At 48.1% G+C, this 70,035-nt stretch overlaps 3 protein-coding genes and 1 long non-coding RNA gene across 8 annotated transcripts in view; 1 reads left to right on the top strand and 3 right to left on the bottom strand.

The window, feature by feature from the left end:
* The window catches only part of TNFSF15 (TNF superfamily member 15), an 18,508-nt gene extending 5,331 nt beyond the window's left edge, over nt 1-13,177 (top strand). The window contains exons 2-4 of the mRNA XM_042830774.1: nt 1,156-1,207; nt 1,569-1,616; nt 6,904-13,177. Coding sequence (XP_042686708.1) covers nt 1,156-1,207; nt 1,569-1,616; nt 6,904-7,331 — 528 coding nt within the window. The 3' untranslated portion in view covers nt 7,332-13,177. The remainder of the gene's footprint in view (nt 1-1,155; nt 1,208-1,568; nt 1,617-6,903) is intronic.
* Nucleotides 12,075-25,191, bottom strand: LOC122166765. Of its 2 annotated transcripts, none has more exons than XR_006170883.1 (3): nt 23,571-25,191; nt 15,601-15,873; nt 12,075-15,521 (listed from the first exon to the last, which is right to left on the bottom strand). It is a non-coding gene; the product is annotated as an uncharacterized LOC122166765 (long non-coding RNA). The 2 variants fall into 2 exon arrangements; XR_006170882.1 differs by having other exon boundaries at nt 12,075-15,873; nt 23,571-24,370; nt 24,461-25,191.
* A 16,204-nt stretch (nt 25,192-41,395) lies between these two features.
* TMEM268 (transmembrane protein 268) lies at nt 41,396-59,221 on the bottom strand. 4 transcript variants are annotated; one of them, XM_042830681.1, is made up of 11 exons: nt 59,136-59,221; nt 58,580-58,730; nt 57,282-57,566; nt 51,067-51,367; nt 49,914-50,023; nt 49,097-49,204; nt 48,469-48,618; nt 47,421-47,531; nt 46,548-46,628; nt 45,849-46,022; nt 41,396-45,113 (listed from the first exon to the last, which is right to left on the bottom strand). In XM_042830681.1, exons 4-11 carry the CDS (start codon nt 51,170-51,172, stop codon nt 44,841-44,843), a joined length of 1,113 nt encoding a protein of 370 aa, XP_042686615.1. In that variant the 5' UTR covers nt 51,173-51,367; nt 57,282-57,566; nt 58,580-58,730; nt 59,136-59,221; the 3' UTR covers nt 41,396-44,840. The 4 variants fall into 4 exon arrangements, with proteins under 4 accessions (XP_042686615.1, XP_042686613.1, XP_042686614.1 ...); XM_042830679.1 differs by having other exon boundaries at nt 57,282-57,980; nt 58,580-59,178; XM_042830680.1 differs by lacking the exon at nt 57,282-57,566 and having other exon boundaries at nt 58,580-59,178.
* A 58-nt stretch (nt 59,222-59,279) lies between these two features.
* Nucleotides 59,280-62,566, bottom strand: ATP6V1G1 (ATPase H+ transporting V1 subunit G1). Its single transcript, XM_042830682.1, has 3 exons — nt 62,450-62,566; nt 61,896-61,996; nt 59,280-59,994 (listed from the first exon to the last, which is right to left on the bottom strand). The coding sequence occupies exons 1-3, from the start codon at nt 62,529-62,531 to the stop codon at nt 59,821-59,823; spliced, it is 357 nt and encodes a 118-aa protein (XP_042686616.1). The 5' UTR covers nt 62,532-62,566; the 3' UTR covers nt 59,280-59,820.
* Nucleotides 62,567-70,035: the final 7,469 nt, after the last annotated feature.

The following is a 70,035-nucleotide window of genomic DNA, read 5'->3' as shown; positions in this document are numbered from 1 at the left end:
GCACAGAAGTGCAGCTGCTGCTTGAGGAGCATCCATCTGGCATTCTTTGGAAACAAGTGAACGGAGGTTGCATAAAAAGCTTCTTTACCACTGGCAGACAAAACCATTTTGATGTCTTTGAGCAGTGGGGTCCTTCCCTCTTCCCTCTCACCTCTGCTTTTATTTCAACACCTGAGTGTACATAAGATACGTGAAGTTAGGCTTTAAGCAAACAGCTCAGCTGAAGTTACATCGTTAAGTGTTGTGATTTGTGATTGATTTGTGGCTCTTTGTGGCACTTAGCATTGTTTGAAAGTACATTATTTGATAAATATGTCACAGGGATGCACAGCCAGCATCTCGCAGCTCCTTCCTTCCCCCTGCAGCCACACTGCTTTCCAAGCTGCTGGAGGAGGGCTGGAGCTACAGCAGCATGGCAGGGTGTGAGCTGGAAGCAGCCTGTCAGCATAGCACGCAGCCAGCAGCCCCTTCTTCTTTTTGCTGCTCAACCCAAAGGCTGGCACTGCTTGGCACAGGCGCTGTCACTGTGGGGATGTGCTCATGCTTAGTGCTGGAGGAAGGTTTAAGGTGCAAACAAATGTGAAATAAGTCTATCTTGCCCACAATTCAAGATATGCCTAAGCAGTAGACTTGCAGCCTGAAATAATGCAGGTGTGGAAAGAGAAGCTGCAGGTATGTAGATGATACACCTCTTTACTGGTGTTTCAAATGCACCATGCAGATGTTTGAAGCAGGGAAGAGCATCTCGTGCTGTGCTGCTTGCTCCATTTCACTGCACAGATGGAGACAGCAGCCACCAGGCAGCAGTGCTCCAGCAGTGCTATGCAGAGGCACTGGCCCAGGAGCGATGGCTCCTTCCCTCAGTTCTCCCCAAGGGAGAGGGGTGCAGGGGTTTGTCCAACCCACGAGCTGAGCACAGCCACTACAACAGCCCAGCTCCTGCCCCAACACCTGCCTGAGATGTGGGTGGCTTCAAACAAGCAGCAAGAAACTTGCACTGAAGCAAAGCTCTGTCAGGGCTTGTCCTTTTACATAAAAGCTTTAACTGAGGAGGAGGAGGAGGGTATCAGAGTACCATCTCCTGTTCTGGGGGATAAGCAAACTGGATGTGGTGCAGGAGCCCTGGAGCTAACTGCTTGCACATCTCTCTTGCAGGTCGTGGATGAGAGGAGCTCTCACTTTCTGAAGCAGCGGGCAGTAGCTGCTGGTAAGTGTGCCAGCCCTTTTCCCATCCCCATCATCTTTGTTTGCCGAGGTTTTGCAATTGCTGACACAGCCCCTGGGCCAGACAGCTCCCTGCCTGCCCTCACCACGAGGATCCAAGCATGTCAGGGCAGGGCAGGGTCGCGGGATGTGGGGAGATGGGTACAGCTGGGGCCATAGCGAGGGGTGAGCATTCCCAACCCCAGACAGGGCCAACTCCATCCCAGGTGGGCTCACACCTCCCAGCATTTCGCTGGGACCAACATATCTCCCTTATGGGCCGAAGTGTGGATTTGGGAGCCTGTAAGTTCATCCCTCACACCTTCCCTCCACACACTTAAACTTTTTTTCTCTTTTTCCCCCAGTTACAGACACACTTCCCAGTGCCGAGAAGCCAAGAGCACACCTGACAGGTAATGCTTGTTCCAAACCAGTGTTTCCTTTGGGTCTCACAGGTGTTGCAGTGCAATAACCAAGGTTTATAGGGTCTGATAGAATCAAGCTGCAAGATGCAGTGGAAGAAGTCACCAGCTTTGTCTCCTTGACCACAGCAGTGATTATAGGAAAGGGCCCACGGAGGAGGCAACTGGCAAACATTGCCACTTCCCTGGGCTGTTGCTGTCATTGTGTGAGCACTTGGGTTCCTGTAACTGAGCTTCAGTGCTGCCTGTCATGTTAGTGATCTGCTGGGTCTGCTGAGAACATTGGTGGGAAGAGCCCAAGTGAGCTGTGAGTTAGAAAGATCTGCCAGTTCTGGAGTAAAATAAGACCAAATAAGGCCGGTTTTGGGGTGCTTATATTTTCTGCAAGTGCAACCTGAAGCCACGCACACCACATTCCCATCAATAGCTTCCTGGTTTTGGTGAGGTCACACGTAACGTGCATTGGAGCAACCAAGGGAAGAGCTGTATGCAGCTGAACCTCTCAGCTTGTGTTGGCTAGGAAGATGCCAGCTCAGAATATCACCACCTCAGCATCAAAGCTGGGGCTGTCAGCACATTGAAAGGAACTTAGGGAATACTACCTGAAGAAAAAAGATTTGTAGTTTCCTGAGTGGATGGGACTGAGAGCTGAGGAGCTCTCCAGCTGCTCTGGACTCCCCCCTTATGTCCACTAAGATAATTTACACCTTTCCAAAATATAGCTCACTTGCAGAGGCTTCCCCAGTAGCCTGTGTGTTGTCCCAGAGGAGCCCTGTAGTAACTTGAAGCGTGCAAGAAGTTACACGAGGCTTAACACGTGTATGTGTGAGGTTATCAGAGCTTCAGGGCTGATTTGTCAACCACTATAGTTTGTTTACTTTCCCTAACCCCAAGCTCCTTCTTAATGCACTCCTATGTCCCAACCCTTTCTACACACAGGTGGATAGAACTGCAAAATGGATCTGTGCTTGCTCAAAATACATAAAATCACAGAACCACAGAATATCCTGAGTTGGAAGGAACCCACAGGGATCACTGAGCCCAACCCAGCTCCACACAGGACCCCCCAACCCCCAGCCCTATGGCTGAGAGCAGTTTCCCAGTGCTCCCTGAGCTCCAGGGCTGTGCTCACTGCCCTCTGGGGCACAGCCATTCCCCAACCCCACTGGGCCATCCCCTGACAGCTCCATGCTGTTCCCTCAGGTCTGCAGAAGAAGGACCTTGGCTGCTAATGTAGGTCCCTTTGTTTCCCAAATCTCCACATGACCAAGACCCAGAGGCTCTCAGTGCAGCTGACTCACAATTGCAACCCAAGTGTTTCTCTGCTGATGGGAACTTCCCTGGGTTGCACAAAAGTCCAACTGTCACAGGGAAGCACCCAACAGTTTGCTTTAAGTTTTCTCAGGCCTCTGTTTGAAACTCCTCCACCATCACTCCCAAGCAGTGCCCTGGGATGGGGCCTGTCCGCCTCCTGCCTCAGCCCCATCAATGCTATCAGGGAGAAGGAAAAAGCGAGGGGAATTTTCTCACTTCTTATCTGTGCATAACAGAGTCGAGAGCCTGAGCTGAAGGCTGCAACCAGGCTGCTGTGCCACCGAGCCACCAGGAAACTAGGCTTCCGTGAACTTGGCTTTAAGCTTTCTTGTTGGGTTCAAGCACTTCTCTTTTGCTTTTCTGCACCCTGCAGCAATGATTTCCTGAGCTCAATGCAGAAGTCTGGCGTTGTTCTAAACTTGTTGTATAATGATTTCCTGGGTGTCCTTCTGGTCTTCACTTCTCTGAAACCACGACTTGGGCAGAGAAAGTGAAAAAGGAATAATTATTCTTCAGATCTTTTGTACATTCCCCCACTTCAGGTGCCTGGTTCACTGTGCAGATAGCAGGCTAGGTGCCTTTCCTCATGGCAGATCTTCTCCAGAGCTCCAGCTGCCCCTCTCTCCTTCTGGGTTTAGGAACGTATGTTTTAAATGTAAAAGCAGAGTGAGAGGAATGAGAACTAACCAGAGTGTTTAACACGGGAATGCACCACTAAATTAGCAGTAGCAGGATGACTCAATGTTTGGGTCTCTGTTCCTTTTCTCCACCTGTCCTTGGCCTCTGGAAAATACACAGAGCAGTTTGGACTCATCCGTACCGACACCAAGACCTCCTCTCCCTGTCTGCCACTGAAGAACAGTCAGTGTGAACCCCAGCTGGGGCTTTTCTCCACCCTCACTGTTTCCCATGCAGTAGTTCAGATTTGGTGCTGACCACCACCATCCCTGCAGCCCTTATGGAGCTGTGCTTCAGGTCAGGAGGCAGACCTGCGCCTGCATGAGATGGCATGGCACAGTTGGATGAAGCGTGTGACAGACACCCAACCAAAGACCTGTCCAGCACTTGCTGTGCTGTGATGCTATCTGAACACCTCGCTAAATCTGGGTAGAAAATAACTTCCTGGCTCCACTTGGCTGTTTGGCAGCCTCTCCTATGAGGAAATGTTGAGGGAACTGGGCTTGTTTAGCTTGGAGGGAGCGTGTAAACAGGAGGGGGAATGGCTGTTTATGAGGGTGGATAGAGATAGGACAAGTAAGGGGGAATGATTTTAAACTGAGACAGGGGAAGTTTAGGTTGGATATTAGGAGGAAGTTTTTCAGCCAGAGGGTGGTGAGGCACTGGAACAGGCTGCCCAAGGAGGCTGTGGATGCTCCATCCCTGCAGGCATTCAAGGCCAGGCTGGATGTGGCTCTGGGCAGCCTGGGCTGCTGGTTGGCGACCTGCACACAGCAGGGGTTGGAACTGATGAGCATTGTGCTTCTTTGCAACCCAGGCCATTCTGTGATCGTATGATTTTGTGGTTTTAAGATCAATCGTTAAATTTCTTGAAAAACAGAGACCCTACAGCCTCTGTGCTTTGCAACTTGTGCAGTATGAGACCAGAGCTGTGTAAGAGTCCAAGGCCCTCATCTCCTTCCTAAGGTATAGCTCAGTGTCACCAGTGAGGGCCATGAACCGTAGAAACCCAAGTTCACCAGCATGCCACCAATGCAACCAAGTGACAGGGATTCCCCAGCAAGTGGCTAAACCAAAAGGGATTTTAGGGAAAGAGAAGAAATTTTATGTCTGAGAGATGCACAAAAAAATGAAAGTGAAAGGGAAACTTGAAGGAACTGCAGCAGTAAATCCCATAGTGAAAGCAGATTTTATTTACTTCAGAGATTAGCATAAGATGTGCATCTGCAGGAAGTGCAGCTCCATATACTTAAGAAGTAAATGAATGACAAGTACAGCTGTGCTGGAAAAGGAGGCATAGGATATTCAGAGGCACTTCAACATGCACCTTTCCTGATATATCTCTAAAGCACGGGGAAATTTGACCAGCCTGAAAATGGAGAGCATCAACCAAGTGAGTTTTAACCTAAAAGGAAGGTTAGAGCCATAAAACTTAGAATTGCCTCATTCCAGAAGTTATGAAATAATGTGTTTCATATGAGAGGCTTCGTACTTATTAAAAACACTGAAGAAATGAGTGTTGCTGACATCTTAAATGCGTCATTGGATATGTAGAAAAAGAACATTTCTCCCGAACCTTCTCCTCAATTTTTTCCCTAACTACCCAAGATGGAAGAGAGCCCAGAACTCTTTCAGGAAATGTTATCATCTTTCCTTATCTTCCTCTGCCACCACCCTATCTCAGAGAGGCCTTACTCCTTAGCCACGGTGACCCCAGTGCTGTGTTAGTTTTTGCCGGGTCCCAAAGCAGACGAGGACACAGACCATGAGTGCTTTTGCTTTATTTCCTCCTCTCTTTCTATAACAGCAAAGCTCTGTTTCCTCTAAGCCTCACATTCTTTATAATGCTTTTATATTTTAGCTTGGCTTGCTATCACAGTCCCCGTCTATCGTCTTCCAGCAAAGAAATACTCCATGTGCTTTGCCTTCTGGGAAAAGATAGAGGGATTTAATTTTTCCGAGCACTGACAGGCAGGCTGGGAAAAAAGCCATTATTTTGTTGTGCTACTGAGAGAATATGCAAGAAATTGCACTTCTAACAGCAGCTTGTTTTCCTACGGGTTATCTATTGTCAGAAAACAGGAAAAAAAGGACGGCACTGGGGGCTGAGGGTATTTGTTTTCCTGAATCTCATTTCCCCCAGGATAAACCTAACAGCCGTTGCCAAGAGCATTTCTAAGCTCATCCCCACCCGCCTTCAGTTTGCTTCCCTGCCTGTGCACACACACCCTATCCCCAAATGCTGAATCATAACTGACCTTAAGCATTAACTTAAGCTCATGAAAGCCGCTCCCTGGTTCTTCCCCCTCCTGTCCTGAGCATCCTGATCCTCTGCTTAGATCAGGCTGTGCTGGGGGTGGATTGGAGCTCTGTGTGTCATCGGTTAACCACGAGAGCGTTTCTGTTTGTTGGTTGTTCTGTCTGAAGTAAAGCTGAAGTTAGCACCGAGCTTAGTGTTCTGCCCAAACGTTTTCAAAACAGAGTTAAAAATGGGTTTTATTACAGCGTGTCACTTCAGAAGTGGGTGTTTTAAAGCACAATGGGGTTTTCTAGCTCTATGGTGAAATCAAAGGACGGCAGTTGTGTAGCAGAAGATCTCAATGCAGCACCCAGCAGCAAACCCCATTGTTAGCCTCCAGAAGTAACCTGGCAGGAAGAATTCGATGTTTTCAGTGCTCAGTGATAGATCACAATGATTGTAGTGAAGCTTCTGCAAGCAAACAGAGCCTGATGTCCTCAGTTAATAGTAGTAGTTAGCTCTACTATGGCACAAACACAGCTTCAGTCCATCAGTACTCATGAAGACACTGCTCTCGTGTCTCTGACTGCTGTCCTGAGCCATTAGGTGCAGGCACATATCCAGCTGTACAACTGGCCCAGCACTGCTTTCACTTAAGAACAAAGTTTATGCTTTGCAAATGAGTGAGAGCACTCCAGACCTATGAGCAAAAGCCCTGTGTCCTACCCCACAGTGAGACAGCCTTAGGGATGGACAGTCCCATCATTTGGGATGCCCTGTCACCTAGGATACCCAGCTGTAACCGAGTCCTGTGGGCAGCATGCTCCAACCAAGGTCTTCCAACTTTGGCTTTGGCTGTTGGTTGCTCAGATCTGGACATCTTATAGGCAGCCTCCAAAAGTAGCTCTTGACAGTTCGCCTGCAGCTGACTGACTGTAAAGGAAAAACATTTCTCTCCTGGAGTTTTGATTGCCCTGTGGAGGAAACATCCTGTATTTCTCCAGCTGGAACAAACTAACATATCTCTTCTCCCTCTTTCTTCCGCAGTGAAGAAACAAGATCCCTCCAGTGCCACGGGAAGACATATGCCCATCCTGCAGTGGGAAGACAAGCGAGGCTTGGCCTTTACCAAGAACAACCTGAGTTATTCCAGCAAAGCACTGGTGATACCTGTGTCGGGGGATTACTATGTCTATGCCCAGGTCACTTTCCGAGGGCCCAGTGACACTTCAAGTAAAACCAATTCTGTCACTGCAGTCATCACCAAAGTCACTGACAGCTATCCCGAGCCCACCCAGCTGCTGACCAGCAGCAAGACCCTCGGTGAAGAAAGGAACAACTGGTTCCAGCCCATTTATCTGGGAGCTGTGGTTTCCTTAGAGATAGGAGACAAGCTAATGGTCAATGTTAGTGACATCAAGCTGGTAGATTACACTAAGGAGCACAAAACCTTCTTCGGTGCCTTTTTATTGTAGGTCTCTGGCAGCAGCTTTGTGGAAGCCTCCCTTAAGGGCCCTGGTTTGGTGGTTGCATGTTGGGGTGCTGGTCTCTGTGCTGTCCTCTGTGCTTCACTCACCTGCTGCCTTAAATTATGGGGTGGAGAGAGCTGGACCTGCAGGATGAATGGAAGCAGCCCAAAAAACTCCAGAAAAATGAAAGTCAGACTTAAAAGATGATGGGGATTCTTGAAAGCTCTGTATATTGGAGAGGAACCTTTTTTTATGGGTTGGGTAGGGATATTTATCGTAAACAGGCTAGGCTGCATCACTAATTCCTTTTCCAGTACATCATTTCTTCAACTGAAAAGAAGTGTTTTAAACTTTCTCCAGCACTTCCAGTATAATTTTGCATCATCTTTCTTCAGATTCTTAAAGGCAATTACAATTAATAATTTCCTTAAACACAGTTCAGTGCTTTGCACTAATATAAAGCCCAGATTAATCATTAACTGCTCAATTAATCACTTCCGGTTTCCCTGTAAAGTAGATTAAAATTATATCACGTGTTTTGCAGAAGCTACCTGATTTTCTTTTATTTTCCAGGATACCGTTTACAGATATTTAAGTCAATGTATAGGCTTTAGCTTTTATTTAAAACTTCTAGGGAGCGTGCAGAAACATTTTCATTTCAGCATGAGTATGGAATCCCCCCACCAGATCCAAACATTAGGAAAGCAGAAAAAAAAAAACCAACCAAAAAAAAAGAAGGCAGGGAGATACGCAGAAACATCCTCCACACTTTCAAAAACCAATCACAGAAATTAAAAAAAAAAAAAAGAAAAGAAAAAGGAAGATTGCTCTGCAATATTTTGCTTTCCACCGAGCATCATGCAAAGCAAATGCAACTAAAGACATCAGTGCCCTCCTAACGCTTTGCAACCACTGCTACAGCAATCTGCTGACACAAAGATCTCCCCATCCTTTGCCTGGGTGCAGGCTGACGATCAGTAGTCCATGCAAAAGGTTGGAGGATCCAAAGAGAAGCTCGCAGTGTGCCATGGCCAGCTACAGAGCTTGGGAATGCTCAGCTTCCCATCTCGTGCTTCTTTTTCTCATAGACATTACTATCTCAGGGAAATTCCCCAGCTCCCCTTCTCCTCCCACAGTAAATACATCACTGTCAGTGAGTCAAGTCACACTTTTCTATGTTCAGGCTTTACACACTGAACTGCTTGGTGGTCTCTCACTTGAGTCCCTACCAGGCAGCTGTTTGGCAGGGTCTGTCCAGTGGCCAGGCTGCACTCTCTGCAACTCTCCCTCTTTCTTCCCTTTCCCCATTGGGCTCCTTCCTTCTTGGCCAGAAGTGTCACCAAGATGGCCTAGCTAACATTTCCACCCAGGGACATGGGCCCCAGCAGCATGCTGTTAGCACCAAGGAGGCACCCAGCACCCAATCTGTCCTCGTTACTCTCCAGGAAGGGCAGCTCACCATCACCACCTCAGCAGGGCTTTTCCCACTGCTTAAGAAGCCCCAGCTTTTCTCTTTGCACCAATATGGTAAAATCACAAGTCCAGGAAAAGTTTATTCCTCTGGGAAACCCTAAGACTTTCCATTTTCTTAGATTTTAGATTTGAGTCCTTCAGAGCTTCTGATCCCTTCGTTTTGTGCCCAAATCTGGATCTGCGTTCTTGCAGACCTCCATAGAAAGGCACACAGGTGACCAGCACACCAAAATTCATTTTTTATCTCACAGAGAGAGGACTTAAAGTGACCTGTCCAGGACAGGGGATTCTCAGCCACTAGTTAAAAAAGCTTCTGTGAAGTTAATGGGACGAATTCGGTTTATCCTTGGAGAAAATTGAAATGCAAATTCTAGCTTTACTGAGATATTTACAGAAATCCAGAAAGGTCTTTATTTCTACAAATGAGATTATGTAACACTCTTATGAGGCCATAATGCAGTCTTAATAGGCTTGTAGAACAGATTTCCATAAATACTATATTTTAAGTTGTCATCCCTTACTGCTTGTTGCACTGAATTATGTGTAATATGGGTTCTAGGGGAGAGGAGTCATGCATGCAGTATTTGGCTCACAGAGAAAGAACCTTCTAGGGATACATAAATGTACATACATAGATTTTCTGTACATATTTATGCATACTCTACGTACAAGTTTTAGGAAGTGCTTTGGCAATGATGAGCCTTTTGCTATAACAAGACATAATCTGTGCCTGCTGTACACTGACAACAAATTCCACAAGCATCTCCTGCTGCTGTAACAGATACAGATGTGACTGTCTTGTTCCACTGGCTGTAGCATAAGTGTATTTATTTTAGTTCATGCCTTGCAAGCTGTCCCACCCCATCTCATACACCAGCTTCTAGCAAGTTTAGCACACCAGCACAATTTACCGAGCATAAAGTAACATATCCAGCATTACTTGTTTTAAAGTAGTGCAGGCAGATTGATCCAAGCACAGCCACCCCAGTGGAAATTTCTATTTCCCCCTCTTAGTGCTAATAACGCTTCTGTAACAGTGGCCAGCAGGTACAGCAGGGAGCACCCAGGGCTGGCTGTGACCCCACTGACTGCAGAAGCCCATGGTACGGCGCTGGGGTAAAGCTGCTTAAGGGGAATAGAGGTCAGGCTCAGAGGGAAGGGTCTCAGGCAGACTGAACCCAAGCTGCGGTGATCAGATTTTCCCAAAGCTAATTGAGGACGGAAGCGTTCTCGGAAAAATCACCGTTATTGGGTTAGGAAAAAAAAGTTTCTTTAATGTAAATCATTTGTGGAGGTGTGAAGATGCCCATAGGTCAGCATTTTCAGTTGGACGAGGTGACGAAATGGGCCCTTGTGAACAAGTGACCTTTCGGCCTGCGGTCAGGCTGAAAACGCGTTTTGTTTTGGGTGGATGTGAAACTGAGACAGCTGGAAGAAGCTCTCCTAGAGGAAGAGCTTCAAGAAGGCAGCTTATGTTCACGAGCTAAAAATAATGGCAGGGTTTCTGGATTTGGCCCTTTCATATCTCGGAAAAGACATTTAAGAACTGCTCAGTACAAAAAACATTGCAAGAAACTGTTTCAGTTCTTGTTGGCTTTGTTGTTGTATATTTTTTTACGAATATTTATTAACAAAAGACTTCTGTTCTTAGGAATTCTTTTCTTCTCTGATTTCTTTGATCTCCAAAATCTAACGCTAAATATAACCCAAATTCCTAATGCAGTTCACTTACCTACTGCTTCCTTTCCCCTTGAGGTCTATATGTTAGTAAATGAGCATTCTCTCTGTATCAATAAGTAAATCTAACTCAAGCTATAAGAGATTACAATTCCAATCTTACCAACATACATGCATGCCTTGCTTAGTCTTAAGCTTGTGGGTAAAAAGAATGCCATTGTAAAAGGCAGCTCAGTTTCCCTTCTTGGTGTACAGGAGTAAAGCCAATTAAAAGTTGATTGGTAGAATGTTTTAGCCATGTTTACCCTGAACAACACCATTGCAGGGGTAGCCTCTCAATAAGGAGAACTCACACGGGCCACCTTCAGCCCATGTGTGTTGGCAGGATTGGGGCCTAGAGGTGGAAATTAAAGGTCGGGTTTCTGAGTCAAACATCACCCGAATAGCATCAAGTAGGCTGGTGGGAAGATTTTGGATGTGCCAGTTTGGTGAATGTTAGTCTGAGCCATTCCTCAGAAGGAAGGGACACGGCCAGGCTACAGTAACCAAAAGGAATGGGTGAAAGTATTGTCATTTCCAACACACACACACACACAAAACGTATTTTGAGAGAACGTCGTTACTCAACTCCGTGCGATCCAACTGACTGCACTGCGTTTTGCTTTTATTAATCTCTTGAGTGGCCCATCATTTCAGATGGGAAATGAGGAGAAAATTCATTCTTTAGAAGAATCAGACAGTGACATGAATTTTTGCCCAAATCTGGGTGTTAAACGCCAGTATAGCATTTTGCTACTGTAATGTATTTTCATATAAATGATTGTGTACTGTTTTGTGCTTCAGTACCGGTGTGAACCTTCAACAGCAGAACTGACTTTAGAGTTTTGTTTCCAAGTGTTATGATAATAAAAATGCAAGTTAACTAATTTAAAAGCTTCTGAGCCTGGTCTCCATCCAAAAACACTAACGAAATCACATGCAAGAGCGATCTGCTCATACAGCCAGAGAAACCTCCTCTGCTGTGCATCAATCATCTTTGCTTCCAGACACACACGGTGAGCAATCCCCCACCAGAGTGAACTCAGACACGGCCCTTTTTCTTTGCCATGGGGTATGTAGGGCTCCCATTTCAAAAGAAAAAATGTGAAGGTTGAGCAATGCCCCGCTGAGCACACGAGGGAGATGAGGATATTCTTCCAGCCAACTTTGAATATCATCACCTGATCAAAGAGCCATGTTTTCCCTGCCTCTACGTGAGAGCACCTCGGCAGCTTGGGAACTGAGTGTGTCCGATTGCTTTCCACTAGCAGAACCCAGAAACCTTCTCCCATTTTCTTTCCTATTTGCACTATTGTTGATATATCCCAGGATTGAACTGTAAGTGCCGTTATTAAATTGTTTTAGAAGAGATTTCTGGTTAAGGGCCACGTGCTCTGGCTGAAGGGAGGTTTTTGCCTGCAAACTCAGAGGGAGGAATCACGTTCAGGCACATTTACCCTGGCTTTCACCCACACTCACATACCTGAGATGTTTTGTTAGGCTGTGAGTGGCAGCATCCTCAGATCAGCCAGAAGTTAACTAAGCAGTAAGCATCAGACTTTCTCCTGTGGAACATCCACATCAAAGAAGATTTTTTTTATTTTATTTTAATACAATTGTTATCTCAAGTTAAAAGCTTTTTATTATTATTGAGATATTTGTTAACAGCAGCAGCCGCCTGCAGCAGATACACAGCATTGCACTTAAGCTGCCCAAACACTTGCTGCCTGAGTAGAACATAGGGCAGCTATGTACGTAGACATGTATCTTGATGGAAGGAAGAACCTTATCTTCAAATGATGAATTTGCTACACCATTAAGTTCTTCCTGGAGAGCAAGACATTACCCATGGTGGTTTAACTTCCTGAGATGCCCAACCACCAGCTGAAACTATTTGTTCATGCACAAAGTTCATGCCAGCTTTGTTCATGTACAAAGATCCCTTTTCCAGGCTGGGGACATGTTCTGTATCACAGTACTTCCAGCTTTTGGGGAGATCTGAGTTCACTCTGGCAGGGTTTGGAGACTTTGTCTCTTCAGCACCTCGCAGGATGGAGCACAAAGTGGAGGCAGTCTGCACCCCCAGGAACAGCATGGGTTATATACACTTTCCAGCTCATCAACGAGCAGCTGAATGAGGGCTGTGTTCTCTAGCACACTCAGCTGTTGTCAGACAGGTTCTCGAAGAAAATTAGGGCTCCATGATGCCAAAGACAGATAAGAATCTCTTCAAAAGTGGAAAGCAGGAGCCAAGTTTGTCAACAGCAGCAGTTACAAGTTTGTTTTGCCTTAGAAGTAGCAGGAGCACCAGCTTATATACAACATTATCAAGTGCCCTAAATCCGGAATGTTTCGGTGGGATGTTTTTTCAGAATTATGAACTAAACTTGCTTCCAGAATCCCTCATTGTTGCACAAATCAAGCTATGTTCTTCCATTGTCTGTAGGTTTTTGTATTAAAAAGTCAAAAAGGCACTGGAAATATTTTGTGTATTTATTGGCACCGTACATATATATATGTCAATTTTATGTAAGTGACTGTAAAAATCAAGGTACAAACTTGAAAACCTATTGTTCTCAGCAGCTTTCTCCTTCAGCAGATGGCTTTGATATCTTCTAATGATGAAGTTTATCAATAGCTTGTTTTTAAAATCACTTCGGATCTTAAAGCAAAATAAATAAATAGATAAAAGCCCTTTGTTTGATGCACCTTCATTCCTGACTCGTTCTGTACTTTCATGAGCATCCACCAAAAGCTGACGTTTTCAACTGCGAAGAGCAGGAGTTTGTTCAGCCATGGCAGCGTTGTTACGTGTGCTGTATTTTTCACACGTGATTCCCCAGGTCACAGAATCACAGAACTGCAGGGTTTGGATGGGATCTCTGGTGAGATATTGGCACAGCTGCTCAGAAGGTGGTGGAGTTACCATACCTGGAGGTGTTAAAATGGGAGATACCACACTGGGTGACATGGTCTACAGCAATCGTAGGCATGGGTTGATGGTTGGACTGGATGACCTTAGTGGTCTTTCCAAGCTGAATGATTCTATAGTAGGTGCAACTGCTACGTGAAGATGTGAATGTATTTACAGCTCACATACAGAAATCCCCAGGCTTCAAGCTGGTCTCCGCAGGCAGGATACAGAGGCACAGCTGTGCATGTAGAGACCAAAGTGGAAGAGATCTATTAAGATATAACCATGTAAGCCACTGCCAGAGCATGATTATCACTCAAAATAGCTCTTTGCTCACTACGCTTCCTTTCTCTTGACAGTTCCTAAAAACAAAGCATGAAGAATGGTATCCTTCCAAAGATATGGCAAGGGCTGCTCCAGCCCTAACCCTCTAGCAAGATGACTTCACTTCTTGCAGATAGCCCACTTCCTTTTCTTCATGTAAATCAGGGGAATCTCTAGTACAAAAACAAGGAGATATGAAACAACTTTTTGCTGTAGCGGTGGGACTGTTCCTCTTTGCTACAGAATTATCCGGCGAGTAGGTAGAAAAGGCATTACAGCATTTGGAAAACTCCCATGTTTGTACAGACCTCTAGGTCCACTGAAACTACACAGTTCTGCTCTGCTACCACCACCGTACGTGTGCTGACATCTCATTAGTTTACATTTGGAGGTCATGCCTGTATGCTTCTTTGATGAAGGATGTTAAAAGAGGAGGTGAGATTGAAAAAAGACTTCTTCTTTACCACAGGCTGCTGGCAGTTCTCACTTTGACTAGAAATGTAGGACTGATCTCCTGCATAACCCATTACTGCTACCCCTCTATGGTCGTAAATTTTGATGCCTGTTCATTAGGCATGTTCTGTCGAGCATATTGCTCCTCAATTACAATCCAAATTTCAGGGAAGCATTTATGCATCTATTCGAAGCCAAGTGCTTTGAACAAATCATTTTTTTGGCAGGCATAGTTTTCTGCGGAATTGCTTTCTTGCTTCAGTGGGGCACCGCTGGGATCGTGCTTTAAGGCTGCGAATGTAGCAATGACAACACAGCTCCTTCAAGTAGGTTTAGTTTATTCTTGCAGAAAGTTCTCAAATGGTAGTTGAGGAAAAAAAAAAACCACTTTTTCCAGCAATGATGTTGGATAGAGAAGCTTGCTGGCGCAGCTGCCACAAGGATTTTTCTTGTCTCATACTGTCACAGGGTGAATTTCCTAAGTGACAAGGCTGACTGCCCTGCTCTAGCAGCACCTGCTCTGTTCTTGCTGAAAAACCCTCAGGGATGGCACACGCGCTGTGAGCATATGCGAGTGCCCTCAGTGCAACCAGGCAGCCCACACTGCTTCCACCTGCACTCAGCACTGCTAGATTGCCTTCCTGTCCTCCTGCGTCCACATTTGCTGCATCAATGCTTTGACAAAGTGCTTCCACATCTATGACTTTTAGGAATAAACTCACAGCTGAGAAGCCTGTGAACAGAATAATGGCTCTGTAAACAAGTTGAGGGTTGTTTGCTCCTTCTGTTCTTCCCATCTCCTGCGGCAGATTCCTCACACTCCCTGCCTGCTGTATCAGTTTCAACCTGAGGATGAGGAAAGCCCTTGAGCCGGGGCAGCACTGCTCACCTGGGGCACAGGATGTGTGAGATCAGTCTCTCCTTCTTGGCTGAGGCTTTGGAACATTACAAATCTGTGACAACATTCATGTTTCCTGTTGTTTGTCATACAGCAACCTGTGTCACATTAAAGAAACCTCCTCAGAAGTCTCCTTCCCGTTTAGATACAGGGTCTGATCTGTGGCCCTTCTTTGCTGCCAGACCAGTTCTGGAGCCACAGGAATTAGCATGAGTGCTGATAACTCAGAGACTGAACCATATGAAACCATCCTCCAGTGATAAGAGAGCTCCCTACCAGGGCCCTCTTGAATCAGAGAGATCAGGACTAGATGACAGCCTCAGACAGCTCCCGGTCTCTGATAAGAAACACCACCAAGAACATAAATCTTTCCATCCTGCCCTCCTTCCCTCGTCTTTATACGCCACTAGTCCCTGATCTGGGAAACAGAGAGAGAAGAAAGATCAGCCAGCATATTGCTGGTTTGCTTGCCTTTTCCCTTTTTCAGTCTTTCTCACCTGGCTCTTCAGCAAATAGGTAGTATTTCCCTCTTCTTTCCCTATGCACTCGAGGTCATGCAGTCCCAGAGTTCTCTGCGAGTTCCATGGCAGTTCTCTGGAAGAGTCCATGCTCCAAGGACTGAGGCTGCTCTCTTCCACAGCACAGACTTTCCACACAGAAGGAATTTCAGAAGCATGCCAGCAGGCTCAGACAGTAGAATGACATCTCACTCACCCTGTAGTCACCACTGTCAATTCTTCCCATGGATGGGGAGCAGAGAAAGCCTTTGGCTGAAGAAGGAAAGGCTCAACTCAATCACATGCAACAGGAAGCATCAAATAAGCATTAGCCTGAGCTATTGCAATACTGAAGTGCTTTCCACTCACACACTTAAAGGAGTACTTTACAGAATTGACTAAGTAGCTAAATATAGTCAAATAAATAAACAAATATCGTAAGCAGCTGATCTCCCTCAACTTCCCACTGCAACCTTCCCAGATAACTCATCATGCCTCACATTCCCCCTATACCTTCAGTGATCAGCACACCCAGACACCTGAGCTCCAGTACACACCATCACATTACCCTCTGCAGAGCCCCTCCTGCCCTGCACGCAGCACCTCACAACCCCTTCCTTCACCACTACACTTTCGCTCCCACACAGCTACAGGAGCAGAGCAAGGTGGGGCTAATGGGGTCAATTGGCCCTCGTTAACACCTTGATCAAAGTCTGTGCCTTTCCTTCAGCTCATCGGACCTGGGAGTACTTCCTCTACTCAACCCAACTCAACTCAACCCAACTCAACCCAACCCAACTCAACCCAACCCAACTCAACCCAACCCAACTCAACCCAACCCAACCTTCTCTGTCTCTGTCTCTTCATACTGCCTACTTCTCTTAAGGAAAATACAGCAGTCAACAAACCAAAGTCCTCAAAGAGTGCCCAGGTGCTCTCCATAGCCTTCTGAAATGTCTGGGATCCCTCTCCCATAGATCTGGTTTGGATTTAGGTGGGGTGAAGACAAACCTGCCATTAGACTTCACAAGCGATCCCCTGATCCCATCCACAGCTCCCCTTAAGTGAGCTGTCAAGAATATTCTCAACAAGAATATTCATCGTGTATATATATTATACGTAACTTACTTTCTCCTTCTTCTATCTTTACAGGCTTTCCCTGATGTATTCATAGACTTAAAGCAGAAAACTCCAATGCAGCCAAACTATAGTGTCCTATAAATGCCAAACAGAATTAGTTATCAAGAATGACTTCCAAATACTATCATGTGCTCTGATGCACTCATCCAAAGTATCACTTGTTTTCATAGGAATAACTGATGTCTTCCCAGAAAATCAGGATGTTTTGTGGTTGTTTTTTTTTACTCAGATAAGACACTGAGTTAACAGGATCCAGTTGACCTACATCAAGAACGCCTCCAAGGCTCATTAGTGTATTTATCCTTTTATTATTCCTTATCTGTGAAGTAGGGAAAATCCATTTTTGCAAATGGGGAACTGTGGAGATACTAAATGACTTGTCTACAGTCACACAGGAAATCTGTGTGGGGCGAAGAAAAAGGAATCACAGAGATCCTCCAGGGTCCCCACTTCTCCCCTTTTCTCATCCTTGGCACCCAGAGCAAGGGCTGGGAGACAATGAGAGTTGCCATGGAACTGTTCAGGCAGGGACAGCAAAGGCTGAGTCAGTGGTGGTCACTTCTGTCCACTGTGCTGTTGGGGACCCCAACATAGGAAAGAAAAGGAAGCTCTGGGGAGACCTCACAGCAGCCTTCTAGTACTTAAAGGGAGCTTATAAGCAAGAGGGGGAGTGATATTTTACATTGGCAGACAGCGATAAATCAAGGAGGAATGGTTCTAGACTAAAAGAGGGGAGATTTAGATTAGATGTTAGGCATAAATTTTTCACTCAGATTGTGGTGAGGACCCAGAACTGCTGCCCAGAGCCGTGGATGCCATCCCTGGAGGTGCCCAAGGCTGTGGATGGGCCCTGGGCAGCCTGAGTAGGGGGCAGTCAGCCCATGGCAGGGGGTGGGACTGAGAGGGCAATGCTAAAGTTCCCCATCTCTACTGCAAAAGGTGCAAGAACCTATGAGCAGGCTTGGCGGGGACAGGACTGGGAAGCATGGTGCTCAGTGTCACACTGGTGTGCCCTCAACCATCCTGGCTTGTTGGCGTCTCTCCTCCTGCCCTGCAGCGTCTCCCCATGCCCATGCCCACTTGTTGCTACCTCAGTGGGATAACAAAGCCAAGGATGACCACATCTGTCTCTAAGGAATTCATCCATCCTCTGCTAGGAAGATGACGTTAGATTAAACAAATACGTAAAAGAGAACAGATGAGTTTTCAAAGGCAATATTTTCTAGCCACTAAATTCCCAGTCCAGAGGGCTTCACTTTGAATTAGTATGGGCTGTCTCTGCTCCAGAATTAAAGTTATCGATCCAGTCCTTGTTTACTGTCATCCACCTTTGTTCCTGGACTTATTACCACCTGTACAGGGTGAGAGCCTCTAATTAGCATCTGCAATTTATGGGCTTACTCTGGAGAATCACCAGTCAGGAAGCCACCCAAAAATCACTGCAGAGGAATTGTGGCAGGACATCCACCTCCCATCCCCAGGGAGCTGTGTGCAAGCTCTTACACAGACTTCTATGCAGCCCCTTTGAATTTGCCAAGTAAATCATTTTACGGGGAGCTTTGTAATTGGCCGTTCAACAATTTTTTCCCACAGTGATAATCTTTTCCTTGGCTAATCTGTTGGAAACCAAAAACCTCCTGAATAATGTCCAGCAGTCATAAATCCTGCACGCATCTAACGTGGCATGAATGTTTTTCCTCTGGGAGGTCGGGAGGTTGGGGGTCTGGATCTGGCAAGAGCTCCATCAGAGCAGGCTGAGCACATCAGGGCAGGCTGCCAGCTATTGTGACTGATGATGGGATGGCTGCTGGGGTCTGACTGCACCACAGCACAGAGGATGCTCTGCAAAAGCCTGAACTGACTGTGCTCATGCACAGAGCTTCTTGGATAAGATCTCTCCTTGACCAGCTTCTCTCTTATCAGTTTTGTTCTTGAAGTGTCTTGTTGTTTGTTTTTTTTTTATCAGACTAAGTGTTTCTAGGTAAGCCTCCAGAGGATGTTTGCTCAATGATTGTCACTAAATAAACAAAGTGTGCTGACTGAAGTCACAAAAACAAGGACATGGCAGTCTGGGGACCTTGGTTGCCACAGACAGCCAGACAGCCTCCCTGCAGCATCCCCAGGCTTTGAGCACTGGTGTAAGCAGGGATCCTCATCCAGGACCCCATGAACACTCCTCTTTCCCCACACTACCTATCTTCAGCAAAATTAAGAACCTGTTCTCCCGTGACCAAATTGCAGAACACATGTACAGCCCTGACCCCACGATTTCCCATCAACCAAAATGCAAGGGGCCCTGGAAAACCCACGGTCTGTGCTCACCTGTGAGCCCCTGAGCACTGCATGAGCATCACATGCTCTGGTTTCCCTATCTCTGTTGGCAGGAGGTGTTGACAAACACTGCAGAATTCAGCATCTCCTCTGGGGAAGTCACCTCTGAATCTCCCTGACCTGCCCAGGGGTGGTTTGAGCTCAAACCTGACATTTCAGAGGTTTGGGACAATGTCACGTTCACCCATAGGTACCAGAAATCTGACTGTGCTGGTGGTGAAGCATTGGGATCCCACATCCTTTCCCCAAAGGAAAATCTGAGGGGGCTTCTTGTGCAGTAGATCCAAGAGGGTTTCCTTGCCCTTTTTGAGCCTGACTAAAAGCGCAGGGGGGGAAGAAACCTGAAACAAACACTCCTTTCTGCTTTTACTCCTCAGGTAAAAGCCCTTTACTTTGAAACAAGTAACCTTCTGATGTACAGAACTATTAAATCAAGGAGGGAAGGACAGGATGCATTCCTCTAGACTACCGTTATTTTCTGAGCGAGTTTCACGATGGGAACACAGGGTGACTTGTGGCCCTGAAGCCTGAATCTGCAGCACTCGAAACCAGAACTTCCATCCCAGGGCAATTTCTGACATTTGCAGTTTCAACATCCTCAAGGATGTTGAAAAGTGAAAATATTAAAGTTCACTGATTAAAGGCACCCAGGAAGTTTTGCCTTTCAAAGTAATAATAATAATAATAATAATAATAAAAGGAAGACCTCTGTAACTTCTAAAGAAATACTTCATTCCCAACGCTGGTGTTTCAAAATGCCTCCTCTTGTAGGTATTTTTCATTTACATTCCTTATCTGAAAACCAGAATCTTTGCCCTAAAGCATCACATTCCCATGATAGATGCCAAATCCAGCACCCCAGTAGCACGACAAGATTATTGCTCCAATTACAAATGTTTTATTCACGTGTTCCTCAATCTAAATTTCAAATCTGGGTCCTGAACCCCATGTAATGGCTTTCTTTCAAAAACCATTTTCGAGCCGCTGAGCAGAAACACTTAAACGTGCCACAGAGAAAGAAAATGTATGTGGAATGATAATGGCTTTAATGCACTCCAAGGGTGTCAGTGCTTCGTACCACCCCCGCCCATTTGTTACTGAACCACAATGGGCAAACCTTGAAGAAAACAGCATTACACTGTGGAGTACATATTTGTTAGCTCTACGCATCCTTACACTGCTGACAAGGAGCCAGAGAATGACTCATGTGGTTTGTTAGAGGGAGAAGCTTGAAATGGAGAGCACGGAACTTAGCAATGGAATGAGAAATGCTCGGAGGATGGGAAATAGAGCAGCAAACAACAACAACAATGTTAAAAGTGTCTCTGAATTTTACAAGGTAGTTTCTGCCCAACTGTGTTTTAGGTCATCAAGAAGATGAATAAAGGAAAACAAAACACAGAGAACCCTTTGACGAGGTGCAGGAAAAATGCCCTGGTGAACAGAGTCTCAAAACCAGCTCGTTTTTTTCTTTCTGCTTATTTTGCATCTGTGTGCCAACCAACCACAGCAACCTCCATTAACTGATGGGAACCACAGGTTACTTTCTGATGATCACAATCAGGCAAGCATTAGCAAAACATGTGCCAAGCTGACGTTTGGGTCGAGTCCAACCTCAGCAAATTACTGACCCAGGTTGGAAAATGGAGACTGCCTTTCCCCACTCTTTGAACATCAGCACTAATGCACTCCCGGACCTTCAGCACGTGCCTCTCCAGTCACAGAGCAGCTCTCTGACCCTCAGGGAGCACCTGGTGTCACAGCCAAACTCTGCCTTCATTTCTCCCTGCCTGAGGTAGAAGCTTGCAAGACAAAGCTGCTCCATGCACCGAAGCCTCTACACAGCCATAAATAATTCCCTCTGCTCATGTTGGTTACCAAACCCAACTGCCCTTGGCTTGCAGAGGACTCTTGCCTTGTTTTGTTATTCCTGTCTGCCTTTTTTTTTTTTGCTTGGTTTGCTGCAGTGAGATGTTTCTGTGGAAACGCAGCTGTAGGAAGAGGGGCCTTAGGGGAAACCTGGGAAGTCTGGGGATTTTGGATTTACACTCATCGTTACCTTATCTCACCCATAAAATGGAGCAGCATATTGTAATTACAGAGTATGAAGATAAGAAAAATTATTGTTACCTTTTATTTTTTTTTTCTAAGTCCCATTTACAGGGGCTGGTGAGCCCCTAGACTGGCTGCTTGCTAGACTAGTGACTTGTTTGCAGCCTAAGAAGTCAAAAAGGCAAGAAGCACTGAACCAGAAGTGAAGTAGATGATGACAGAATGCATGCTTCCCAAAGCCGATGGCCATCATGAAAAAGCAGTGCCAAACCTGCCAGGTAGGTCTGATGGATAAGTGAGGGCACACAGCTTTGATCAGCTGCAGGAAAGTTTATTACATCAGCAATATTGCAAAACACAAATAACTTTGTCCTAGAACAAAGAAGAAGGAAATGAAAGCAAATGTGCACGTGGAAACTTGATAAACCCCAAAAGCCAATATCTCCTCCTTAGGACCATAGAAAACAAGCACAGATGTTTTCTTGGTGAGGAGAAGCTGAAGCCACTCTCTAACAGCCCTTCCAACACACTTCATAGCACCGTGTTACCGTGTGATGCCTAAGGAAGCCAACCAAAAGAGCCTTTGCCTTCCATGACACAAAGAGAAAAAACTTGGATACCAAATAGACCTTCATTTCTCACAGATGTCACCAAGGAACCAGACAAGCTATGTGAATAAAACTTAGAAATAAACATTTCCTATTCAACAGTACAATATTTGCAGCCAACAGACTATACAGCCTCTCCCTTCCTGTTGCACAGAGCACTCCATGTAATTAATCATAGCTCAGACACAGCATAACCAATGACATTTAGCCCGTCTCATCAAAACCAGGGAACCCTTGACATCGTTTGAGTCATTCTCCTGGTAGGTCTTTTCGAGCCTGCATTCATCAGCTGGTAAGTGAGCAGATTTCTAGCTCGTGTGGCTTTGACCTCCTCACTCCCAAAGACCAAGCAGCCCAAAGAGTGCAAATATCTGGCTGTAATTTAGTGGAAGCCCGACCCCACTCCTATCAGCACTGCTGATCAGAGCGCAGCAAAAAGCAATTCAAGGATCTGAGAGCACGTTCTGTTCACACTCGTAACCTCAATCAAGACCTGCCATAAAGAAACCTCTTGCAGGTGCCGTTACTCAAGAAGGTCATCATTTTAAAAACCACCTTGTACAAGCAAAAGTTCCTCACGGCAGATTTGTGTCTGCTCATCCCTTGTGTTCTCTCACATTAACCAACTTGTTTCCTTTGGCTTGGTCTGGCTCTTGCATTACTGCTCTTATGTACGAGCTTGAATCCCATCCAGATGAAATTACAGAAGGCTGTAAAATGAAATTTCTAGCCACACTGGGGCTTTGGCTCTAAACATCTCTTAATTATACCTGCAGCACCTTGAAGTTCTTCACTGAAACACGGAGATGGGTGGAAGAAATTTGTATCAACTCAGATATTATTTTACCTAGCATGGGAAACTGCCTGCATCCTACTCCAGAACGCACCAAATAAACCCATTCTGCAGCAGTAAAGACTTTTCTTTTAGAGCATAGTCAACAGTTCAGCAATCTGATTTCAGAAGGACTTTCACTGGTTCCTGCCTGCACTGGGTGCTGTTTTCTACCTGGCTCCAGGACGCCAGCAGAGCTCTGCAGCAGAGCTTGACTCTGCCCCTTTGACAGTGAGGGTATCTGAGAAGAGTTTTCCAGAATCAAGTTGATGTGTTCTGAGGTTTCTGGTTTTGGTTGTGGTTTTTTTTTAATGTTTGCAATATCACCAATAATTGTTTTTTTAACATTCAAAAAAAGATTCCAGTTTATGAGAGGGCTTCTATTCTCTGTATGCTTCTGGGCACCAAGCAACAGAGCACATCTTGTATCTGTGTGCCTGTCATTAAGGTGGTGCTTCCGTATCAGTCCTGCACTGAGGACAAAACCAAGTAGGGCACAGTTATTATTCTCCAAATGTTCTGCCAACGCCAGCAGATGTCAGTGCCCCATCCCTGGAGGTGTTCAAGGCCAGGTTGGATGGGACCCTGGGCAACCTGGTCCAGTATTAAATGGGGAGGTTGGTGGCCCTGGAGATTCATGATCCTTGAGGTCCCTTCCAACCTGGGCCATTCTGTGGATCTGTGGAAGGGTGTACAGTGCTTCCCTGGAGTCCTCCATCTGGGAGGAATTTGGAAATGAGCTCAGCTGCGATAGGAATCCCCTTATTGGACAGCAGAGAGGAGCTGCAGGAAGGAAGGAAGGAGACTCCAGGCCGATGGGAAGCCAGATTCATGTTCCCAGAAACACTTTCCAGACAGGGACACAGAGGGAAATGAGATTGTGGAGACAGCACCAGGGAAGAAAGAAAAATGCAAAGGGGAACTGAGAATCCTGTGTTGGCAAGACGGCCTACAGTGCTGTAATACAAGTTACCTTGCCCTTTACCTTGCCCCAGTGACGTCCATACCTGCTGGTGTAATGTCCATGCTCTTTTCAAAACGAGAAGTGATTTAAATCCTCAGGGCTGACCTTGCAGGAGAAAGCACAGGGAAAAAATCAGGGTTTTGCCCATAAGGAAAAGCAGACCTGTTTCAGAAGGGAGTTTTGGGGAACTAGATGGATGTGTCTGAAGCAATGACTGATAAGGAGATCACTCAGGGACAAGTATTTTGAGCTTCTCAAAATCTGAAGGACAATTGCATATTTAAAACGAGGAGGCCTGCTATTATTTTCACTGAGATTATTTTCACATCGTGCACTATTGAATCCTCTGAAGCGATCTGATAAATCCGAAATTGTCTGCTTTATTCTTCCTTCCCTGGAGAAATGGAGGCATAACAGCGTTTGTCAGCACCCCAGCCTCCACGTGCTGCCACGTGAGAGCAGGTTCCCTTATCAGACACGTGGAAACACAGAGACAATGCAAAATGAGTGCCTTCTGAAGCACAGTGCTTAAAGGCAGCATGGCACCAGGCTGGAGCCACAGCCCCTCTCTGAATTACCCCTTCCTTCTTCCTATGGCCTGAGCACACCAGGTGAGCATGCGAGTACAGCTTTCAAAGAGCCCTCGTGTTTCCCATGGATTATCAGGAGAAAATAACAGTCCTGGGAGATGGGAATGTCACTTCCAGCTGTGGGCTGGTCTAGGAGTTGAGGTGGGGTGATTCTGACAGGCAGCCAGCTGTTTTCAGCATCTCTAAGTAAGAGGAGCTGCAGTAATTAAACGTTGCAGGCAGAATATCTGGATGCAGTTTCTTTGAAGAATTGCTGGAAAAGAAGTAGCAAGTGATCGTTTGTGTAATGGAGTCATTACTGTAACAAGATTACAAAACAACCCATCTGCTTCTTAACCTTTACCCCCAGCTGAAGGAGGAAGCCAGACTGTGATGTCTGCCTGCAGCTGGGCAGTCAGGGTTTGTGCTCAGGACGTGCTGTCTGGGAAGAGACATGCCAGAGGTTGCAGTGCTGGCCACACTCCATTCTGTCTCTGCACGGGGTTCCCAAAGAGGTTTCCAGCCCACAGAATGCCCTGGGGAGAGAGAAGGGGGTGCTGATGTGCGTGCTGCAGGTGGCTGACTCCTTGTTCCCAAGGCGGATGGAAATGAGAACCCAAAAAGGTCCCTGGTCTTTGCTGTGATTCATTCCCAGAGCAGAGACATCACCTTTCCCTGGCTTGGAAACAGCCAATGAAGCACTGCTCTGCCATGTTTACATAGCTCTGCTGGAGATGTCAACAGCATCGCTGAAATTTCCACTGCTCTAAGCCCTCCAGAGCACTGACTGGCTGACCATTTGGCCACATTTGCTTGGAAAGTTTCAAGGAAACTGAAGAGTGTTCAGTCTCAACTGTTGGAAACAATATCCCCTGCTTAGCTGAACCCAATTGCAACATCTTCCAGGAGATGAGAATGCAGCAAGCAAAAGCAGCATGTAAAGTACGTACGAGTTTGTTGTTTTCTGCCTTTCTGGTGCCAAAGAGAAGTCAGATCAAAGTCCTGATAAAAGCAAAAGAAGAGGTCAAGATTCTAAAGGGCAGCACGCAGAATCATAGAATCATAGAAACATAAAGGTTGGAAAAGACCTCTAAGATCACCAAATCCAACCCCAGTCCATCACCACCATGCCCATTGATCGTGTCCTTCCGTGCCACATCACATGCTGCAGAGTGACTAAGGAGAGGAAAAACATGCTGGTTCTGATATAAAAGGTGCTGAGGGAAATTGGATGCAAACTCTCACAGCCCAGAGCTGGGAATGGTTTGTGGACAAGGCTGGGACACCTCTGATGCTGGCCATGATTGTGGCTGATGCCACAGCACTTTATACCTTGTCCCACCCTGCAGGAAGGGAAAGGAAATAACTGCAAGGGATGCAAGAAGCAGAAGCCAGAGGTGCAAAACCTCAGAAGCAGAACAGCTCACTTCCCAAGCACATCCAGCAGGCAGTCAGCACAGAAAGGGGAATGGAACTGCAGCACAGGGATGGGGCTGTGCAGAGAGAGAATGCAGAGAAAGGGGGGAAAGGCAAAGGCATATCCTCATTGTCCTTGGCAGTTGGGTGTCTGAAGGAGATGGCTGGGCCAGAAGCATTCTTGGCTTTGCTGGATTGGTTCAACCTGTGATGAGATGTTGGAAATGTGATGCCCCTTCTGCTGCTGACAACAAAGGGATGGGGTGGGTAAGTTGGAGGAGGTGCAGTGCGGTTGTCCGTCTGCTCCAGAGCCAAGAAAAAGCTGATGGAGCTGGATGCTCTGCAAATAGAAACAAGATTGAGTCACCCTGACACATGTGAAATGACTTCCTCAGCCCTGTGGGACAGGCTGTGTGATACAGTAGTTCTGGCCTGAATTTAGAGGCAGTGTTGGCAAGAGGAAACTGCCCGGAAAAGGCAGAGTAAATGTAGATGCAGCCTAACCACAGGACTGGCACTGCAAGGCAGTGGCTTTCCAGCTGAAACAGGAGACGTTTGATGCTAGGAGCGTTGCTCAATGCCCTCTCTACCCCTCACACCCCGTGGGTGATTCTTCCCTGCAGCACTGGGGACATCCCAAGGGATAAACAGACCTTCCTCAGACCCAGCCTCCAAGAAGCCCCTTCTGCTTGGGTGGAGAGATATCATAAGACATATTTCATAAGGAGCAGCAATGCGCATCTGGAATAGGCTCTGGTGAAGGCTGCTCATAGAAGCCGTGGGTGCTCCATCCCTGGAGGTGCCCAAGGCCAGGTTGGATGGGGCTCTGGGCAGCCTGAACTGATGCCTGATTTGCAGCCCTGCCATGGCAGAGAAGTTGGTACGTAATAAACATTGAGGTCCCTTCCAACCAAATCATCCTGTGCTTCTGTGTTCTATAAAATCCTCTTGGGTTTGGGCACTTGCCTGGTAATATCCAGGGGATACAGTCACCCACATCTTGTTTTTAACTGATGTGCCCACATTGTTCCTCATAGTCAGCACTCATTGTACTGCAGATGCCTTCCTTAGAAAGGAAGGGGAAAGAAGTAAATGCTGTGGTTGTTTCTTGGGAATGAAATTGTACTGTTTTGATTAAGTCAAGAGGCTGCAGAGGGCAGCTGCAGCACCTTCTTCTGCTCCCAATGCTCATCTCAGCTCATACATTACTTCCAAAAAGATTTTAATAATAAAAAATGAAAATATAACCGGGGCATTGATTCCATTACTGTTCTTTCTGAGCAATAAACCTATTGGTTGCCATTGAACAAAAAGGAAAAAGCAATTGTAAGAGATGCCTGGATAAATGCCCTGATCTGTCAATGTTTCTGATGGAGATAAATTTTGTTGGTAAAAGCAAAGATCCAGCCCTGAAATAAAAAGAACCCAGAGCCATTAATATCAATAAAAATCGTTCTGCCAGACCTACTGAAGAACTGGTGCAGCTGGGAGTGGGGAGATCAAGAAAGAACACAGGGGGGAAGATACTACATGTGTGGGTCTGCAGAGAGAGGGGAAAGAAAGAAGAGAAAGGAGAGGGAGGGGGGAGGAAACAGAGAAAAACATTTAGTGGGGGAATCCTCAGGGAACCAGCCTCTCATCAGGCACCTGAAAAAGGATGGAGTTAATGCAGAGCATCCGTACAGCTTGAAAATTGTCTTTTCTGTGCACTCAGTAACGGGCCGGCAGGCGCTGAGCCTCTCATAGAAACATAGAATCATGGAACCGTTAAGGTTGGGAAAGACCACTGAGATGATGACGTGCAGCCATCAACCCCATTGTGCCCACCAGCCCAGAAAGAGCTCAGCCCCACAGCACATGGCACAGTGCTGGCTTCCTGTCCCTTGGGAGAGACAGCAGGTAAAGCCAAGTTCTGCGGTCTTGGTTCATTCCTCATTGGATGCAGATCGAGAGCCAGCAAGGGAGGTGACTTCAGCTCTTTGGCACGTCAAGCCATTGATCTTATGGTGTGATTCCCCTGTGAAGTTTCCTCGTGGGCACGTTTTGCAGTTGTCCCTGGGAGTTTTGCCAACTAATACTGAGTCAAAACCCGTCCCGTGGAACGCTTCTTCACTGCAGCTTTGTGGGACGTGCAGGAGAGTAACAGAGTCAGGGTGGAACGAGGAAGAGATGCTGGGCAATAACAAACAGCCTGGTGTGGGGACAGGGACACGCTGGTACCGAGTGCTCGGGGAGGGCAACATTTCCTGGGGGAACATTTGGGACCACCAACATCTGCAAAACTTCTTCAGAAATTCAAGGGCTGCTCTGAAAGTAATGCCTCCTGTTTTATCACGTTGGCCCACGATGTCAGATGCAGACGCTGGTGGGATGGCAGCAGAGGCTGAACCTTCCCAATAATATTCCATTCCATTTTGTTGCAGAGTGACAGATGGCAGCAGAGAGGCACTCTGTCATAACGGTGCCTGACATGGGAGTGCTTATGAAGCAAAGGGGTGGAATTGAATTCCTCATGTTGTTATTCACCAACACTCACTGAATGCTCATGAAGACCAAACTTTCTGAAGGCCCTCAGCAAGGGTGAGCTAGCCTTGGAGATGACCTACCCTGGAGGCAGCCCTGGGTCATTTTAAGCATTTCATTTTTCTAAACACAGAATAGAAACTGGGAGAGGCTGCAGGAGAGGGAAGAGGTTTGACTGCATGTTTTCATGGGAATTCATCTTTCTGTCCTTTTTTTTTTTTTAAATCAAAAAGTATCTAAATTTAACGCTGCAGCCTCATTTTTAAACACAACTTTGGTACATGTTGTACTGAGAGGTGTTGAATGGGAACACTTTGGCTTCAAAAGAAAAGAAATGCAGAATTTGATTGATCGTTTTTTTGACCTAAATATGAAATTTCAAGAAGCACTAAGTACACTGGCTTGGCCGGTTCTAATTAGTGCTGAGTGTTACCATCAGCCAGGCAAAATAATTGCAATCCTGAGCTTTGTAAAAATTGCAAAATGCTTCAAGTGAAATAACTGCCAATGCAAACAACTTTAAGCAGCTGACAGAAGTCTCCATGCCAGGACATCACCATTCCATTTATTCTCCATCGCTCTACTACGCATTCCGCATACAGAGAATGCTGTGGAAATGAGGAGAGCAGGAATTGCTAAGAGCCCTTTCAGAGCTGATAATGGAGCAGGAGGGGCACAAGTCCTCGGGCTGTCCCTTGGTGTGTGCTTTCAGCAGCTGTGGAAGTGCAGATGGAGGTGAGATTCTGCACGGGCTGGGAGCAGGGTGCAAGGCTCTGGCTGATAGAATTAAGTGGCCACAGCTGCTGGCGTGGTGCTCTGTGATCAGATTTAATCAGCCTTATGCTGCTTGTGCTTAAAGCAAATTAAATTAAACCTCGTTTAAAGTAATGAATCCCGAGTAAGCAAAGCGCTGGATCAAAGCAGGAGGGGGAGTGGATTGTCACTGCTGGAAATGTCACCGCTGACATGGCTGGATCAGGGCTTCCTTCAGAGGGGCTGGAAGGGCTGGTGAACAAACCCACTGAGAACAACTGAACCTTCAGCAGGGGCGAATGAAGAGGGACATCCTGAGAAACTCCACATTGGGTGTTCCATACAGGACAAGCAAGTCCCAAAGGGCAGGGAGATGCTCCTCACCAAAGAGAACCTCTCCCACTGCCATCCTCTCTCCTGTCAAATTAATCTGGACTCAGATTCACCATAGTACCTGTTGCCCATAGAAGTTGTGGCTGCCCCATCTCTTGAGGCTGGGTTGGATGGGACCCCAGGAAGCATGATCCAGTGCCTAACTTAGTGTTTGGCAACCCTGCCCATGGCACAGTGATTGGAAATGGACGATCTCTGAGGTCTCTTCCAACCCTAGCCATTCTATGACTCCACAGTTCTAGCTACACAGGACTGTTATTTCCCACATTGTTTTGCACTGGTGCTTGCTCCTGGCTTGTGAATGGCAAAGTTATTTAGATCAGAGCCATGCCAGCCCCGAAAGTCCCTCCACATTTCTCCCAAACCACTGCCAATCTTCCCACAAGTTGCCAAAGTAAAGGAAGTGACAGGAGCCCTCCAGCCTTTGCAGCCTCCTGCAGAACCAAAGCCTGATTCTTACCTCCAGGATACCTCAGAGCAGACAGTCACCAAACCAGTTCACATTTCCTCCAGAGTGGAGCAGAAAGGATGGCTGGGAATGGGAGAGGTGAATTGCATACATTTAGGTTCATTCATGAAAACATTTTGGGTCATTCATCAGGTGCCAGCAAAAGCAGGAGCCCATCCCATCCACGCTGGAGAGATGTGCAGACATGAGGAAGGAGTTCAGGTGAAAAATGCCTGGATGGCTTCCAGAAGGCTGTGCTCACACTGGGGCACCAGCTGAGCTGGGTTCTCTCCTGTGCAGGGCAAAACCCTGAGCCAAGGGAACCCCCATCACCCACTGCCAAGAACTGGGAAGCTGAGCAGTGTTTGCCTGCATTGCCCTTCTGGTGCTTGGCTTTGCATTTTTGATTTATTTATAGTATGAATGTGTAATAGCATGATGTATGACCTCAGCTGGCTGCCACTCACTTGCGCAAGAGTAAATTTTTGACGCTGATGATTAAGATTGCTTTGTTGTGATCAGCAGTGATCTAGGAAGTCCAAGCTGTAAAATTAGGTGTTCAGCATGACAGCAGGGTAGGCAGACACCTGTACAAGCTGTCTCTAAGAAGTCTTGTATTTTTACAGTGATCCATTATTTGCTGAGTAGTGACCATAAAAAAAGTTTCTGGTGGAAGAAGTATTGGACTCCTCACTACAAGAAGGACATGGAGGCCCTGCAGCGTGTCCAGAAATGGGCATGGAGCTGTGAGGGGTCTGGAGCACAGGTGTGATGGGGAATGACTGAGGGAGCTGGGATGGGTCAGCGTGGGGAAGGGGAGCTCAGGGGAGATGGCAGTGCTCTCTACAGCTCCTGAAAGGAGGCTGTGGTGAGGCAGGGTTGGCCTCTGCTCCCAGGTAACAGCGATAGGACAAGAAGCGATGGCCTCACATTGTACCAGGAGAGGTTCAGATTGGATATTATTAAGAAAAAATATTTCTCAGAAAGAGTGGTCCTTCACTGCAGCAGGTCTGCCCAGGGAGAGGTGCAGTCACCATCCCTGGAGGTGTTCCAGAACCATGGAGATGTGGCACCGAGGGACAGGGTCAGGGGGCATGGTGAGGATGGGTTGATGGTTGGGCTTGGTGATCTGACAGATCTTTTCCAACCTTGATGATTCCATGAAGAAAACCCCCCTTCCTTATCAGACAATAAAATAATAAGAGAAAGCCAGACCTTGGGATGCACTGAAAGCCTGGGATGCTGAGACCCTGAGGAAACCTGCCTTGCTTGTCCAACTCAACAAATGCAGCCACTGAGCTTAGAAGTGAAAAAGCAGCACCCACGCTTGTTCTTGTGGCTGGGGAGCACAAACAAGCCGTTAACTGACCCCCCCCCCACCCCATGCTGTGCCTTTGGGAGCTGGTGCTCAGCTGCTGCAGTGTGAAACCTCCACAGAGCGAGAAGCAGCTGTGCAGAGCTTGGGGCTTCCTGCTGCCACCACGCTCACCCAGTGCAGGACAGGATGGGACAAGGCTGCAAAAAGGTGGCTCTGTGCTGAGGAATGGCTGCAGAAAGGACAACTGATGCTGGAGGGGTGGTTGCAGGAGGAGATCCAGGCCTGGAGACCTTCACTCTGCACAGCACCAGGGGAAACAGTAAGCTAACATAACCGTGGTACTTTTATGGTTTTTCTAGAGGGCTTTATGGAAGCAGGGCTGTCTCAGCTTGCAGCTGCCAAGAGCTGAGGTGGGTTTTGCAGCACTGCATGGCTTTTGGAAGAGATGCATCTGTGCAAAGCAAGCGTGGAACAGCACCAATTCTGCACTCCATGCTTCCACTGATGCCCGTGCATCCTGCAGGTTCCAATCACAGCAGGTGGGCAAAGTGCTGAGAATCGAGTTTAAATTTCATCTAAGAATAAGTTACCTACCAGTCTCTGTATCTCACCCAGACCATTCCCATCTGACACTTGCTGTCTGTGGGGAGTGGATGGTGTTTCTGCTCCCTGGATAAATGACTGAAAGCACGTAAAAAGGCTACATTAAGATAAATGAGAGACTTGTGCCTTGTGCTCCTGCTTGTGAAGTATTTCCAATTTACACGTAGCTGCACTGCAGGAATTTCAGGGCTTGTACCAAGGAACTGGTGACAATCAGGAAGGCACAGGTTGAGCGTGACGGCAGCTCCAGTTCACTGCATGGGCTTTCTGAGCACCAAAAGCAGACTGAGAAATGTCCTGCATATTATTCTGTGCAGGAATGTGAATTTCAAGGGAAGATGCTAGCAAACCTTCCTTCCACAATCTTGTTCAACTGCTTGAGTTAGCAAAGCAACAGGTAGTCCATGTCACTACTTAAAGAGGTTGTCTCTCCTTCAGAAGGAAACTGGAAGACATTCTGTATGCTCTGCAGATGCAGAGCACCCAGTAAATGGAAACAAAGAGTTGTCTTTCCTCAGAAGTACATCCCAGTCAGTGCAAACATAGGGTGGACCTTTCTCTTGGCATCCTTTGCACTGGTACCACCAGCATCGTCCCAGCAAAAGAGGCAGTCAGTGGTAGAACTATTGCACAACACCAAAGATCCAAGCAGCCCTGCTGCAGCCTAAAGCAGCATCCTAAAACCTAGCTGACATCTCACTGCCTCCAGCTCCAAAATTAAAACATCCTTAATGAGTGCTTGCAAAGCAGGGTGTGGCCACTCAAGAGGGAGCTGCGTTAAGTGAATGGCGAGTGTCTTGTAATGGAAAGGATATTCCTCTAATTGCAAGAGTTTCCTGGCTCTGACATAACGAGGAGAATTATTTCTCAGTCTGTCAGCTTTACTGTCAAGCCGTGGCTGCACACTCAGCACAGGCTCAATGCCATCAGCCTGGAAGTTATTACAGCTGGCATTAGGCAGCTGCTGCTCTGGGCATACCCTGAACTGAGGACAATGAACTCAATTGGGGATGCAGCCAAGGGACAGAGGGACACAGGGTTGACACTATGACCTCTGTGCCAGCCACCACATCCCCAACAGCCACCTCAGCCCTTCCTTTCTGCTGGCTGCAGCTCCAGTTGTACAAAGGTGATGGGGAACCAAGGAGAGGTGCAATATTTGGGGAACCCTGCGTGCTTACCTGAGCAGCAGAACATTCTCGAGTTTGCAAAATTGGGTCAGAAATTGCTCAGTGACAAAATTTCTATTGCTTTCTGCTTCCACTCAAGCTAAAAATAAATGAAAATCTTATGCCAGGCTCATCGCTGCTGCAACCATGTCTGTTTCAGTGCACACTGGGGTGAGAGTGGGATGGGTCTTGGTAGCACCACTTCCAGCCCCAGGACAAGGAAAGGGAAGCCAGGGATGAGCATCCAGCCCAGCACTGCTTCTCACAAAAAGTGTCCATGTCCCAGAATGTGTCCCATCTGCTCTTCCTCCACGGTCCCAGCAACGTGCACTGAAGGGCTGTGGGTGAGATCAGGTGCAACCCCACTCTGCTGAAGTCCCAACTTTGTGTTCAGTAGGAGATGTATGCACCCCTAAGTGACTTCAAGCCACCTTGCTTTATGGCCTTCTCTGTATTTTGCAAAATTAAGGCTTTATTTTGCTTCCATCTGCTTGGAGAGCATTCATTTCTCTAGGAAGTCCCATGTAGCATAGAATCATACAATCATTTAAGTTGGAAAAAACTACTAAGATCATATAGCCCAACCATCAACCCATTGCCACGATGTGCTGTAACACATCACCAGGTGCTGCAAGAGGCTCTGCAAGACGCAGAATGAGCTGTGATGTTGGATCTGTGAGTTTGAGCCAACTAGTCAGTCTACCCCCACCAAGCGTGATCTGATTAGCTCTCATTAAGTGACCTAAAAGTACTTCAAAGTTGTGTATTTCTCCGTTTTGCAATTAGAGGTTCAACACCTTCAGTTGTAGGAATATTCTTTGGAATTCTCTTGCAGATAGTGTAGAAGGAGCCAAGCATTTTGGGGTTGTTTGGGTACGGCCATGAGCTCAGGCATGGCTCTTGACTTTGAGCATGGCATGAACTCCTCCCCGTCCCCATGTCCCCAGTGGATGTGACCCTATAGATATAAGAGCTGCACTCAAATGTGCACATGCACACACACCAAACCCTGCTGTGTTACTTCCACCAGCCCTTCTGAAGCTCTTCTGGGGCAGTCCCACCATGGTAGAGCACATCCTGCTTTCTGGTTTGGGTCTGGACCTTTTGCTCCAAGCATAGAGCGAATGAGGCTCACACATGGGCTGAGTGTTTGGTTATTGCTCTGCACTGCGTGACGGGAGCCAGAACTGAGCCAATTAAATGGCAAGCACATTTCAAACAAATAAATGGGGATTTATCTACACAGACTGCGTTGTCAGCACAGTGGAAGGAGATAAGGCTCAGCTCCCGTTGCAGAGATTTCACACAAATTGATCACTCACAGTACCTAGCAGAGGTAATTATATTTCACACCTTAGATAAATAGAACACATCCTCCAGTAAGCCCTGCTGTCTTGGCAGGGTGAGGATGGAGCTGCAGCTTCCCCTGGAACAAGATGTGTGGTCAGGGGTAGAAAAAGTACTAGATAAGGCTGGAATAACATGCAGATGCTGAAACTGCTCCAACTTCTACTTATTTTCTGATTAATTCCAAGCTGAGGAGATTTAAAATAAACAACAATCATTTCAATCAGCAGCCAGGAAAGCGTGCGAAATCAAAGCAGCTCTGCCTCATTTTTCTATGACCCAGTGTCCAGCCCATGGGAAGAGCCTTTACCTGCGAGGCCAGAAGCTCCATCCTCCCATAGCACCAACACCGTACTGATGATGCACCAACCCCAATGGCATGGCCGCAGGCAGGGCTCCAGAAGCAGCACTGCAGTGTCACTGCTGGGATGCTTCATTACTGCATAGAAAGAAAACAGTGTAAGGACATCAGGAGAATTTCGAAGGCTGACACCTCTTGCCCGATTACCACAAATGATCTCAGCAGCACCTATTAAATCATTTCAGAAAACGCCTGGAAACATTAACCGACAAAAAAAAAAATTCCACCTCATGTTTCCATTGGCTCAGATATGTGCATTCAGCTTTATTTTGAGAAACAAAAAAAGCAAACAACAACGAGTTGAATTATCATTTGTACCTTTGCGGTCCCGGTAAAATTTCCCATCGCTTCTCCGGTTGCAAGTTCAGAGAGAATAGGTACATGGGGCAAAGCTGAATCAGGAAATAACCAAATGGGTAGAGGGGAAATTCGACAAGCCCTGTGCGACGGCGGATCTGAGGTTGGGCTCTTGCCTTGGGCCTGATTCCCAGCACATCACAGCAGTGTGACCTTCAACATAACCGCATGAGAGAGGGCTCTTTGGCGCCCTGAATCCTGAAATGACTGACTGCTTACTCAGGCAACATCCTCCTGGGCTAATTAGTCACTTGTTGTCACTGGTTCTTGTTTCTTTGCTCTCGTTTTGGCTCCGTGGCATGGCGTGGCTGTGTCTCCATCACCATCCAGGTTCTCTGCTCAGAGGGCACTTGCACTGCTTGGGCTCCGCAGGGCAGCTCTGTGCAGCTCAGGCTGTTTGCTCACATGGTTGCTCTTCTAAAGATGCTTTACTTTCCTGGCTGTCCTCTAAGGGCTGCAGAAAGGTTCAGATGCAGTTTTGAAGATGTAAGCAAAAAATTATTTACCTCTGGCTTCCCACTGCTGCCCAACAGCCACTTCTTCTGAGTGATGGCCTCAGGCTGTACCAGGGGAAGTTCATGCTGGATATTAGGAAAACTTCTCCAAAAGAGTGGTGATGAGTGGCACAGCTGCCCAGGGAGCTTGGTGCACCTTGGGGTGTTCCAGAACCGTGGCAATGTGGCACTGAGGACGTGGCCAGTGGGCAGCATTGGTGGTAGATGGATGGTGGGACTTGATGACCCTAGAGGTCCTTTCCAACCTTAAAGATTCCGTGATTCTTGGAAAAATTATGTCCAGCCTCTTAATTAATTTATGCCATCCCTGAGCCAGCCCTGCAGCAGGAGTCCTGTAGCTCTCAATTTCTCTCTCACTCAATTTTTGTGCTCTAAATTGTCCAAATTCAGTGCTGAGCTCAGTAGGGACACCCTGCCTCATTCCTCCATGCTGGGGAGGAACTTGAGGCAGATTTATGTGTCCTAGCAGCTATTTCCAGTCCATCCCTTGTTCACCACGCTGGTACCTTGTGTTCTCTTCCCTCTTTTACAGTAATACCATTTTGCAAGCAGAAAGGGCTAGTCATGAGGATGTAGACAGCTTGCCTCATCAGCCACAAGATCTTCTTAATTTTGCTGAGATTAAAAACCACCCAACATACTGTTTTGTTTGACTCTGCGTGCCAGCTCAGACACTCCATCAATCACATTAACATGGGCCAGAGGTGTCTGAATACCTCACAACTGGCACACAAATACTTGCTGAGCTCAGCTGCAAGATGCTAATCACACACGTGTGTGTTGTTTCTGTATGGTGGCAACTGTTCCTCAGCTAATCAATTATGTTAATAGCCCTCATAAATAATTTTCCTCTTTGTTGTGGTTAGATAGGGGTGTGAATACAACTTGCCTCACATGCTGATGTGCAAGGCCATTCACCTGGCACAAACAGGGGCACGGCTCTTAAATCAGATTTATCTTGTGTAAACTGGGGATAATTCCATTGATGAAAATGGGAACGTTTTCATTCATTTATCACCCGCTGTGGTTTTTTTTTTAAGTTTTGTGGCTTTTCTTCCTCTTCTGCCTATTCCGGTCTTCTCCAAAACGCTGCCATGGCATGCAAGTCATGTGGGTGCTGAGCCAAGTGCCAAGTGTAGGAAGTCTGCTGCTCTGAAACACCACCCCTGGCTGCAGGCCAGAGCTGGATTCCTGCTTTCATCATTGATTTCCCCTGCAAGCATAAGGCAGTGACTCACTCTTCTCACACCTCGCTTTACACAGAGCAGCAGAAGGGTGATGATGACATCTTTGTCTCGCTTGGGTGATTCAAGTGTGATGCAACCTCTTGGGACAGGGAATCTCACACTGCTCCAGCCCAACCTGTGACCTGCATAGCTGTGGCTGGCAGTTTGGCCATTGGTCTCTCCTGGCTCCAGGGATGGACTTGTCTCTACAGGGTTTTGCAGATGGGAAGGCAACCAGCCCAGTTCCTAGAAAGACCCCATTAATAGCACAGGTAAGGCTGATGTTTAACTGTAATCAAGATCCAAGCAGTTCTTGGAGCTATGGTGCCTGCAGAGCAGCAGGATCAGGACCACAGCCATAGACACGGTTGGGCCCACAAGACCTGGAGATATGGCAGCATCTTGAGGCAGAAAACCATTCCCATCCCCTGGCACTGTACCTAAACAGGCAGATGCAGTATGCACTGTTCCATGGGGATTTGGGGTGTTGAATGGTCTATTTGGGAGTGCTGGGCTCCTCGTGTCACATTGAGAAACAGCTGCCAGAAGCATTAACATTCCCAGCTGATCCTCTGGGATGGCAGAAGGCTCTGTTCTTAGTGATAGCCCGTGCACCCAGATGTGAGCACATCAGCAGCACTCAGCACACTAACAGTAAACCTGACAAGAGATAGCTCATGAGCTCAGTGCACAGGGATGCATTCATCACCCCTTCCTACTGCCTCCCTTTGTGCCCCAGCACCTCGTTGTGCCCAGTCCCTGTCCCTTGTTAACCTGGAGTTCCCACTAAAGCACAAAGGCTGTGTGCTTTTTTATTGTTTGCTTCTAAACTCCATAAACATGCCTCATTTCCCAGATGGCTGTTTTGACTGGCCAAGTGTTGCTACTATTTGGACAGCAGGGTGCTTCTTTGAAAACGTGAAGTATTTGGATGAGCTATTCTGGAGTGGTGAGCTCAGATCTGATAGCCTGGGCCACTTTTAAATCCTGTTTGCCTGGGATTTTCACACTTATCCAAGAACTCGGTGCTGAATCTAGGACATAGCAGAAAGTGCATCCAGCAGCCTCCCAGTGAGTCGGGATGAGCTGCACCCAGATCTTCACACACAGCTCTGGCTGGGAGGAAGGACCTGAGCAGCATGGAAGGAAAGTAGATGAGAACAAGGGGTATGAAGGTACAGAATGGATGATGAACTTCGGATGCTGAACTTCATCAGTTTCCCAAAAGGCCCCAGCAAGTGGAGCTGCTCAGAGCTGTTTCTCTTTTCCAGGCAGAGTAAATCAGGATGCTTCCAGATGGCAAAGGGGGAAAGGTCTCATGGGAAGACATCCATCCAGACACACACTCCAGAAAGCCACTGCTGTTGCGCAGTACAGGAAGCCAGCACAATGTGTTTGCTCCAGGCACATCTCACCGACAACCTGTGCTTCTCCTGAGCTCCCATCCCGCCCCACAGAGCTTCAATCAGCAGGTTTGTATCAATGTTTGGGTGCTCCTGGACCACGTCCTCCTGCTGCAGCAGGCTTTAGGGGTTGGGGGATCCTCTGCTCCCTGCACACAGTCTCCATTGCGGCTTTGGCCTTATTCCTTCTGCAGTAAGATTCTTGGCCCCATTCTCTCCCTGCTCATTCCATGGACCAGCAACTCTTGGCCCAAGCAGGACTGGGAGAAGAACTGAAAAAAAGTAGGGTCACTGCTTTAGAGGGTTTGCAGGTGGGATAAGCAGAAGCAGGAGGGACTGCTTGCATGTATCCCAATTAGAAACAACACAACGGGGAAGAAGAAACCACAGCAGCATTTGCAGAAACATTTCATCCCTGTAACCAGCATGGGCAGAGAACAAGAAAATCAACTCTAAAGTGTCCTCCAGGAAAGCAACATTGGCAAAATTCAGCAGAGCAGCACTTAATCTCAGCTGTACTGTGTCATTCTTGCATTCTATTTCACAGTCTTATTTTATTCTTGTTAAAAGAATAAGAATAATAATAGGATAAGGTAGGCATGGGAAAATACGAGCTAGCTGGGGGTTATTTCTGTGAACAGATGTAGAAACAGGTTTTAACACACAGTGAAAGCAGATGAGATCATAACTTTTAATAGGAACATATTTAATAAACCAAAGGCGGAGAGGAGATGATCCACTGCCTTTACCGAGAATTATTCATTACGATTTATATCAAGGAGGAAACAGCACTTTCCTAGAATCAATGCATCCTTAACAGCAGGTTAAAAAAAAACACGGGAGTAATGATTTTCTGAGCGCTCTCCTTTGATAAAAGCCATGGCAGCCCAAGGAACATCAGCCATCCTGCTCCCACTGTGCTCCCAGCCCAGCCCTGCCCTACCCTGGAGGAGCTGAGCAAGGAAGCACCAGGGCTCCTGCACCGACTTGTGCCAAGAGCAGCAACAGGACTGCAGCCCAGCCTGCTGGCACAGCTTCACCCCTGGAAAACACCAGGAGACGACGCTGGTCTCTGCCAGGGGTGACTCCCGAAGCTCTTGTGGCCCTGAGCCTTTGCATTCCTATTCAGGGAAAGAGATTCTGCATGTGGGTGAGGAGAGGCTGCCTGAAATCCTTCAGGTGGGACAGCGAGGAGAACGGATGTGCAGGCAGCAAGAGGAATTACCCCAGTGATACAGTGCATTCCTGGGACAGCCAGTGCCAGCCAGCCCTGAGCAGTGCTGATCTGTCTCAGCACAGATCTCAGTGCTTCGCTCAGCACTGTTACCTCTGGTGGGGAGAATTCTGCTGTTAGAGGCTGCTCACCGGGCAGGACCTACAGGGCCGGCATCTGCCACGCAGCATGAGTGCCCCAGGCTCATTTTTGAAGCAGCCCAGAGCAATTTCTCCATAATGTTCCATTAATGTGACAGCTAAAGCCCTGGCCTGCTGTAAAAACATCACTCCCATTTACATTAATTGCAACCATTTTCATGCAATTTGCTTCCAAATGTGACCAACCGCAGCTTCAGTGGCTGTGAGCTGATGAAGTCCCGTTGAAGTTCATCACATTTATCACCCTCCAGACAGGGTACAGTTATTACACTGGCTAAGGATGTGGCTCTTTCAAGGTACTGACCAACACCTGGACATTTTTTGCTACAGTTATTTGGTATTTGTGGAATCATAGGATGGATTGGGTTGGAAGAGACCTTAAAGATGGTGTAGTTTCAAATCCCCCACCATGGGCAAGGACATATTTCACTGGTATTTATCATGCAACCATCATCTCTTTAAACACAAATCGTTTCCATACTGGGGAAATCTTAAGAAAAAGGCATTTTTCTATGTGCCTCATTCACAGCTTAGGGTCCCTGAGGGTCCCAATCATCCTGCTGCCATTGATGCAACTTTCTCCTTGTTTCAGCCTGAAAGAAATATCCTGCAGCCTGGCCATGTAACAGCACACGGTGTCATTGGGAAAGTATTTCCCTTTCCATGCAGCTGCTGTGATCTCCCTTTCATTACTGGAAGCACTGCCGTGCCTTATGAGCCATCGTTCATCACTGGAAATGAATCTGGAATTACAACAAAACCAAAAGTCGGAGTCATGAGTCAAATGTCCTCAGCTCATTGGCTGCCTGATGGCATTGCAGCGTGAGTTAACTACAGCTGGGATTCCTTCCTGATAAAGAGCTGCATCACATGAGGCTATTGCACACACATCAGTAGTAGCCAAGGATGTCGAATGAAAACTTTCAGCTCGCACATTTAAGGATCCAAATAGTACTTTTGGAATCAGGCAAAAAAAAAAAGTATTTCCTCTCCTGAAGTTGGGATTTCTCACTCGTGGTGAGACGTGACACCAGATGCTGGTGGGAAGGAGTTTGTATCACATTCATTTCATGCTCCATGGGTGGGGACTCCACCTCTCACCCAGCTTGGTGCTGGTGCATACTGCTTGCTGCTGATGCCCACAGTGGGGGAAAACACGACGACAGCTTGGACAGAAAATGCAGATTTGCATTTGCAAGTTGTTCCAGCAGCCAGTTTTAGTTTGCATCGTGAACTCGCTGGAAGTTGGACGGCAACCAAGGAGACAGAGTGGGCAACAAGTAGAAGGCAAAGAACTGCACAACACAAACCTCCTCCTGCAGGAAAACAGTGCTGTGAAAAAGAGGCACAGCTGCAAGAAAATTGGGCTGAGTAATGAGGGCTGGGAAAGGCACAGCCAAACCGTGCTGGGGGGTTTTGCCATGCAGTGTTGGTGATCACCTTCACCTCTGCATGACTTACAGATGCCAGGACCAGTTCTTCAGAAACCTGCTGTGTTTTTTGCAACTGCTGCATCCAGGCTGGTAAGAAGAGCCCTGTGCAGCTGGTGGCATCGGCCTGCCACAAAACAAGACCTGTGCACTGGCAAAGAGGTCGTCAAGGTGCTACGTGCCAGTCCCACCTGAGGAATGTTCGATTCAGCAGGAATCCCCCACCGCTGATGCCAAGAATGAAGCATCTGGAAAAACACCGCGCCAACTTTGGCTCCAAAACGCCTTCTCCTATCTGGTGATTGCATTCTCAGGCAGCCTCACCAGCTCCAGCACACTGCCACCATCCCATTCCCTGCAGGCCGGGCATTGTGAGGACAGCTTTGTTTGGAGTAGCTGACATTTGCTGACGCTTCCATTCCTGGTGACGCCAATGCAGTTTTCCATCCCGGCCTGTTTGTGGCTGCTGTTCAGAGCTGAAGTAAACAGCAGCAGCCCCGTGTTTACAGCTGCACGCTGTGCCTTTCGCTGCTGCCACATCACAAGGCAGTGTGCTGGGGTCATGGGAAATGTCCGTAGCTTTGAGAGCTTTGAGGGGCATTAGGTTGTCTGGAGGATGCCCAGGGATTAACGTGAGGGCATCGTATCTTGGAGGTGCTGGCAGTTCTTGGAAAGGAAAGAAGAAAATGAGGAATCTGACCTTCAGAAAAGCTCATGTCTCCCATCACCTCTGATCATCACCATGGTTTTCCCACAATACCAGAGTGCTGGGTGATGAACTTTACACTAATCATTGCATTTTGTATCAGGATGCTCAAGGCAAAGTGCTGAGCTCTTATAAGCATAATTTACCACTTACAAAGGGGCTGAACTGTTCTGAAAACCATATCCAGATTATGGATTTCAAATACTAGAGCTCTTAATCCAGTTTCTGGGCTCATCATGAATGGAAATGAGCCATTTTTGGAAGGGAAACTTGGCCAAAGCTTTCCTCCTCTGCTGTAGGAGTAGAAGCTGCACTCACTGCTGACACCAACAGACCTATACTGGAGATCAACAAAATCTGTTCCCAAAGCACCAAGTCATGCATCAATGGGACCAACGTGCACAAACACCTTTGTCTCTGCAGAACAAGGAGCTCAGCTCTCCTCTCCACACAGTGTCACATCATCACACTGGTCTTAGTGTCAATTGGGATGCTCTTCCCCCATTTGCACTTCGCGAGAAGAAAAACAGATTTGAATCATAGGATCAAAAATAAGCCTTTTCTAACAATAGCTCTATTTCAGTAGCATACTCACTGCCCATCCAAAACAAAATCTGTTTGCTGACCGGTAAGCTCTCTCCTGCACAGCTATCCCCCACTGCTCTTCTCTGGCAGCCTGGCTCTTGAGGTGGCCTTCCTTTGGGAAAACAGGCATTTAGTCCATGCTGTAGTGGCCACATGGTTCCTTGTAACAGCTCTCGTTACCTTCGCTCGAGGGATATCTTCAGGAGCCATAGGAGAGCACGAGAATGGATGCATGGGAACACACAGTGAGCAGAGTTGTTCTCCCATCCCAGACCTGGCGGTGCCCAACATGCAGAGGTGCACAGTGCAGGACAGCGCTCCAAGGCCACCCTTTTCTCTTTAGCTTAGCACCATCTAGAGGGATGTGCCTGCACAGCCGGGACAGCGGGACACACCAGTTCTACGGCACGCTTTGGGCAAGGGGCAACGCCTACCTGCATTAGTTTTGGAGTGGGGGAAACCAAAGGCTTGGTAAGCAAAGCTTTGGAAGAGAAGCTCAACCCTCCAGCTCTCCTTGCTAAAACACAAAGCTGTGTTGCAGCCATTCGCTCCTGTCCTGTCAAAGCCTCTGTGATGGGAGGATGTGTCCTCCAGAAGGGAGTGATGGCTGTGGGTTTGGGGCAGGACTTGGGGCAGCAGCAGGAGGATGCGTAGGGTTTGGATTTTTTCCTTGACTTGAATTTTACCACACTTACAGATCTTGCATCACGCATTCCTGGAGGCTCCAGTGCTGTCTGGTGATGTGATGGGGAGTTATTATTAAGCATTAAGAGCAAAGATCGTGGCGCATGCTTTTAAGAGTTGGAACTTGATGATCCTTGGGGTCCCTTCCAACCCAAACCATTCTGTGATTCACATTCATTCATGCCCTTGCTTTTCACTGGCACTGCACAAAAGCACAGCAGGGCTCCCACTGATGTAAAGCTCTCTGTGCCAAATTACAGCTTTCAGCCCTGTGCATCAGAGCTTTCTCAAACCTCCCAACATGAAACACCGGAACAAGACCATGTGATGTTATCTCCTTTCTATCTCACACCATAAATCTTGCACTTTCTTCCGCAGCAGCCCAGGCCATGGGTTTGCAGTGCTGTGAGATGCAGTGCCTGCTTCCCATTAGCCCCGAGGCAAGGTCATTGAGGTAGGAGCTCAGTTCATTGAGGAGCAATTGGAGATAGGAAGCACATTGCTCCGGCCTAAGGAAACAGGATTCAGAATTCACCTGGCTCTTGGGTCTGTTCAGCTTCCAGCTCCCCATGCTTCAAACACACCATGGAGCCATATTCCACCCCCACAGGAGGAGAAGGAACCGGGCTGCAGGGATGCAAAAATGCAGAGGAGAGTGAGGCAGGCAGGCTGGGAAGGACAGCTTTGCTGAGCCCCAGAGAAAATGGTTTGAGTAATTATCAGTGGTAAGGAAACCTCAAGAGAGCATAAGTGGGATTTCTGCATGGCAAATACGCTGCATATTTTATGGCCTCAGCTTGTCTGGGGAGAAAGTCTGATCATGGAGTGGCTTGAATCACAGCCAGGATACTGGCCCAAGCACCACTCCTTCAGCCCATTAGATGAACTCCATTTCTTCTGTTCCTTTTGGCTGCACCCTATCACAGACTCGGCATCTCCTGGCAGACTCTCCCAAGCAGGGCTCCCATCTCATGGGGGTGGGCTCTGGGCAGCATGGGGAGGGCCGTTGGTACAACCCCTGTGATGCACTGCTGCCATTCACCAACTGTTGTCCCCTTCCCCTCAGCCCAAAGCTACATGGCCCAGAAATTGGGAACTCTGTGCTGCCAGCAGCATCGAGTGCCACCGCTCAGCCCCATGGAGCAGCCCACAGAGTGATTTATTCTGGGGCAAAAAGCAGGGCCATGCAGCCATACCCCACTGTGGCACTGATACCCCCCGAGCAATGTCTTTCTAGGAGGACCTTTGTGACTTCACATCACCTGGCACTCTGCTGGTAACAGAATGCACTGCCATGTACCAGGGAGCTGTGTGCCTGGGGGTCCTGTAAACTCTCCAGAATATCACATTTCCCATAGAATAACAACTGTATCCTTGGGAGGGGGGAAGGGATGTCTCTCATCACTGATGTTTTAATTACGAGCACAGGAAGGAAAAGTGAGGCGTTAACCATCTGCCTTGCAATAAGGCCAGAGCACGGTAGGTGCTGGGGTGCATTAGCAAGAGGAATCAAACTCCTTCTTTGATTAAAGCTAAGTTTTTCTCAATGCTTAACACCCAGTTAATTGCTAGGTGCTTACTGCAATTAGGGAAGCTGTCTCAGCTACCAGTAACGAAGGGTCCATGGCAGCCCCCTGTCGCTGTGGATAAGAGAGGCTGCATCCATCCCTGCAGACACCACAGACCTCCCTGGGGATGCCATGTCCCTCACTGGGATGTGCGGGCAACAGTGGTGTCCAGAACACAGCATGGGAGCTGCTGAGCTTTGTCTCCTCCTCAGGCTCTGCTGGAGAGTCCTGTGCTCTAAGCCTGGCCTGATTCCCTCATGCTGACCCAGCAGGAGGTTTTCCAAGCAGCACTCCATACCAAGAAGCACTTCACGTGGCTAATGCACAAGCCATTGCATCCCAGCAGTGAATCCAATTTGTATACTGTGAAAACAAACTGTGCTCCCACTGACTTTGCATTCAGACTGCTTCCAAGAAGGTAAAATCAGCCAAAGCACAGAGTCTGAGAGCCTGGTTCGTACCACCCCTGTGCACAGCGAACCGGTGACACCCCGCTGCTATGGCTTGTGGGCTTACAGCACAGCAGTAACGAATGCATGGCAAGTTTGCATGCTTTATTAGAGTCCTATTTCCACTCCTTCTTCCAGAGTCCGGGATGAGTGGTGACAGCCTTCTCTGCCTCTTCACACTGCTGTTCTTGCCCTTCAGCCCCCCGCAGCCCTCTGCCCGGCAGCCAGCAGCGCCCTGTGCTGAGCACAGAGGCTTGGATGAACTGGCATGGGCAGGGCACACTGCTGCCCTCCATGTGCCCAGAGAGCACAGGACGGGGCAGCCGGCCACTGACCAGCAGCCGCACGTAGCAGGCACTGAAGATCACCAGGAGCTGCTGGGCCATCACCTGGAACGAGCACGAGCGGGTCAGTGTCTGCCTCATTCAAACACTGCTCTTGTCCAACAGAATCAGGACAGAAGCCAAGGACGGATACATAACTGTTCCACATCCCCTTCTGCTCAGCAGCGCTGTCACGCTGTCCCCAGGACAGTGACATGCCAGGCTGGGGGCAAGCAGCAAGGCCAGCCCACGGCTGGGATGGAGTGGCTGGGAGCCAGGCTGCTCGGGGACCCTCCTGTTCTGCCATCACCTCCTCTTGGGTGTTGTTTTTTTTTTGCCATCAGATGGCTGGAGAGCTTCTACCAACAGGGATGTCACCTGCACTAAATTCATTTAGTAACAGCAAGCAGAAAACTGAGAAATAAATCAGAATAATCTCTTTTGAAGCTTCTTGCTGAGTGGAAATGAGGACACATTTGTCACTCAGCATGGCACGAGTGTTTGAGGGCATGTTCCATGGAAGAGCTGAGGGGTCAGCATGGCCATACTTGGCCCAGACATGGGCACCAGGTTCTAGCAGACATCTACTTCCAAATAGGGTCCAGAAGGAAACGTCTGGCCAGTAACAGACAGCATCAAGGCCATAAACATGAACTGCTTAGTACTGTCAGGACTGGATAAGACATGAGGGGACCTCTAGGTCTGCAGCTGTTCTACCCCATAGGTGATGTTTACTGGGACGAGCTTTGGAGGCAATCTGCCCAGGAGGTGCTCTGCCCATAGGAGGGTATTTGTCATTACCTCTGGGGGGCCCTCAGGGATGAGGTGGAGCAGCTCATTGCACATCATGGACTCTTTCTTGAAGCTCTCCCCACCGGATAGGAGAGGTGATTCCTCGCACAAAGTGTCCTCTGCTGCAGGAACAGCCACCTCCATCACCACACAGAGCTGGTCCAGCCTGTGCCGCCAGCCCAGCTGCAGGAGAAGGACAGTTTGGGGGATGCAAGGAGACAAAGAACATGATTTCCTACCAAAACTATCCTCCCAGGAGTCAAGAAAAGTACAAGATCTGGGGGTTGTACCCCCTCACCTCCTGTCCTACAGCCACAACTGGCCAGTAGAGTTTAGATATCTATGCACCCACAAAAAGGAAGAGACTTTCCGAAGGCCAAGAGGACGAAATTCCCATCCAGGTACCCAGTGCGGTGCTTATTTTTTCCTCAGGCTATCTCATTATTTCAAGAGGACAGCTCAAGGTGTCAGCTATTTCAGACAGTAACACCTGCCTTCAGCATTTACCCTTGGCGACTTTGCTTTACTGAAAGTTGCGCAGTCGATCACCCAGCTATGCTCACACCACAGGTCCTAAATAAATTCCTGCCGCACTGGGCACCAGTTGATGCAGTTTGTCCACCTCCCAGTTTGCCCAGCTCCCGGTTTCCAGCACAGACAGGCCATAGGGTGGCCGTGCCACCACAGGCTGTGCCTGCTGTCATTTACCTCTTGTGCCTGCCGCAGCTCTGTGATGTGGGCTGACAGGGACTGAAGGCAGCGCTCGGGGCTGAAGTGCACAAACCACAGCTGGGACGAGCAGGTTAAGAATCATAGAATGGTTTCAGTCAGAAGGGATCTTAAAAGCCATCAGGTCCTACTCCCTGCAGTGCACAGGGACACCCACAGCTCCAGCAGTGCTCTGAGCCCCAACAGCCTGACCTTGGCTGTCTGCAGGGATGGAGCATCACCAGCCCTCTGAGCAACCTGTGCAGTGCCTCACTGCCCTTACTGTAAAAAACTTCCTTATATCCAATCTAAATCTCCTCTCCTTTAGTTGGAAACTATTTCCCCTTGTGTCACAACAGACCCTGCTGCTTCCTGAGAGCAGAGACACTTAGATGCTGCTGGCTTAGCTCCTCTCTGCAAGGAACAACACAACTGGGACTCCACTTTTCTGTGGTTTGTTTGTTTGTTTTTGCCATAGGCACACTGCTGTGATTCTCATAATAAGACTCATCATTGCCATGTAAACGTAATACAATTTCAGGAATAATTGTCTGCCCCAAGGACTAATTTCACTTCAGTCGTTTAGACTCTTCCCAGTGGCCTTTGGGTATATCTTAATGCCTACGGATGGGAGAAGAAAAATACCCACTTCTCCACGCCATCCAATAGGAAGAAAACAACCTTAGAAATCCCACCCTGTGTAAAGCCTTATGGATCACTACATCAATAAACATTCTCCCTATCACCGAATCACAGTGTGGTTGGATTGGACCTTAAAGATCATCAAGTTCCAACCCCACCGCTATGGGCTGTTTGCCCCTCACCAGATCAGGCTGCTCAGGGGCTAGGAAAAATTCTGCACAGAAAGGATACTTGTAGGATGCTGTGTGGCCCATCCAGGACATCAGTAATCCCCAGAATTAAGCTGTGTTTGATAAAGAATTCATTGACAGCTGCCAGCCGCACGTCTGTATTCATATTTATCTAGGAAAGAATGCAGGAAAAAATAACTTGCTCTGTGGCAAAACTTGGCCCAGCTCAAGGCTGCTCACCACTGTGGGAGGGGGAGCTGTGCAATGGTTGCTTTTTCCCAGCAACAGCAGGTGCTTTGAGCATCCCTTTCTTACTTTCACACATACTTTCTAGGCATTATGACACCCAGCTACAACATCCCTTGCCTGAACCAGATCTCTGAGCCTGCTCTAAAAATACTCTGTCCTCCCCCTGCTAACCATCATCCCCATATGTATCTAGGAGATAGAATCATAGCATCGTAGCATGGCTTGGATTGCAAGGGACCTCAAGGTCATCAAGTTCCAATCCCCTGCCACAGGCAGGGCCACCAACCTCCAGATCTGGTACTAGAGCAGGTTGCCAAGGGCTCCATCCAACCTGGTCTTGAACACCTCCCAGGGATGGAGCATCCACACAGAATCATTAAGATTGGAAAAGATTCCTAAGGGCACCAAACGCAATCCCAACCCATCCCCACTAACTGTGTCCCTCACTGCCACATCCCCACGGTTCTTCAGTGCAACACCTCCAGGCATGGTGACTCCACCACTCCCCGGGCAGCCCGTGCTGATGCACCACTGCTCTTCTGGAGAAGAAAAGATTCCTAACATCCAACCTGAACCTCTCCTGGCACAACTGAAGGCCATCACCTCTCATCCTATCGCTGCTACATGCGAGAAGAGGCCAATCCCCACCTCACCACAACCTCTTTTCAGGGAGTTGTACGGGGCAGTAAGGTCTCCCCTGAGCCTCCTCTCCTGCAGACTGAACAATTCTCTCAGACATTCCTCATCAGATTTGTGCTCCAGGTCCTTCCCCAGCCCTCCTTTGGACATGTACCAAAGCTGCAGATCCCAGCACTTCAGTGGGAGGGAACTCATTCCCCACGCTCCCTGGGTCAGCTTACCTTTCTCTGGCGGTGGTCGATGACCAGGATCACAACCACAGTGACAGCCACAGCAGCCAGAGTCACCAGCACGCTGGCCTCCCAGTAGTGCCCAAAGGAGCAGAGCTGGACCGTGGTGTAAATGTTTATCCAGAGAGACATGTAGAAAATCTGTGAGAGCCCAGAGAGATGGATGGCTCTTGTAAAACTTCAGAAGAGAGAGAAGTCAAGGGAAGAAGAGACCTTGCCATAAATTAATTGAGTCGTCTGGGATATTCGGAGAGTGAGGGAGGGCATGAGCTCTTTGCAATAATAAATCAAGGAGAGAGGGGTCTAGAAGGACTGAGAACTAGTTTATCATCAAAAGTTACCAATCATCAAAGACAAACTGAATTATTAATGATGATTCATATCTAGGAACGTTTTCAGTTGTGTTCTTCCATTCAGATAAGCTACGCACTCACTGAGGAATATGGATAACGCTTGTGATAGTCCCTCTCTTTTGGAAGCTCCTGTGTCAGAGCACTCAGGGTGGTGAAGGGAGATGGACACTGGGCTCAAGGGGGATGCTAAGGACTATCAAACTCAGCCTTTCCATTAAAAACAAAGCAAAAGACAGGAAAATGGAGGGAGCGCCCAGCATCCTTACCAGAGCAATGGCTATCTGGAATGCCCTGGAGTTGTAGAAGAGGTATCGCCTCACTTCGGGCTTCAGGACTGCCTCCTCGATCAGCCTCCTCCATTCACCCGCTGCCGCCTGCTCAGGGAACCAGGAGCAAGAATCATGGATTGCCTTGAGTGGGAAAGGACCCAAAGGATCACAGTGTCCAACTCCCAGCTCCACGCAGCACTGCACAACCCTACGGCCTCCCTGAACTCCAGAGCCGTGCCCACTGCCCTGGGAGCTGTGCAGCCCCCACTGCCCTTTGGGGCACAGCCATTCCCCAACCCCACCAGGCCCTCAGCTCCATCAGAACAGCGCTGACAGGTCTGGTGGGGCCCAGCCTGCCTTGCAGACCCGGTGTGTGCAGAGGGCACAGGCTCAGACTCCAGCCTCATCCCTACGGCTGTCATTGACCAGAATGCTGCATGCTTCATTTGCAGTGAGCTATGTCTCCCTGCAAAGGGCAGGGAAAGTCATAAGAGAAAAAGCTTGTTTTTATGGCAAAGGACAAGACGAGACAGATTGTCCCAGGGATGTTCTAGCACATTGGAGTGCTTTCATGCTCTTCAGCTGTACCTGCGCTGAATGGGTTTCTTCACGGAGCTTTAAGCCAAGGTGATTACAGTTGTCTTGAAGTCAATGAGGAATAGACTGAAGTTAAACTGAAACAAACCAACTTCACACCCCCCAAAAAAACCAAAAATCTTAAAAAAGCTCTCTATGATCTGGGTGCAAACAGTGTCAACCCAGCCAGCATTCACTCCAATGGGCCGCCAGGGGGGATGACAGGTGAGCAGCTTACCTGAACCCCAAGGGACTGGAGTTTCTCTGCACAAAGCTCCATGTCGAAGGAGGCAGATGAGCAGGTGTTGTCCATGCTGAGAACCATGAGCACCTGGCCATTGCGGGGTTCTGCAAAAACCCAGAGAGGTCAGCAGCATAGCTTTGGCATGAGTTTAATGCCAGCAGCTCAGAAGCCTGTGCTGAAGGGAAGGCTGAAAACACAGACTGCCACGGCGTACTTCGAATGGATGGCATTCCCCTAGAGCTTACACAAGCTGAGCTATGCCAACAGGAAGAAATGAGGGCCAAGAAAGTGGTGTTTTCACATGAGCTCCTGTTTCACTGGCACATTTCATCCAGCTTTCCTTTCTCTCTGTAGCTCTGGGGATAGCTCATGACTTGGGGCTGCTTCTATGGCACAGCACAGTGCTCCCCCAGGCTGCTGTGCTGGCCCAAGGGCAGCGTGCACTCCCTTTTTCCTTCTGTCCTGCTTTCATCCTCTATCCTCATCATCTCTTCACTGCTCAGGTACAGAAGGTGCCAAGTTAACTGAGGCAATTGCATTACAGTAGGGTGTGACTGCCTCAAGTCAAGAAGGGAAGATGCATCCAGAATCTCCAGGATAATAATGTCCTACTTTTCATGCTGAAGTTAATCCCCAGATTTAGCAGTGGAGGTGATGAGTATGAAGAAAGAATGAAAACAAATGGCCTTAGCCCTTGGGATGGGCTCTCCTGTTCTCCATGGCTTTGGTTGAGGTGCTTCGCATAAGACTATGCCAGGACACCAAGCTCAGATACCCAAAATATGCAGAGGAGCTCAGGTTGTGACCTCTGCTGGAGCAACAAGAGCTGCTTCAGTGCTGTGAAAGCAGAGCACAGGAGGTGCCACGAACAGAACTGCTGAATACAGTGCAAACAAGGCCATCCATGGCACTGCTTCAGAGGCACTGCTGCAGAGGCAGAACTCAGTTAATGGGGAGGAGAGGCACTCAGAAAGCACAGGTCAAGCTTCCCAAAGATTTCTTCACTTGCAAAGAACAATTTAAGGTTTTGCTTGGCGCTCTGCTCAGCGCTGCATTCCTCAGTCACCAGCAAGCTCAGAGACCCGCAGAACAGCTGAAGTTGGAAGAGAATCTTGAAGGACTTTCCGGTCCAACCCTGCTCACTTACCTTGCACCCACTGCGGGGATCCTTCCTTCGAATCACTCTTACAATACAGGACGGAGGAAAGCGAGCTGTTTTTCTCAATCCCACCATCCTGGCTTTTATGGGCCATGCTGAAGGCACCGCTCCTTAAGAACTTTGTGCCGTATCGTCAGCAATTCAGCGTTTCTTGGATCTCCCTTATCTCACAGCACCAGGCAGCAAGCAGCTCGCTCTCCTCACCGGGGACCAGGCTGTGAAATCCTCACTCAGACTCCCACTGGTGACTTCCTGGAGATTCTGCTTTCCATGAGCATGGCAGCATTTTCTAGCCCCGAAAAGAGGAAGGAGAAGAATTCAGAAATCTTGCAGAGGCAGCAAATAAAGGATGACAGCGCTGAGCTCTCTGATATTACCACCATGCAGGTGCTAACAGTGCAATACGCACAGGCTTTCCTCTTGCTTATTTGGATTACAGGAATACCCTATCACAGGAAGGAAATGGTGCAGATAAGGAAGAACTGTGCACCCGCCCAAGCAGAGGAGAGCAGCAGCAGAGCAGGAAGCAACATGGGGAGCTCTGCTCATCTTCACCCCCACAGCAGCTGCCGTTCCCAAGGGTTTTCCAGGGAATGCTGCAAGGATCTGCGGGTGGTTATGCAAACCAAGTGCATGGAAGGCTTTGAAGTTTACTTATCTTCCATTCTTGCAACTCTGCTGACAAAGCTATCATTTAATTTTAAGCTTAACTCCACCTTTTTGCACCAGGAGGTTGGTTTGGGGATCCCTCGTCACAGAACAGTTGAGGTTGGAAGGGACCCCTTGGGATTACCCAGTCCAAACCTCCTGCTTCAAGCAGTCAAATAGAGCACACTGCCCAGGATCACATTTCAGCAGCTCTCCTTCCAAAAGGACCGCTGCTTTTTTTTGTTACTCATGGTTGTTGCTGCAATCACCCCTTTGCACAAAGCCAGGATAGCCTGGACTATCAGACAGGAAATTGAGGCAAGGGAAGCAAAACAAAAGGTTTGTATGGTTGCAAAGAAGGAACAAAATAACTGCAAAGGCTGGAAACTCAACACTTAAAGAAGCCAAACATGGTGCACTTTGCATAAGAGGTGCGTGTTGTGCACAGAGATGGCCTCAGCACCCACTCAGTGCTGGAGACAGAAGGGAAGCCTAATTACAAGCTGTCACATTAAGTTAGAGCTGAAGCAGTGCCCTCTGTCCCAGGCACCCATGCTGAGTTCTGTGGGAGCATCCAGGGCAGCTCTACAGCTACAGCCTTCCCCAGCACAGCCGAGCCCAGAGACAACAGCAGCATTGCTTTAAGCCATTTGTGCAGCACAGACCTCACTTGGCTCCATTGCCTCTTATAGCTTCCGTGCATGGAGCTTGGCCCCTCAAAGCCTTCCCTGCCTGCGCTCCCCAGGGCTCTGCATCTTTGTGCACCTCTTATTTTAACACAAAGCCGTTCCCTTTGCCTCCTTGCCCCTACAGACCTCTCCAAGCCCCAGCCAACCTAGCCCCATTGCTGCGTCCTCACTACGGAGAGCCCACCGGAGCCATACCTCATCCAGCCGTGCTCCTGGGGTGCAGACTCTGCTCCCTCCTCCTCCTCACTGCCCCGCACCGCCCATCACTGTGCCCTGCAGGTTGGGGAGGTCCCACTGCTGGGATGCACAGCGCAGGCGAGCGCCCGCAGCTCTGCGCTCCCATCACCCCGCGCCACAAGCACTGACTTGCAAAACCTCCCCGTGCATGTGACTTTTCCCCCGGGCTCATTTCAGAGCTGTGGTTTTTTTTAACCCTCTAGAGTTTCTCTAGGCTGTTTCCCCATCGGGGAGAGACTCCGCTGCAGGAGCTCAGGTTGCTTTTTGGAGGGTAAGGGTCCACAGCTGGACTCAAGGAGGGCTTTGGATGGAGCAGTGGCACAGTTGAAGGCTCTGCTCTTCCTTCTCCATCAGCCAGGGTTCAGTGAGTACACATCCTGAAGCTGCATCAAACGAGCCGTGGTGAATACTTGAGCCAGTGCCGTGCATCAGCAGCGGGGCTGGAGGAATCCGAAGGGGTGAGCAAAGATCTCCAGGATGATGTTGTGCAAATGGTCACAGCAAGGCACAGAGGTAACGGGGTGGGAACTGCAGCCCAGCTCTCAACAGGAGGCTGCTCTGATACTGAGGGAAGAGAAGGTTTCCTGCTGGCTACTGTGCTCCAGAGAATGGAAGCAGGATGGGATTCACAGCCAGATGGACCTTCCCAAAGCACTGTGGTTTCTAGGCCAAAAGAGACAGGTTTGGGGGAAAGCATAAGAGAGAAGGCTGGGGTGCACCTTCCTGGGGCTCACAGAAAAGCTGGAGGGAACCCGAAAGCTGGGAATTCAGTCAGTCAAATATCAGAGCAACTGCTAGTGAACAGTTAAAAAAGAGTAACAAATCCTGCCATGCTTCACTGTGCCGTGTGTGCACACTTCCTGGAGAAAAGCCCGCTCCGCTTCGGGAGGGCTGAACTTCTGCAATCCTTCTGGCTCCAGACATTGCTGAGCAAAGTGTTCATTAAATCACGTGGCTGCACGGCGAGCAGCACTGCCTTCAGACCGCTGATCCACACGAGATATCATTTCCCTGGGAGCTGGTGGCTCACACATAGCATCACCCAGGTGGTGAAAATATCAGACCCATCTTCTCACCGGCGTTGGTAGCTCGAGGCTCAGCTCCCATCCCCACCCATACCAAGGCTGCATTCTTCTCAAGCACTCTTCACCAGATCTGGCTTTGCTTCCTCCTTCTTGCCCACGCACGGTAGAATTGGGTGATCCAAGTGCTGGGAAAGAGCACCATCATCTCCCTGCAAAGCGCCTGAGGCACAGCTCAGCGAGGGCAACAGGCTTGGGAGCAGCTGCCCTCATTACCTGCTCACACGCACCCCTGGCTGAGCAAGGAGTGTCTCTATGCGTGCGCTGAGCTTGGCTTCACCCTGTTGTACCAACACAGCCAACCCTGCCAAGGTGGGAGGGGGCAAAAAACAACCCAAGTGCAGCTGTTCTGCTGAGCTCTGCAGCCATCCAGCTCCCTGAATGCGCTCATCTCACTGCAGAACAGCCAATAAAGCATTCAGTGAGTCATCTATTTCAATCAACAGCCTGTATATTTCATACTCGGCCTTGACAACAATCTAGGCATTGCACAGATGTCCTGTAACATTCCTGTTCCTCCTATTAATGGTCCCACCAAAACTTTAGCGCTAAGCAGCCAGGAGATAGAAATTCAGCCCTCTGAATTATGAGGAAAGGTTGAGGCTTGTTTAGTTTGGAGAAGAGGAGGCAGCAGGGAGACCTCATTGTGGCCTTCCAATATTTGAAAGGAGCATATAAACAGGATGGGCTACAACTGCTTCTAAGGGTGGATGGTGATAGGAAAAGGGGAATGGTTTTAAAGTGAGACGGGGAGGTTGAGGTTGGATATTAGGAGGAAGTTTTTCCCCCAGAGGGTGGTGAGGCACTGGCACAGGTTGCCCAAGGAGGCTGTGGATGCCCCAGCCCTGCAGGCATTCAAGGCCAGGCTGGATGTGGCTCTGGGCAGCCTGGGCTGCTGGTTGGCGACCTGCACACAGCAGGGGGTTGGAACTGGATGAGCATTGTGCTCCTTTTCAACTCAGGCCATTCCATTACTCTGTGAGAGCAGCACCAATTACTGCAGTTACAAAGCAAACACAAAGTCAATCAGTAAACTAGGAAGGCGTTTGGAAAGCTAGGAACAGGAAGAAGAAATCAGGAACTCTGCCTGTAAAGCAGACGGGGGGTGCTGGCAGCATCCCAGCAGTGCTGCTGCTGCACGGAGCACAGCTGACAGCCTGTGGAGCTGCCCCACCTGCAAAGCAAGGAGCAAAGCCCTGCAAGTAGAGATCTGCCAAAGACGACCACAACGAATCTCTTCCTCACCTCCATCTGCCACAAGACATTTGCATTGCTGTGCTGTGACAACTCCATTTCAAAAATAAAGCTTTGGCCAGTTCTGTGTCTGGGGGGGGTTTACCCAAATTTTCACAACCTGTACAGAGGTTATCAGCTGCTCCGTGCTCTTCGTTTCACTTTTAGTTCAGTTTTGCACTTCTCTATTTCTGGGAGTTCCACGCTGTCCGTTTTAGATCATTTAGCCCTTTTCTCAAGATCATTTTAAATTGTAATTCAATCCTTTGTGCTGCTTATTTCTCTTCCCAGCTTGGTGTCCTGGAAATATAACTGTACTCCCTATTCCATCGCGCTGCATTAATGAATACATTACAGAGAACCCGATTCCAGGAGTGCTCTGCTTGCAAACAGCAGCTGCAGTCCCTGCCATGCAAGTTGCAGCCGTGAGCAGTAGCCAACACAGCAGATCTCCTTCTATTTAATGAAACTGCATTTTCAGCAGGTAGCTGCTCCGTCAGTTTGTTGTTGTTTGGTATTTTTCCCCCAATGAGCCTTAATTAGGTGAACAGAATTGCTGAGAGCCTCGTCTTGCCTTTCCCCTCTCCCTGCGCACAGCCTTCTTCTGCAGGCTGCGTTTTGTCAGGCAGCTCAGCAAAGCTGACAGATCTGACAGTCATTAAATGCAAAGTCTCCATTTCACAATATTCCTAAAATACATGTTTCAAATGAAGAAAATGACACTTGCATAAAGTGTGGCTCTTTTCTTTCTGCCTTATTCCTGTGGAGACTTCAAGCACTCTGCTTCTTTCTATTATGGTAATGCAAAATCCTTTTTCTTATGCTTCGAATTTAAGGAAAAAAAAAAAAACAATAAAAAGAATGCTTGCTGTGTGCCTTGGATAACGATTTGGCTATTGATTCAGCAGATGCTTTATTAGATTACTTTGCAACAGCCAAATGTAATTTAATACCTATTTATTTTCTATTCCTATGCCGGTCTGAGATACAATCTTTTCTGCATGAAATTAGTGTTGTCTCCTTTCAGCCTCAAAGAAAGATGAGACTCACCTTTTTTTCTTGGAATATTTTGAACTGCTTTTTTACAGTAAGATGTTGATCTTGAGGGTTCTCAATAGACTTTTCTATTGAGACCTGCAAGCCAAAACCTCAGCTGGAATCAGGTGATTCAGGTTTTCCCATCTTAATCTGCAGCAGTGCAAGAACCCCTGGTGGTGGGCAACAACTGAAGACCACAGTCCACCTGCCCACAGTTGCTACTGCCCAATTCCTTCCAGTTTGCCTGTCCCACACAGGAGGTTCTCTATCTGGAGTACCATAGAACGGCCTGGCTTGAAAGGATCATCCAGTTCCAACCCCCTGCTGTGTGCAGGTCACCAACCAGCAGCCCAGGCTGCCCAGAGCCACATCCAGCCTGGCCTTGAATGCCTGCAGGGATGGGGCATCCACAGCCTCCTTGGGCAACCTGTGCCAGAACTCCTGCAACAGGCAGCAGAGAGAAGGAGATGCTGACCTTCAGGCTGAGCACCCCAAGCTGAGCAGGGAGCAAGCTCCATCAGCACAAGCAAGCCTTGAAAATTGAACTCAGGCTTCAAGCAGCACAAATGTGTGTCCTAATTGCACCTCGTACTGCAATGTTAAGCTGTCCAGACGACGCTGGTATTTCAGTGCTAATAAACCATTTGTCCATCTGGTGCTTTCCCCATAGTACAGATGACAGATCTTCTCAGCGATGTTTTAGAAATGAAAAACATCAACTATTAATGTAGGCCTGCATGATGTCTGTATGGGAACTGCTGAATCACAGCCTGAGCCTCTGATTGATCACCTGAGGCGAGCACCAAGTCAGCCCTGGGAGAGCAGGTGAAGGCAACTCACCTGTGCTGCTGGAAGGGACGGAGCCTGGCTGCACCTCTCCTAGACCCATTTAAGAGCTGACTGCCAGTGGGGAAGGATCTCTGCTGGAGATCCCTCCTTTGGAGTTTTACAGCGAGCCCAGGACATGGGTAAGCACTCTGTCTGTTCTTTTTTGGTATAATAACTGCTTAGCCAAACTCTCTGCTACATTTGATAATTGTAACATCTGTACATTCATTGATTATACAATGTCTGAAAAGGAATCCTACAAAAAAAATCCAAGTACTGACCGTTGCTTATGAACCTCAATGTGGCCATTAGCAAATCATGCTGTGTTAACCTCCTGACGTGCCCATTTCATCCAAGGAAAATGCTAATCTGAACCATGAGAAAACAGCCAGAGTTACCCACTTGATCCTGCATGACCAGAACAGCACATGCACTGAATGCTCTTTACCTCCATACAGCACCAGGACTGAGCAGGCAATTTGTCCATATTTCCAGGGATGAGAACTCAAAGTAAAAGAATCAGTTTTATATATGCTTAAAGCAGCTTCTGGGCCCTTTTTGAGGTACAAGGGCAAGCTCCAACTCCTTACACATAGGGTGATCTGCATTTAGGGTCACATCTGCCAGGGACAACGCAGTCAGAGCAGCAGTGGGACTCTGGAGGCAGATCTGCACTAGCAGCTAGGATAGGCCTCGCCCTTCTTAACCAAATTTGTTGCAGAACAGGAGGAAGCTGGAAACATCAGACCATAGAGGTAAGAAACCGAGCAACTCCAGACCTCTGCCAGCATGACATTGTTCCCCACAGAGCATTTTCAGCACAGTCTGGCTTGGGCACATAAGGTCTCCTTTCCCACTACGCCTCACTGTAAGATTAAAGAACTTCTAACTAAGAACTAAAGCAACTTATCTAGATCACAAAGCCAGATTTCCCAGTGAGAAGCAAATGGAAATGCTTTTGTGTGAGTTTACACAGCCAGGTAATTCTCAACAGGTAAATTTCAGGGAAGCATTACAGAAAATTGATGTTCTTGCAAGCATTGAAACTTCTGCATGTTTCAAAGGGAAGGTCCTCACGTGCTGTTTTGCCAGCGAGGGAATAATCTGGGGAGAATTTTACACATCCTTTCCTTCTGGATCTTCCTCACTGCAGAGGGTAAGAACAGAAAGTGCTCATTTAACAGAGGGAAGCTTATGAACTGTGAGGAAGTGGAGGCACGCGCTGTGCTTGTTGCAGACAAAGCAAGTCTCCTTTTACTGATAAACAAACAGGATGAAATTGCTAATTACAGCCTGGAGCTACCAGGACTTTCACAAAGCACCAATGTGCTGCAGCCTGACCACCTGTTCTCAACAGGAGGAACTGCTTCAATTCCAAAGGACAGACTAGAATTAGCATGGCTGCAACCTTTTATGAGGCCACAGCCCTTCTCTGGCCGTCAGATGAATCTGATTAAAAGTGCTTTGATTCTGCTCTCCTTGCACAGACCTGGCGTGTTCCCAGCCTGACAGATTCTACTTCACAGGAGCTTTTGATTCACTTTTACAACCCATTTAATAGCCTCAATTCCTAAAGAGATCCTTTAAGAATTGGAGTATGCTAACATAAAATATGCTAACATAAAAAACCAACAGGAGACAACACAGCGTTCTCTTTTGTAGCACAGCACGACTGCAGGCAGATACTTGTTCCTCTGTTAAGACTTCCATCCATCCTGCTTTCCTCCCTCCCAACTGCAATCTTACCCTGCGGGTCTGAGAGGCTTTTCAGTGCTGCACTGAAGGTCTGCAAAAATCCAGGATGTTTTGACTGAGAAACAGCAGCAAGGCTTCCTCCTTAGACTGGCAACTGCATTAATTGCAGCTCTGATCCACTTCGTGCTGGCTGAGGTCTCTACTGTGCAAAAAGTATTAAATTGAACTCAAAAATAAGAAAGCAAAGCTATATTTTAATATTCTGCTGGGACAGAATAAACTGCTGAAACACAAAAGCTCATGATGTATTTGTGTGTATTCTTGATTAAAGAGCTAGGAAGTGAGGCATGGACAGCCCTAACACTTATTTCACACTGTTCTGGGAATAGCAGGATGCTACATGACCTTGGTATAAACAAGCAGCCACCAGGGAAGGATAATTACTGCACAGTGCCTGGCTATCAAACTATACTGTTGAACTGGCAACGTTTTATTTCTCCTAATAGTTCAAAGAACATTTGTTCCTGAAGGCTTTTGGAACAACCTGGCAGGTAAAGCATCAGACTGGAGCCAAGAGGAGGAGATCTGTAATGGATTTTAAACTTACCTGCTGTGACCTTCAGACATTTGTTTTATTTCTTGCTCTCTTATTAATACTTGATATTCATTCTCCAGAGCCCAGACTCTTCATGCAACAGTGAGTCCTGCTGGTACTCTCAGAACAATTGTTACAAGAAGACTGATTAGAGACTTTTGAGTTAAGTAGAGGTTTTTACTTTCAAGTGTCATAGAGCCAGACCTGTAACTCAAGCTAACAGCAGAATATACAGAGGATATTCAAGACAGAGAAACTCAAGCACCTGAACATCATCAGCCAGCACTGTACAGCCAGAGAATTCTTATGAAGTTTAACCTTGCACAAATGCTAACAACACACTGAAAAAATGCATTTTAGTGAACAAGAATACATAGGTCCAGATTAGAGACTCAGGTCAGCTTTCTGCTTCTGAGGACAGCCTTTCTTTGAATACTAACCAGAAAACAGGGAGCATTAATCTGTCAACTTGAATAGATACTTAGCACAGATTTGAGACGTGTCCATGTAATGTCTGGATAAGCTCTCAATCTAGAAAGAAACTAACAGAAACCAATGAAACACTGATGACCTACCACTCACTGAAATAATTTAACACCTTTACAAGAAGAACAGTTATGGCTGTGAGCTGCACGTTCCACCTGAAGCTCAAATGTTGCTGCCAGCGCTCCTGGTACCCTTCTCCCTCCTTCCTGCACTACCCGTTGATGCGGTAATTCACGTGGATTTCAGGTTTGATGTCACACACCAGAGACAACAGCTGGGAGAGGACCAGCTCACGGTTCTTCTGGAAGTTCTGCTGGATTACACTCATCTTTTCCTGGGTCTCCTTCTCGACTTCGGTAGTACAGCTGCCATGAGATCCAAGTGCCTACAAACAGCAAAGGGAAGAGAAAGCTTACGTGCAAAGAAAACACTGACTGGTTCAATATTTTGGTGCTCTCGACTGCCTTGCTGCATCTCAGCTATGTCTGCTGAGGAAATAACTGTGCTGCAAGAAGTAGGAGCATGCCTGGATTGTCCTCTCAGATTTCCCACATAACATGTCCTAGTTTATCATAACAGCCTACATCTTTTATCTTCTCTTACTCAGTAATTATCATGTTTGGAGCACGAGCTTCTGAGGAATGCCTGAAGTTTTAGGAGGAAGTTTTTCCCCCAGAGGGTGGTGAGGCACTGGCACAGGTTGCCCAAGGAGGCTGTGGATGCCCCATCCCTGCAGGCATTCAAGGCCAGGCTGGATGTGGCTCTGGGCAGCCTGGGCTGCTGGTTGGTGACCTGCACACAGCAGGGGGTTGGAACTGGATGAGCATTGTGCTCCTTTGCAACCCAGGCCATTCTACTACTTTAAGTCAATGTCCTGCTGTACTGGTGATTGAAACTGGGAAGCCCTGTGCACTACTATCATAGATAGCACAAATAAAATAACACTTGTGATTTAGTTTAAGCACAGACTTCAGATCACCCTGATTGCTTCTGTATTTTGAGAATCTTTCAAGAAACCTGACTCCTAAATATAATTGTGGTCCAGGTCATGTTCATCCCAAGGAGTCTCTTGTAGCTTACAGTGTCTCCCTTGACCAGTAAGCAAGGGCAAGAGAAGTCCTGTTATAAGTGGGTGTATGGGAACTGCTGAATCACAGCCTGAGCCTCTGATTGATCACCTGAGGCGAGCACCAAGTCAGCCCTGGGAGAGCAGGTGAAGGCAACTCACCTGTGCTGCTGGAAGGGACGGAGCCTGGCTGCACCTCTCCTAGACCCATTTAAGAGCTGACTGCCAGTGGGGAAGGATCTCTGCTGGAGATCCCTCCTTTGGAGTTTTACAGCGAGCCCAGGACATGGGTAAGCACTCTGTCTGTTCTTTTTTGGTATAATAACTGCTTAGCCAAACTCTCTGCTACATTTGATAATTGTAACATCTGTACATTCATTGATTACACAGTGGGGAAAACGTGGGCACAGAAAAGCTGAGCCAAGTAATACCCTGCGACTGAATTCAAAAACTTCTCTGGAGAAGAACAAGTAGAACAGAACCAGCTGTCAAGCAGCAAATTCCACTTTTTAGTTTGGAATTGCTCACTATCACACACACCGTGAAGCAAGCTAACAAATGACTTTAAAAATACTAATCTACACTGATTGGCAGGAGAAGTAATTACACAGGAGAACAGAGGACGTGGTGTGCTAACTAGAAGAAGGACAGAGGGCAGAGTTGCTAGATCAATTTCTGAAGATTTCAGAAGAAATGGCAGCAAGTGTACACAGCAAGTGGAAACATTCTACCTGCACTACAGCCCTCACCACGAAAGAGGCCCTTGGTTGTGCACCTCTGAGGGCTCTTCTTACTCAGAATGAAAGGAGAATGGGAAACAGTAAGCAAAACTGCTGAGCGGAGCACAAGCCTTACAACTTCAGAAAGAGCTGTGTCTCCAAAGTAAGTTCCTACCAAGTTAGCATGATGGGAACCTGCTTGTCAGACGAGGAATCTGCTCAGTGTTTTCTGACATTCCTACACAGAGCAGGTCTGAGGAGAGGGAGACCCATCAGGGCACCAGGCAGTATACGAGTTTATTAAGTTAATTCATTGCCAATTGATATTCCCAGCTCTTGGGATGCAGCACACCGTGCTCTGATTCATTTCCACCGATCTCTCCAACATGTGACCGTGTATCAGCAGAAGGGAAGCAGACCTCTGGCAACACGTTCCACACTGAGGGCAGCTGTCAGAGCGAGGGGGCAGGGCAGTAACAGAGAGTGATGTAGTGAACTAACCGCTGCTTCCTTGGCTTTGAATTCCTTCTCCCTCTGCAGGCGGTACTGCTCAATCTCTGCCTGGGCTTCTTCTTTTGCCTGCTTCAGCCTCCGATTCTTTCCTGTTTCCAAAGAACACACGTATACAATAAAGAAAGTGCTGCCAGCCTGCTTCTCCACTGCTCCAGCTACCTGATGCACAGCTACAACCCTACCAACCCCACTCAGCAGTGAGCTTCCTCCAGCCACAACTGGAGGCTCATCCAGTAGGCATTTGAGACAACATACGGATCTGGCTTCGCTCACGCGACCACGCAGCACCTCAGGGTGACCCCAAGCAGCAGAAAGAACGTGAAATCCCAGCTTTCTTTCACTCCAGCTGTGCAACGGTGAGAAGCGACCGGCTGCCGCGCGAACTTCCCTTCCGAACGTCCCACCGCACCCTGCCAGAGCCACCGACAGGGCCAGCCACAGCGACCGGCTTCTGCACGCTGAGGCCCAGCCCAACGCGGAGCCCTTGGCAGGCCTGACGCGGCCCGAGCCGGCCTTCCCGGAACCCCACAAGCCGTACTCACGCTTGCGAGCCTCGGCCACCTTCTCGGCAGCGCGCTTCTCGGCCTGCAGCAACTGCTGGATGCCCTGCGACTGGCTCGCCATGGCGACCCTCCGCTCCCAGCCGACGTCTGACGTCACCGCGTCACCGCGTCACGTGACCAAGCCACTAGGCCACGCCCACACCACGTTACGCCCGTTAGACCACGCCCCTTCCGTTTCAAAGCCACGCCCCCCTGCCCGCGGCGCTGCGGCTCTGCTTTTGTGCCCCGTTCGTTCTGTGGGACGGACGGAAGATGAGAGGCAACGAACGGATTCCTTTATTTATGTTTTAATGGCGTGGCTTTTAACCAGTGCGGCAGCTCAGCACGCTGCGGTGCTTAACGTGTGGTTAAAATATCCGTAAAATCATAGAATGGCCTGGGTTAAAAAGGACTGCAATGATCATCGAGTTTCAACCCCCCTGCAGGGTCGCGAACCAAAAAGCACAGCTTAATGCTTAACTTTATAACGAGAGCCCAGCACTGCTGCCCAGAGCTGTGGGTGCCCATCCTTCAAGGTGCCCAAGGCCATGGATGGGCCCTCAGCCTGAGCTGAGGGGGGGCAGCCAGCCCATGGCAGGGGTAGGGCTGGGGGGTTTATGGCTCCTTCCAGCCCAGCCATGCTGTGATGCTAATACAGGGTGCTCTATGCATCCCATTAACCCGCGGGAAGCTCTGGTTCCCTCTGGGCTGAAGCATTTCCTGATCAAAGTAGCTGTTCCCCCCCACTGTGCATGGCCATCCCTAACATCTCAGAGACACCTGGCAACCCCAGCCCGCCATGAAGGTGCTGGCTTCACCCCATCCCAGCCCTCAGCCATCACATCCCAGTGGCAGTAGAAAGCCCTGAATGCGATTCCTTGACACTTTTTGGAGCATAAATCACCATTACTGCCAGGGTGGAAGTGGCAGCGCCGAGGCAGTGACTCACATCCCCGCAGGGAGGGATTGGTGGTGGCTGATCCACTGCTCCTGTTCCCCGTGGTGGAAGGGACGTGAGACAATGAATCAAATGTGTATTTATAGAGTGGGATGAGTGCGTGACAGGGTGACCTTCAGCAGGGCCTGGAGATTAACAAAGTGGGGCTGTCAGCTCGGCCTAACGCTCAGCTCTGACCATCAATCTGAGTTTATGTTAAGCCTGGGGATGGGCAATGTGTGGAGCAGGACCAGGTTTCTGCAAGGCAGATTGCACCATAGCAGAATGCTTGGATGCCCTGCAGCTCATTGGTTGCAGAAATCAAACCACCAGGATGTAATTTTCCTCCTGGATGATTGGGATTTTCAGACTTGCTGCTCCCAAGATAAGCACACGCTTTTCTGCCACCAGAAATATATCCTGGCCGTAATTGCACGAAGTTTTCAGGGAGAAATCCCTCCACCAGTACAGCTCCGGGTGAGCAGAAACCGCATGATGAGTTTTTGACAGTCCCACTTTGATGCTTAATGAATGAGGCCACGATAGTTTGCATTTAAAACGACGTTTCCTTTGGTTGCGCTGCTTTTTGTTCCAAATCCAACTGAAGCCTCATGGTGTGGGTCACATGAAACGCTTGTGAATGTCAGAGTGTGCTGATCCACTTCTCACTTCACACTGCAAACAATTTCTGACTGTGAAGGATGGGTTCCCAGCTCTCAGACCTGCATGGGCATTCAGAAAAGAAACGCTTCTATGACTCCAGCTACAGGCAATGGCTTTATAATTAAGCAGCACCATGAGTGCTTCTGAACTTGTCTTTTCTTCCCTGAAGATTAATTGTAACAAGCTTGTCACTCGCTATTACGGCATAAGGGCTGCTGCTGCAGCTGGCCTCACATCCCTCCATTTGCCTGGTGCTGGTTTCTTACACCACAAACTCAGCTCATCCTCTCTTTCTTGTACCACACGATCAGTGGAGGTCTGGTGAAGCAGCACAGGGGAAGTTTAGCAGCAGCAGAGATGCAGCGAGTTGGTGGGGATGGCTGGGAAGGAGGGAGTGCTGTTCTGCATGGTGTGGACTGGGCAAAAGCATTTCATCTCTCTTTGGTACCTCCACAGATCACTTCAATGAAATTAAATATATTTTTTGCTTAATCCTTTTGTTTTTCTTTTCTTCCCCCCAAGGATTTGTTTTCCTGCCACCCTGGGAGGCTGATTTGCATCTCGGAGTGCAGTCTGCTGCTTTTCTGCTTTGTTCTGTGCTGGATTCTATCTCCAGGCGTGTGCTAAAGTGGATTCTGAATCAATAACTCAGAAGATGCTTCTGGAATTGGGAAGGAGAGAAAAGCTGATCTCCCTCGTCTTTGTTTTCCTTTTTCTTTCTAAACAAAAATCATACACAACATCTGATCCTGCAGCCATGCAGCATTCCAAGACATTTCATGAGGAATGAGATTTTAAACTGTGTTCGGCTTCTTTCCAGGTCAGGTAATTACATTTCTCCTCTTCAAACCCCCCTGCACTTTCATTTGGATGTGCTGTTACTCTTCATTCCCCAACTTTCTTGGTTTTGCTCTGCAATTGTCTGTTCTTTTAAAATGGTTTTGTCTTCGTCACCTGGGAACTGAACTGGTTTTTCTCTCCTGAGCTTTAATTCATTAACGCAAACCACTGAGGCACTGAGACGTCGCAACTGTTCGTCGTTGATAAATGATTGTTGTTGAGAGTTTAGAAACTACCCATGAATAATTAACTGTGATTCATAGTTTGAGGGCAATATTTCAAGTTTATGAGCTGAGTACTACAAATCCAAGCACAACAGAGCGATGGAATTTACAGAGAAAAATCGACCAAAGTGTACAAATCAGTGCTGCCCCCCCGGACCTGACTTACACCAAATGCTTGCTCCCAATGTCCCAAAGTAAGAATGAATATTTCATTTTGGTTTTTATTTTCTTTGTGATTGAGAGCAATCCAAAGCCTACAGTGGCACAGTTGCAGCGATAGACTCATGGATTCATAGAACCATAGAGTCATAGAATGGCCTGGGTTGAAAAGGATTGTTAATGATCATACAATTTCAACCCCCCCTGCTGTGTGCAGGATCTCTAACCAGCAGACCAGGCTGCCCAGAGCCACATCCAGCCTGGCCTTGAATGCCTGCAGGGATGGGGCATCCATAACCTGCTTGGGCACAGAATCACTGAGGTTGGGAAAGACTGCTACAGTCACCCAGTTCAACCACCAGGCCATCCCATGCCTGCTGGCCATGTTCCTGCTAACTCATGCCAGGAGAACGGCCTTAGAACATAAGAGTATAAGAGCAGAGGAAGCTGGGGACTCTGATTCTGTATTTGTTTGTTGTGATGGGATGTCAGCAGAACGTATTAATTTCCTTATGTGCAAGAAATCTCTATTTATATTTCCTTGACTTCTCCCAATGTCCATTCGACATCAGGGCTTGAGTGTCCTCTGCAAGGGATGTGACTGGGAGGCTCAATGCCTGGGAAGCAGCCAATGCTCCTGCTGGAGATGCCACACCTGGTGCTTGCAAATCCATTGGTGTCCTGGCACCATGTGCTCTTGTCACAGCAGCCATGGCCACACAGGCTGCCTGGCCCAGGAGCTGAGACACAATGACAGCAAAACGATGTTATACGTAAATAACGTGCAGTGCCAAAGCTTTGACTGCTGAAGGCAACTATCACTTCTTATCAGCCTCTGTGAGAATACAAGGTGTTATCAGCTGGGAGGAACCCCCTGCTCAGCATTTTCCCTTCTGTAAAACCTCTCCCCTTCTTTGCAGTCTGACTTCCTCTGCCCCAAACCACTGAGTGATGTCAGTGTGAAGCCACTGCTTTCAGGTGCTGCATTCCAGTGATGGATGAAATAAACTCAGTGTGTATCTATTGCTCTTTGCCTTGAGAGGCATTTGAATAAGTGACAGACTGCAGTGTAAGTCTCATTCATTACCAGCTTTGCTCAGAAACATCAAGTGTCTGAGGACTCTCTTTCATTTGGATGCTCATTAGAGGCTCTGGAGGATTGGAAGAGATATGCTGTAAAGCCAACACAAACCCATGCAGCGTGCTGGTGCCAGCACTGAGCTGAGAGTTGTGGGTGCTGGGGGATGCTTCTCCAATGAAGGACACCAGGCAGCTCCTGCAGCTCCACCAAACAGCCTGCTGCTCTCACTTGGCAAAGCCCCACACCTCTTTTTGCCTGCCAGTTTCTGCAGAATCAAATCCACTCAGCTTACCTGAGTTACCCCCTTGCTCTCTCGTTGCTCTTCCCTCCCCAGACCCAAATCCAGCTCTGCTCCACTCGCTTTAATTGCCATTTGCCAGACAGCTCTCAGCTGCAAGGCAGAAAGAAAGGTCCATTTATTTGCTCCCCACCTCCTCCATCAGATTCTCCCAGTGTCAAGCTTGCTGCTGCCAGGAGGGCTCTTCAGCATCTGGCCAACATGGAGCGAGCCCAGGGCCGTTTGGTTTGCTGCAATCATCTGCTTAATTGGGTAATGGGCAGGGCATGAAGGCTGAGCTGCATGACATTGGAGTTCAGGAGGTTTTAGGACATTAACAGCGTGATTAACCTGCAACAATCACAATAACAACTTGATTATCCAGAATAATAAATCATCTCACATAGGTGGCCTGGGGTTTGCCTTGTTTGGGTGTTGTTTTGTGTTTGTTTTTTTTCATCTTGAAAAGCCGTGAGTATGTCTGCGAGATTATAACAACTCCATAGAGTGATACCCAGGATAAGACCAGAAGCACTTCATTAAACTCTATTTTAGAAACGCAGATGATGGAGAAGGGGAAGCCTGCTAGCTTTTAGGCTTTTAGGATGAGGACACGAGCCATGCAACAGCTTTCATCCTATTTCCCTGCCCCTCCTCACCGCAACATACTGGCCAATTCTTTTTCAGAGGACTTTGAGACTGACGTTTCTGGGTCTGAAGCCATATGGCTCCAGGCATGAAGGCCATGGGCAGGAGCAATGCATAGCCCATGGGATGAGCTGAGCTGCAGAGCCCCTGCCTCCCAGCTGCCCCATCAGCCCAGCTACTCCTGCACTCCTCTCCGTGCAAACAAGCAGGGCTACATCAGTTTCAGAGCAGAGCTGATCTTGCTGCCAGGCATCTCCTGGGTAGGGCCTCATCTCTGTACTCCTGTCCATGCCCTTCCATTGGTTTATTCACACCACAGCACAGCAGGTACAGCTCCAGGCCCCCCGGTGCCTAAGGAGAGGTGCAGCTGCTCCTTGGACCAAGGTTAGATGCTGAGCAGAAGCCTGGGGGGGCAGATGGGACAGGAAGCACCAAGCACTGCAATCTAAAGGCCATAGATCCACAGACCTGGGTCCAGTTCCCCAGCTCTTCTCTGGGACCCTTCCCAGCACAGCCTCAGCTCACTGCCAGAAACAATCCATTATCTCTGTGACAAGACACAGGGTCCCAAGAGAGATGTTATAAATCCATCTTGCAGACAATAACATGATATACCAACACAGGGCAGTACCGAGAGCATTCCTGTCCTCAGCACAGTGAGCAGAACGGCTGTAACTGTGATGTAGCTCTGTGCTCACCCCCAACCCCACCTCAGCTCCAGCAGTGCACATCAGCACAGGCTGTTGATGTCAGTAGGATTCCACAGCCATCCTAAAGCCCATGGCAGAGCAATGCTCCTGTGAGAACTCCTTTGCTGGCTTAGGTCTTTAGAAGCACCGCTCGTGGGTTGCCAGCACGTGCGTGCTCTGTCCCCACACCAGGTTTTCTGTTGCATGGATCTTTTCCCTTCCTTTTGCAATCAATATGTCTGGACTTAGAAAGATGATAGTGATGGAGTTCAGCAGCCAGCTCAGATGGCAGTGCTGCAGCATTGCTGTTTGGTTTGTGTCTACCTATCGTTGGAAGAACAGAACACAAAGGTGTGCATGCATGGGGTTTTCAGTGGCTTTGAGGTTTCCCCTTTGAGACAGAAGGACTCAGCAGTATCAGATACCTCCACTGATTGCAAACCACCTTGCAAACAAAGCAGAATTTGCAGCCTTTTACTTCTGTGGCTGGTGACCTTTATAGTCTGGACGTAACACTGGTGGGATGCAGTGTAATGACATTGGGGTTTCAGCATGGTAAGCTGTGTATTAAAGGATGGATGGCCAAGTTATCCACTGCTGCATTAGTGGGAGCTGATTTATGCAGCAAAGTGGTGCAGCCAAGGGGAGGTGAGGCATGCATGAAAATAGAAACTCTTCCCACCTTCACTGCATGCATGAAGCATTAAATAAGGATTGACCCTCAGAAAGAGGCTTTGGGTGTTGCTGCAGCTTCAACAGACCAATCTATTTGTCTGCAGCTTTGGCACATCAATCCCCCTAAGTTTTCCATGGTTTGGTTTTGAACCATGGATAAAAAAGGGTCACTGGCACCCAGTGCCAGCAGGAGTGTGTCCTTGGAGGCGAGATGTGCCAGCAGCCCTGCATTGCCTGATGCTTGGAATTCCCTGCCAGGGTTGAGTCCAGCAGCACCAGTGCCATTCAGCCTCAGCCTCCATACCTCAGGTCTCAGATCTGCAGGCCCAGCTGATGGATGCAGTACTTCCTTGGAGCAGAGAGCACGAAGCCTGCCTGGCTCCAGCAGCACAGCCTTGCTGGGTTCAACAGAAAAGACAAGAAAGTGAATTTGTGATAAAAGGGAAAAAAAAACAACAACCCAAACCACGAGAACTTTGGCTTTGCAATCTCATCCCGCTGCAGGGCAGGGCTCTGCCAGAGCTCAGGCTCAGCTCTGTTTCAGCCGGTCCAGCAAGGAGGATGAGATCAAAGTTCCTACCCAGACAGGGCACCCATGGCTGCAGGAAACATGTCGAGCTGCCGTTACTGATGCTGAATAACAGCTGTGATTGGTAAAGCATCCCCTTCAGTTCTGGTCCGAGTTTATTGGTGTACGATGCCTAAGTCCTGGGATTGTATTGTTTGTCTGCAGTGCTCCAGGAGATCAGCTTCAGAATTATAGATGTGCACATCCCTGCCACGTGCAAACTTGGCATTGTGTTCAATAACGGGTGATTTAAACCCTGCATGTTCTTCATTTCACGTGCTGTGATGGGAAGGGGGCTGCTCCCACTGTGCATGGTTGCTATCTGATTTCCTTCATTCTTAACGAAGAAGTTTGTCATCAACTCCAAACGTTTAATATATACCAAGTGTATCTGTGTATATGCACACATCCATCCCCTTCCTCCTCTCCCTTTAATTTAGGGAGCATCTCATTCAGGGCTGACACACTGAACAAATTGCATCTGCCTCGCTGAAATACCCCACGTATTTCATTACAAAACTCTCTGACTCCCTTCCTTAAGTCCCTTTCCCATGAAAGATGACTGGTATTTAAATGAGCATTTTCTGGAGCGTTCCATTCACTTTAATTAAAAGCTAATATTTATTGAGCCAGGCAGATGTACTCTACACCAAAAGTCTCCTGTTCTGCATTGCCAGCGTGTTCCACAGCAACCAGCATGTAATCACCACCAAAGTGGAGCAAGTACTATTGATTGTGCCTCTAATAGTGGATGTGATTCTAAGGGACTCTCAGGAGCGGGCTATTCGAGCTCATTTTATTTATTGATTGAGGCAACAGAGGCTA

This window comes from Centrocercus urophasianus, unplaced genomic scaffold, assembly GCF_019232065.1.
Source record: "Centrocercus urophasianus isolate 14NV4802_14NV808 unplaced genomic scaffold, USGS_Curo_1.0 seq_34, whole genome shotgun sequence".
Classification (NCBI taxonomy): Eukaryota; Metazoa; Chordata; class Aves; order Galliformes; family Phasianidae; genus Centrocercus; species Centrocercus urophasianus.
The sequence above is the reverse complement of the archived record's forward strand: the minus strand, read 5'-3'. Positions and strand labels throughout refer to the sequence as shown.

Bases quoted from the DNA above. Each gene is read 5' to 3' on its own strand.
- TMEM268 (XM_042830681.1), bottom strand. From the start codon at position 51,172: ATGGCCCATAAAAGCCAGGATGGTGGGATTGAGAAAAACAGCTCGCTT. The intron at 49,205-49,913 runs GTAAGCTGCTCA...TTCCCTGAGCAG, and splicing joins TCCAGTCCCTTGGGGTTCAG to GCGGCAGCGGGTGAATGGAG. The intron at 47,532-48,468 runs GTAAGCTGACCC...ATTCTTTCCTAG, and splicing joins TCGACCACCGCCAGAGAAAG to ATAAATATGAATACAGACGT.
- ATP6V1G1 (XM_042830682.1), bottom strand. From the start codon at position 62,531: ATGGCGAGCCAGTCGCAGGGCATCCAGCAGTTGCTGCAGGCCGAGAAG. The intron at 61,997-62,449 runs GTGAGTACGGCT...CTTTGGAAACAG, and splicing joins GGTGGCCGAGGCTCGCAAGC to GAAAGAATCGGAGGCTGAAG. The intron at 59,995-61,895 runs GTTAGTTCACTA...TGCTGTTTGTAG, and splicing joins TCAAAGCCAAGGAAGCAGCG to GCACTTGGATCTCATGGCAG.